This window comes from Sciurus vulgaris (genome assembly GCF_902686455.1).
Source record: "Sciurus vulgaris genome assembly, chromosome: 13".
NCBI lineage: Eukaryota > Metazoa > Chordata > Mammalia > Rodentia > Sciuridae > Sciurus > Sciurus vulgaris.
This window is the reverse complement of record NC_136474.1, coordinates 34,713,797-34,785,885: the sequence shown is the minus strand read 5'-3', so window position 1 is coordinate 34,785,885 and position 72,089 is coordinate 34,713,797.

The window sequence follows — 72,089 nt, the reverse complement described above, 5'->3', positions numbered from 1 at the left end:
ATGAATTCAACCAACTATAGATTGAAAATACTTGGGAAAAATTTTTATCTGTATTGAATATATATGGACTATTTTTCTTGTCATCATTACCTAAACAATATAGCATTATGAGTATTTTCATAGCATTCACATTGTCTTAGGCATTATAAGAAATTTAGATATGATTTAAGGTATGAAGGATGTATGCATAGGTTATATGCCAGTAGTTCACCATTTATGTAAGTAACTGGAGCATCCTGAGATTTTAGTTACAGGGCAGGGATGAGGTCCTGGAATCAATCCTACATGGGTAGATACCAAGAGACTACTCTCAAAGCATCCTTTCTCTCAAACTATAATAAATTTTGTTTTTTCAGGAAGAGAAATTTCTTTGCTACTTTGACAGTACAGTGAAATTGCATACAAAAATTTTTATCACCAGTTTGCTCTCAGAAATTTTCTTGTAGAGTGTGCCTAACATTATACCTATATGGTTTACTGGAAATAAATTTTAAGTATTTGATACAGAAAGCCCTAAAAAAAAATTTGGATAACAATGTCTAATAAAACAAAATGATATTTTTACATTTCAGTATTCTGGAGAAGATTTAGCTATTCTGATTTATAAATTAGATGGTACTCAGGCCTCCACAAAAGAAGTTGGAAGAATTGAAAACAAAAGAACATGCGTATTTTGCAGAATTTTTAACTAGTGAAAAGGTATAAATCTTTTTTTCACCAAGAATAATTATAAATGTTCTTTTTTATTTTTTTTCTCCTCTAGCTGATAATATTTTTAAGTTCCATAGGACTTCTTACTTTACTTTTAGTTAAAGTTGACAAATGTTAGTTTAAAAGTCTCATTTCTAATTTGATTTCAGTGATGAAAGAGGTTCTACATTGTCTGTTTTACTTAAACATATTTTAGAATAAATGAAGCTTACATTGAAGTATATGCAGTTTGAACCTTAAATTAGTATTTAATATGGAATTATAAAAATAATATTTTGTAATTAGTTTGTCTTTGAAGTACAAATAAGAGATTTTAAATTTCCCTATTAATTTATTATACTTCTTGAATAATTTTGTTCAAATACAATGTTAAGGGGTTGTATAATTTTCTAGTCAAAATGGTGTATTGAGTTTGTTTCAACTCACTCACTTTGCTCCAAACACATAGCATTGACAGGTAAAATATAAAAAGAAAATGCCAAAAGACAAAGTGGAGCTTCTAGAAACAGATTAAATGTCTTCATGGACCAGAAATGCCAAGTAATGAATGAAACCAAAGACTTAGCCTATTGGACTCTATCCAGGCAGATGGTGGCATCAGAAATTTGATTGCAAACAGAGACCAGGAACCAGTGCAAGATTCACTGCTGGAAACTGGGGGCTGGGGTAGAATTTTATCTACTTTGGAAAGAAATTAAGAAAAAATATTAGCAATCTTATGCCAAGACCTATGGTCTCATAGGAAGTTTTCGGCTGTTCATCTACTTTCTTGGTGACTGGATATATGAAACTTCTGAAATTCTATGACATAACTGCTCCAAAAAGTCATTATTAAAACTGTTTTCAGACTTGGTTCTTGGAGCCTTGATAGAAGCAAAAGCCACGAGACAGGAAAGGGTTCACACAGAGGGGAAAGAAGCGAAAGTAAGTGAACAGAAGAAAAATTGCTCATTCAAAACACTTTACTTGTTTAGAATTTTAAAATCTATAAAGAATCCAGTGAAAGATCACCAGCAAAATCACCTGTTGGTACATGCATATTTATTCCAAATGAAATATACAATCTGACCAAGACTTTTGACCAAGTTGTTTGCAGAATTAGAGTTAGTGCCTGGACCCATGCACTCACTCATCCCTACAAAAGCAATTTCAAGAAAATGTTCACACTTTCTCAGTGTTGCTTTTAATGACATTTTGAGTAAATTCCTTCCATAACTATCATCTGTGGTTGTTGCTGAGCAGGTGGCATTTGTCTTTTTTCTTTGACCTTGACACTTACTCCTGCTATTATATGATCTACTATGCAGATTAGTACTATTGTCCCTCCCATCTGCAGTAAATAAAATCCAAGAATCTTATGGATTCCTGAAGTCACAGTTAGTACCAAACACTTATATACACACATATTTATATAAAGATAAATTTGTAAATTGGGCACACTAAGAGATTAAGAAAAATAATAAGAATACAGAACAATTATAAAAATAAACCATAGTAGTTATGTGAATGTGGTCTGTCTTTCTTGAAAGTATTAAAACAAGTATTAATATTTTTGGATTGTGATTGAGTGAAAGAACAGAAAGAAAAAAATTATTTTTGGGTTGAGGGTAACTAAAACCACAGGAAGCAAAACCACAGATAAGGGGGAACTATTTACTGTATTTGCTGCTGTATCCACCTACTCCATAGTTTAGCAGATTAAAACAAACCTTTTATTTTACCATAAGTTTATTTTCTGTTGTTGTAAATCAGCAGAGGGTGGGTTGGACAGCTTCTGCTCTGGGTCTCTCAGCGCTTTGGTCATCTGATGGATTGGCTGGTGAACTTCTGAGGCTATTCATATACATTCCTGCCAGCAATGCTGCCTGCGGGCTGGGAGTCCTAGGGACTGCCAATCGGCATGCCAACACATGCCCCGTCCAGCATGGAAGCTTCGTGCTATGGGACCATTTACTTGCTTGACTTCTCCAAGAGCGGACTTCCCAAGGGAGCCACGTAGAAGATGCATGTACAGTGACCCTTCTACCACATTCTGTTGGTTACACATGAGTCATTAAATATAGCCAAGCCCATCTCTTAACTGAGAAATGTCAAGGTCTTTGCAAGTAAATCTTTAAATCACTATATCCAAATATTTGTAGGCGTAAGAAGTCAAGGAGAAGGATGAGAGAAATCAAAGTCTACTTTACCTCTTTATGTATCCTGTGTCCTTAATCTGGGAGAAAGCTCCCTAAATACTTTAATGTTGTGTCTATTGTGCAGGAAGAAAACTACCACATTTGGTTGAACCTCTTACATTACTACACCCAGTAGCAAGTCCCTTTCTTCCTTTCTTTCTGGTCAAAATGTCAAAATTCATTTTATTGTCACACCATAAACCTATTGGACTATCTGTGCACTGATAAATCACTGTGATGTTGAACTGTAGTTACAAAGAATTATAAATTGAATGGCAACACTCACTTTGTGGTTTATTTTATACCAAGTGGTAGTATTCAGAATAAAAGTTTGCCTGGATGCAGATTCAGAGTCCACACCAAGAAGAGCCACAAAGAGGTGTTCCCCAGGGAGGTGGGAATGGTCTCCCACTCCTAAGCTTCTCTCTTGGCATTAATGGTCGGCTATACTCAGCAACTCTTGAATCCCATCATTATTGTACGGAATCAGGGTCCTTTTCTGTACTGTAAGAAAAAGGCACCAGGGTTCTGCTTTTTAGGGGAACATCATCCTTGCAGATATTGTCAAAGGGTGTTTTCTCATCCCTTCTGTATATGTGATTCAAGTGACCTGTTCATGGTTTCCTATTCCAAGAGACATGGAACTTTAAAGGTTGACTTTTGAAATTCCAGTCCCTCATCTTCATTTTTCTCACAGCATCTTTTTCCAAAACTGAATATGGCCAAGGACAAAGGAATATAAGAAAAGATGGGAGCCATAAACCTTAGTAAAGATGAATCACTGTGAATTTATTTTGTGACTTGTTAAAACTTCACTTGTGGTCTTACAGATGCCACTGACGGGAATAATGCATTACCTTTCTTACAAACCTACTGTTAATATAATTTCATTATTAATAAGCTTAGAAATCACCATGAGGTCTGTGTGAGAAATGGATTACAATAGTGTCCTGCTTACAAACAGCAGTTTCTAAATGTTTTAAATTATGGTGAGTTTTGTTTCTCTCAGTAAATTATTTTGAGTTATTTGGGGTAAGAGAGTTCTAAGGGAGAGTATAAGCACTCTCCCTCTCTCTTTTAATGAATGAGCATCAAGTGAGTGACCCTTAAGTACTGAGCACTTATTATTGACTGTGTTTAGTGTGTTCCTTATTTTAGATGTGCTGTGTGGTTCCCTACAGTTGAAGGCAGAGCAGATTAGATTAGTTTAAAGATATTATTTATGATTCTCCCTTTTTTTTTCTAGTGTCTATCAAATAGTTGAAGAAAAATGTCCTCAAAGAACTAAAAAGACAACAAAGATCTTGAAATGCTACCCAGTGCCAATTCACTTCCAGAACGCTTCCCTGCTGAACTCACACTGCTACTTTGGTGTAGAATTTCTAGCAGACAGCCTCCAAGCTGCTGGGTCTTTTCTATTGGTGAAAAGACATGCAATTGATACTGGAATGCTCTCCTCCTCCCCCATAAAAGCTACAGAATTTATTTTTGAGCTGCTAGTTGAGCCTTTGGGATAAATTTTATAGATCATTTTTTTACCAGTGCTATTTTAGGTTATTAATGTGATTATAACTTAAGTAAGATGGTAGTAAATAAATGAAGTCATGCATTGTGTGCTTTTACTTGTAAACAATTTTTTTTCCTTCTTTAAAATTTTCATCTAGAGATTTATGGCAAGAAATGAATATATTCATATATTCATCCTTTTGTTGTTTTTGGTTTGGAAAGTGTAGTGTCAATAATGATGGATTTTATTTTATTTTATTTTCAGATTTTCTTATTACCAGAAATTGGCTAGACATTCTGCTTAGCTTGCTATTGTACAGGAGAACAGTGTAACTACAACACATGGGTCCAACTCATTTGAAGTTTTGTGAGCTCCACAACATCTGTCTTTTCAGCATATTCTGTCCTATTTAATTCCACAAGACTTTATGCTTCCTACCCTTATGACTAAATTAAATGTCTTTTTTTCTTTAAGATAAAACTGCTTTAGGAATATGAGATGAAACAAAGTAAAAACTATCATTGAGTCCCACATCTGAAATTTGTCCCCTTTCATGTTCCAACCAACTAGAGCTCTAATAAAATTTTATGTCTCATTAGACAGAAGAAAACATTTTCCAGATTCTTCTATTGATGTCCTCCCTCGTGGCACACCAGGTCTAGGTACCACTAGCCACCTAACTTTTGCCAGTGAAAGGAAAGATCTTGGGTGAAAAATTCCCCCTGCAGTTTGCATGGTGCATAAGGATGGGTCTGGGGAAGCATTCAGCATCCACCAGGTAGAGATCATTTGTATTTAACTCCACATCCTCATAGGGTGCAGTGTTCCCCAACACCATCTGCATCGGAGCCAGAAAATGTATATGAGCATGGTTCACTGAGTAAGTGTGATAAAAGCCATACCTGAAACAGTGAAGTCTTTCCTTATTGGTGTCATTCAACTCAAACTACAGATAATTCTGTTGTTTTAAATAAAACATGAATAATAATTTTCACCCTCTTTATTTAATACAGGAAACTAAAATTGTTTCCGAGTGGTCACAAAAGGTAGGTCGAAATTGTGGGAATATCTTCTGACTAATGTCTCTTAAAATTTACCTTAGACTATGTTTTGAAACTTTTTGCAATGTAACTTCATTGAAATAAAGATGTGCATATATCTGTATCATATGTATATGCATGCATATATATATATGTATAGAAGTTTTAGGATTTATGTCAGTTATCATTATTTCATGTAGATACTTTTTATAATTACAATCCATATTGCTGTGTTCCAAGCAATTTCAATGCTTCTCTTTTTCAAAATTGTTCTAAAATATTAATTTTTACATGAAGTCTATATATATCATACCAGTTTAGACCAAAGTGCACCATACCTAGTAAAATTCTGTTTAGAGAGTCTTCATATACAAGGGAGTAAAATATTTATGCTCCCCCCTTCTTTAGTGAGATGAAGTCTTGCTATGTTGTACAGCCTGTCTCCAAACTCCTGGTTCCTCACCTCCTAAACAGCTGGGATGACAGGTGCTTGCCATCAGGGCACACCTGCTATTTTTCAGCAGTGATCTGATTATAAATTCAAGTCTGCATGGACTTTTTTTCATTCATGATGCTTAAGTACCAGTAGCCAGGTGATGTTACCCTAGAACTTCTGTTTCCAAGGCCCGGTTAAAATTCTGAGAAATGTGATCAAGGATAGATTGGGGGAGTTACAATGTGCTGCCCACACAGCACCTCCTAAAGAAGAAGGTGCAGACGCATGTACTTGGACATGAGCAGTAATCTCTCATCAAACTTAAGGTGATAAACATTACATTTGGAAGTGCATGAGAAAATGTTTTGAGAAATATAAATTGTCATATTAAAGTGAGGCACTAGAAATTAACCCTTATAGTTAAATATATTCTTTCAGATCATCAGAGTAACCATGAGTATGAAGATGTTCTGTGTGATTTAACTTAGAAATAGTGAGAAGACGGCATCATTGAGTCTGTGGCACAAGATCCACATCAGCTCATGCTGGATAAGTGCTGTTGGATAAATGATCATTTTGTTATAGTTTAACTGTCAGGAAACAGTTTGAATGTGCCACGGACATCCGATCTTCATTGCATTCTTGATTCATGAATATACATGACTTTTGCATTTAGTGTTAACAAATGTTTATTGTTGGCATGTTATGTGCAGGCATTATGGAAGCTACTCACCTCATTAGTAATTTGTTCTCATGGGCTTATTGGTCTATTTTTGAGAATCTATTTTTGTTGCTTTTAAAATCTTCAATTCTGTATATCATATTGTACCTGATGAATACCTTTATTTATAGGAATAAGTCAGTAGTAAATGAGAGAACTACATTTAGTATGCTTCATGAGCTGCTTTTAAGTGTCATAGTATTACAATACATAGTATTCAATACATAGTATTGAACCAGATATCCATCTAGGATCTTAGAACTGCAGCTCATGGCCTGTGCTTGAGATCAGGACTTTTGAAATATTTCATTATTTTATTCCACTTAAAGTTACAGTCTGAAATATAAATCTAGTCCCAAGGTGCCTAATTCATAATGCTTTGTGTTTAACATTACAGTGGAAAGTTTTGAACTCACCTTCATACATGCATTCTCATTATTTATTCACCACTAAGGCAAAAAAGGAGACAGGTAGTTCTACTCTTATCATTAAGATAAAGAAAACGTGTGAATTTGGAGATGAGTGGATTTACCGGGGTCGCTCAGCTAATAGTCTGTGGGTCAAAGCTTGATCCCAAGCATTCCAACTCCTACCCCAGGGTTTCTTTCACTGTTTCATGGTTTTTCACCCAGTAGGAACTCTGACCAGTTATACTATCGTGTAGTTTGAGCTTCTGACCTCCCCTTTATTAGAATTGAGTCATTGCCCCAATGTACTGTGAAAACAATGAACTATTTCTTATCATGCTGATTCACATAGTTAAGTAATTATATAAATAACACACTAGTAAATATGGAACCTGACAAGTTTGCTGTTTCAACAATAGATTGAATTAGATGATGATTTGGATCATTTTTTTCCACCAGCTAGATTTAATCAATATTGTAATTTGTTTTTCAATTCACCAAAGAATGATTAGGCAGTCAGATGACCTAATTGACTAAATATTTCCCACTCATATTTTCTGAGTCATTTGCAAACATTTACACAGGAACAGACTCTATCCACATAACCTCTTTGAGGGAAATAGGGAAACAGATTTTAAGATTTGCTGCCTAATGCTGTCATTTCTATTTCATAAAATCATAATGCAGTAGGAAACCTTGGGAGATAATCTCCCTCCAGGTAAAACAACCCCATTTTGTGCTATTTTGTGAAGTTCTACATGAACAGATCCAGCATTTCCCCCTTTGCAGCACAGCATAATAGCGTAATGTTTCACAACCTTTTTTTTTTTTTTTTTTTTTGCGGTACTGGGGATCGAACTCAGGACCTTGTGCTTGCAAGGCAAGCACTCTACCAACTGAGCTATCTCCCCATCCCTTTCACAACCTTTATAATGAGAAAATTTTCCCTTCTTTATACTAAAAATTGTTTTTGCAGCAAGGAGGCTGTCCATCTTGAGTCTTTAGTCTAAACATAGAAATAGGTAGTTTTAATAACTTTATTAGTACCATGCAATAAAAATTCTTGAAATTTAAGAGTTAAAACATCCTGTGTGTTTTGCCATATATTGCTGACAGCATGGTGGCTTAACTGAGTTTTCAGATATTGAATTGCTTTCCTAAACCACTTTTCCTAAAGTGCACAAAGATTTCAGTGTTCTCATGAAACAAATAACTTTATAGAGAAAGTATGGAGGTGGATTTGTTTTCCTAAAGAAATAGTTCGTAATTTCAAGTAAAGGTCTGTCAAAAATATGTCTCACACTATTTATCATTTTAAAGTTATGACTATTTTAATCATATTCCAAAGATACATTTTAAAACATCATCTCAAACATAATCTCATGGAAAACCTGTGTTCATTTTTGGAGGATTGGCTATGATTTTATGTATCCTCCTTTAATTTGTATATCTAGATGAGATACATCTGACTACAGTGTGTTGACTATAGACAAAGTAATCACAGAATGTTCTCATTTGAGTTAAAAGAAGAAGATGCTATGCAGTAGGGTATGAGTGTTTGGATGTCATCCTCTCAATTTAATTCATACCATGGAGTGGCTACAAAAGCTTTTAACTATTCTGATTCTCCAAAAATTTTTAAAAATTAAGTTCACATTTTTATAGCTGAATACTTTTAATGATCCTTTGGGGCAACTCTTTCTTAGTAATCACTGTATGTGCTTTCTTTATCTTTTATATAAATTATGGCTACCTTACAGCAAGTGGTTGGGTGAAAACTCTTTTTATTTGAATTTTGGAAGGTTTTATGGATGACCAACTCTAAACTGACAGAGTATGTGTAAAAATCAAAGTCTGTCTTATTAGTTAATTAGATCCTTTGTATTGTGAGGCATATTCATTCTAATTGTAATGACAATGTAAACTATAGACATTAATCTTTTATAAGGTAATATTTTCCATAATGTGCCACCGATGTCTCTCCTTGACAGTGTAACCATTGATGCTTTCCTCTTATCTGCTTATTTTTAAATCTATTTAAATGCTTACTGTTAGCTAGGCATAGACTAATCTGTAAGAATTCCAAGTATGTATATATAAAATATCAACTTTTGAAGATTTTGAGTTGACAAAAGCTTGGCATTTTTTTGTTTGCTTGTTTGTTTGTTGTTTTTGATATGCAGGGGGAAGGGATCTGTCTTCAATTTTTTTCTTTCCTTGCTACAATTTGGCTAACAGCAGTGTAGCTAGAAGTCAGAAGAAAATCTACATGTAAACACATGCTACGTTTTTTTTTTAAATAAGAGATATCAGATTACAAACCTTACCATGAAAACAGGCTACTCTTTCTATGTTATATTTACTTTAGGGTAAATTTTATGGAAAAAAAAATGCTTTACTCTAAGCTTAGTATTTTATTTCACTCAAATTTGCACTGAGGAGGAAAATGCTATGCTGGAAAACCTTGAGTAAATTTTCAAGGATTTCTATTGTTCTGATAAAATTTCTACTCATATTCAGAAATCTGAATGTTTCTTTTTTTAAATCACTGGTCTCTTGGAGACATTTCTCCAGATTGTTTTCCTTTTCATACTTTTGTTCTAAGAACATCATTTCTAGATCATAGTGCTACAGAATGAAAGTGTACTGATAAAAGAACGGAAAAGCATGTTGAAATGAAAGCTAATTAAGATTTCTTTTAATTACTCAATTCAATGCCCAAGGAAACAAATTATATAGTAAGGCCACTCATAAATGCTGATCTGCTTAGGCTATAAATTTAGAAATGGGAACAGGTACATGCAGCATTCAGAATTTCTTGGAGAAAATTTTTTTCTTTTCTTAAAATAGTTGGCATAATGTATATCAGAAGTATATTAAGACTCCCGAGATGTGTAGACTTTATGTCAGAACTACTGAGTTCTGCCTCACTAAACAAAACAGTCATAAGCAAACAACTAAATAATTAACTCTGGACTTATTTTGATATATATTTTTTTTCCCTCCAGACTGGTGATGGAGTCCAGGGGCACTCTACCATAGAGCTACATCCCCAACCCTTTCTATTTTTATTTTGAGATAGGATCTTGCTAACTGGCTCAAACTTTAGATTCTATGCCCTGAGTCTTCCAAGTTAGTGGAATTTACAGGCATTTATCACTGAACCTGGCCCAATAATACTTTATTTGTAAAAGCAAGAGGTGTGCCTACTGACTCATTTTAAGGTAATTTGTAATGCAATCAAGCATTTTGGTTGAATTAAAAACAATATTTGCAAATAAACACTTTACAAAGAGGAATGTAGAGATTACATAAAGATTCTTCCTAACACACATTATAATGTTTAGCCTTGGATTGTGGTTTGAGTTCTTTATAATTTGTGGATGCCTGACTGACCACCATAGTGATTTTCAAATAACTTTTTGTTCATATCATTTACCTTTTTGGATGATAGAAAAGAGCCCTGTTTTTCAATAAAACATAATTTTCTCAAAAGTAGAATAGATCAGATCTTCCTGTAAGTAATACATACAGGAGGAGTATGAGTTGAACAAGAATAATCTGTGACCAAGCAAAAATATTATGGATATAGACCTTGGAATTGCTCCCAACTTTGTAACAAGTCTTAGAAAACACATTTTTCCATGTGCAATGTATATCTATCTGCAAAATTGCAGAGTTTGTCATCTCTAGAAAATCGTCTTGGTAATGCATTTGGAATTCTCTGATCTATGATGAAACAGTTGTTCATCTCACTTAGCAAAACTAGAATGGATTCATTAATAACATGCAAAAGACTTATCTCATGGTCTCGCCATTTTTAAACTCAATTGCTGCACTTGTGTAGTTATAAGAAACACTGTTCGAATGATGCAGAGGGATATTTCAAAAAATTATACAGCAGTAGTTTTGGGTTCAATTGTCTACAGATGGTAGATGATCTATTTTCCTTACTTTTTGCCACATTTTTAATAGTGCCCAGGTATTCCCATGTTAATGAGTAATCTTTCATGTAAGCTTGTGCATAATTTCCCAATATGTTTTCTGTGCATCATTTTCCAGCTGTATCATGTTAAAACTAACATTTTAATTTCCTATTTTTCAGTATCTGTGTGTTATAAATGTTAACCACTTATACACAACTATAGAGACGTGCAGGCAAATCAAGAAGCCAGCACAGTCCACTTGGAAAATCTTAATCGTTTCTTCAGTCGCATGTTAACCACGACAGTTATAGCAAAGGCAATTAGTAATTTCCATTCTGTCTTTAACTAATACTTTGAGATACATTCTTTACTCTCTTATTGGGAAAAGACAAAGTTTCCTAAGTTGAAATCTGCATAAAATGTAGTTAGAAGAAAACTTTCTCTGCATAAAAACATTTTTAGTGAAATTGGAAAATATTCTTCATGAAGGTGATTTTAGCAAGAAGAGAAAATATTGTGACTTAAGTCACACATTTTAAATAACCTCATAAATTAAAAGCCTGATGTTTGGATTATCAGAATTAGCAACAAATCTCTCTATATCACAGTGCATTGCAGTTGGAAACAGCTTAGTCTTCAGCTTAATATGACTATTTGTTTTACTTTTTTCTTTGGTTTATCTATCAAAGATCTCAGCCAAAATTTGGAACTGTATCAGTTAGAAATCCTGCTGCCTGACTAGTGCTTGTTTAAAAGAATTCAGAAAATGCAACACCTTGCTATGGTTTTTTCCTTGCTTTTTTTTTTCTTTTCATTTTATTGTTGTTAGAACAAAGTTGAGATGATTTGTTGTATTGATGGGGATTATTCTTGGCTTTCTTTTTCTCTTTATGCATGCTGACCTGGAAATCCTCCTTTGCCTTAACTGTGATGATCATGACTCAGCTTATACCTTACATTCACATCATTCCTGCTACAGTCTGTCAACCAACTAACAGGTCAGATGAAGTATAGATGCGTCATCATGCCCACTTCCTGTTTATTCTTCACAGCTCTGTTTCCCCTCTACATTTCCACCTTTGCTTAAGGCCTGTTTATAATGTTTCAGACCTTTGAAATAGACCTGTGCATATATTAAATTAAGTGATATGTTTGGCCTTTCCCATATGCACATTTATATTCATGCATTAAGTACAACTCCACTGCATATTTTCATTGTGCGTTTGGTCTGTTGGTATGTTCCTTTGTAGCCTAATGTGATATGGAAGTGAAATTTGCTGGACTTGCAATAGCAATGACATTAATTGACAGGATTTCAATGTTCATAAAGATGTATTTCCAGTTTTCCTAATTAATCTAAAAAGGTACAGTTAAAATGAAACTTGAGTGGGCTTTGGTTTCATAGTGAGACCTGTGGGATGGAGAAGGTACCCATATTACTTCCTAGCAATTTAGGATGAGCTTTTGACCCTGACATCTTCTGACTTTAGGTTTCTCATTTATAAACCAGTATTAACATACTTCATGTTATATTAAATGAAAGTTCCATAAGATTCTTACCATATGATAGGTGTTCAAAAAGACCAACTTTCTTCCTTCCTAAGTAAGCATTTATAAAATTGGTCAGCATACTTTAAATGCCTGTATAATTGATAGTATCATTTAATCAGTGTATACTGAGTCTAATTATAAGCTAGAATTTGATTCCACCAGGTTGTCTTCTTAACTGTGAAGAAGGGTCTTTTCAAATAGTGTGATGGTAGAAATTACCTAACTGACAAAGCATGATATTATGATATCAAGAGGTCTTTTAAAAATAATAGCTGAGAAAATTTATCCCCTTTGTTTTTGCCATTGTCTAAAAAACGTCAACAGAGATATTTAGGAGCAATGCCTCTATGTTTGCGTTTCTCTTCATGTTGTGTAGGGAATCATCTAAGATGTTAGATATGAATTCCTCAGACCTAACCCAGATGTTTGATCTGGAATTGGTAGAGAACCTACCCATATGTGTGTTTAAGTACTTCCCCAAATGATTCTTATAATCAGCAACTCTATATCCCAGAATAGATTAAACAGAATGCCACAATTCATATAAGCTTTTTTATTAAAGCACTTCATTGAGGAAATATTGCATGTTTACTAAATGAGAACCTGAAGATACCAGGATCCCTACTCTCTCTTAAGCCCCCTCCCCCAATCTTCATTACATATCAGGGGCCACATGTGTATAGCTCTTAGTCCACATGAACATCATTTCCCATATCCAAATGCAGTTTGCTGGACTCCTTGAACATTGTTGGAGCCTTAGAAATATTGACACTTCTAGCAAGCATGTGGAATTTATTATGTATTCTTACTTTTTGATAGGAGAATGAATGGCAAATTTGAGGGCATAGAAAAGATTCTAAGGAAGTTTTCAAGAAGTTAGCACTTTCTTCAGCTGTCATATCCTTTCTCCCACAAAATTAGTTTTTAGAAGCTAAGCATGCACTAGACTGCTCTAAAGCACAAATTCTGGAAGAAAATTTGAGGGACAATAGATAGTGATTTTAATGCTTCAAAGTTCAGTTTCAGACAAATTGTTGGAAATGTCCACTCTTAACTAAGTCATTCTCAAAAATCAGCAATTTTAATAGAAGCAACTGCCCAGATCCCCTTTACTGATTATCCTCTTTATAGGAAAGCTGCACACTGTTGATAACTTAGTATTGACAAATTCTTTCCTCATTTTATTACTTGACCATGATTGAGAAACTCAAATGGAAAAGAAAGTCTTTCATCAGTATAGTAATAGCAATAATAATTCTCTTGGAATTTTAATGTCTAAATAGCAAGTGATAAGTCTTTGATAGATCATCTTATTCGTGGGTATCAGTCAAATCAATAAATAAGAACAATGAATGGCATGAAATCAGAACAAAAACAAAAAAGTAGATTCATTTTTAGAGGTGATATGTTTATATATCTCAAACAATTCAGTCTTTCAGTGTTAATATCAGAAGCTATATTTCTGATAAATACTTGTAAGCAAAACATGGCTCTGTATGTCCTATAGTGGAAAAGGGAGACAAAGGAAGAGTTATAAATTAAAATATATAATCAAGTTACAAATAATACATAAAGTGTGAATGTAGATTATTCCAGGAGTAGTGATTAACTTTACATTCCCAGGAAGAAAAACAGTGATGTGTAATTTAAAATCTTGGAGATCATCTGTGATTATGTGTAATGTTAAGGTACAGTTGAATAAAACTAAATAAGACTGTAAGGAATTCCATATCTCTAAGTAACAAGATGTGAGTGAATTGTCTCATAATCTCTAAAACCATAAGACTGCTATTGATAAGATAAATAAGAGAAAGACCTCTGCAAAAGTAAAGGATAAAAGTAAAATTATGAAAATTAATTAAAATAGATGACCAACCCCATAATTTCATAAAAATGTTGTTACAAGTGACTGAGGTCTGCTCAGTTGAAATTTTAGATTATCTGTAGGGGCCGGTGCTATTTGAAACACACCTGGAGAATCTGAATTCTTCCATATGTCCACAGTTTCCATTTTATTCTCTGCTTTTATCTGTTCTTTCATCCTCTCACCATGTTTCTCAGTCTCAGTTGTTTTTTCCCAGTGGTTCCCTTTATCTTACCCCAACTCTTTCTGTCTTTCTCCCTCAAGCACCAGGAGTGGTAGTATGACACCTGGTTTGTCATTCCTTAGGCATATAGTGAGAACCGTGCAATTTGTTGCTTGGGTTCAATTCAAACACTGAACCCAAACATGATTATTCCCAGGATGAGGCCAGGCACATGGTCCCACAGATAGTGCTACCTTTCCCTGAGTCCCTGAACTGTAAGACCCAAGTAGCATGTGCAGGTGTCACTACCTATATATACCTGTTTGTGCCCCAGGAAGTCTGTGTCCTTTTAGTCCCAGGCACTCTCTCACCTTAGAAGTTAGAGGCTCTGGCCTGACAGGGCAGTTCCCTTCCCATTACTTCCTGAATTCCCTTCTTATGCTTCCTCAGTGAGCCTGTGAATTCTCCTCAAGACATGACCCCATTATTTTTTGTGGTTCCTCATATGTTAAATTTAATATGGGATGTTCTATCAAGTGGGTAAAAGCCATCACACCACTAAGTCCAAGTTACAAGTCTGCTTCTCTACTCCCAGACCTGTGCCCAGGCTCCAGAAAGCAAAGCTAGTATATGATTACAAACACTTCTTTTTCTGGTCTTATGGGGCATCTTTTCCACCATTCTGTGGAAATCCTTCAAGTCAGCTCATTGCAACCTCTGACAAGAAGCCTTTCCAAATTTTCTCTCATGTTTCCCCAGTCTGGCTCTGTAGCTCACCTTTGGCACTTACATAGCTTCTTATATTGTGTTTGGTAGCCAGCTCCCTGCAGGATGAAGGTGCAGTCTTCTTTCTCCCTAATTGCCCTGCAGAGCCTAGTTGTAATACCTTGAGCATGCAAGGAACTTAATACAGGGTGTTCCTTTGAAGGCTGAGTCATATGAACAGGATTTTTCTGTGTAAGTCCAGTACTGTGACCAATATGTGTAGGTGGTAATGGGTAACATGTGGATGTTTCAGGAAATGACCACTGGTCAAATCCCTCTCACCACTGGAATGCAACTTCAAGTAGGTCTTGCACTCTGCCTTTTTAAAAAATCTCTTCATTTCTCCTTCACCCAGGTTATGAGTCATGAATATGGGTCAAAAAGCTTCTTGGACAAGCCAGGGCCCCTGTCCCCAACCCTCATATCTCCCTGTCATTGTCAACTTTGAGGATATCAAGACGGACCTCACCTTAAGAGCCAATAACCCAATAGCCCTGCTCTTAATTTCTGCCATCTGTCTGTTCCCTTACCACCTGTAAACTCCTACTCTTTTCTGTGTCCTTCTATGTCCTTTGTATTCAAGTTCAGTCACTTGAAATTCCACAGATCCCAGCGTCCAGGCTTGTGCCTTCACCCCTGGCTGTTCAGACAACACTTCTAACACTTTTCCTCCCACCTTGAATTTCCTCCACTTCTTCACCTCCCATTTCCCCTCATACTTTTGCTACTTTTTCCAGTAGGACAATAAAGCCATCACAAGGGATCATTGGAATGTTCTGTTCCCAGACAACTGTGTCAAGTTGCCTGCAAATTCTGGTGCCTGTGAGCTGTCATTGCTATTGCTCATCTGCATGAAGCAACTGCCCCTGGTCCAGGCCATTTTTTCTGCCTGCTGAAATGCTGTGGCCCCCACTTGTTGCCCCTTCTAGGACCTTGTTCCCATAGTTGTATCCTTTTTTCTCCTGTATGACCAATCTTTGATCTGCTGGATCATTAGAATTTACAGTCAAAGATGCTGTTACTTCTTCCATCTTAATTTTTAAAAATCTCCATCAATTCCTTGCATGCCTCCTGGCTGCTCTTCAGGGAGGGCCCCTCTTTGTCTATGTTCACCTCCTCCTCCTGGACAGTTTCCCTCCTCCCTCAGCTGGCTGGTCCCTCCTCATGAGTCACCCTTTCTTTCTGTGTTCACTTCCTAATTGTCCTCATGCAGGCTCATGGCTTTAAACACTATCTTCTTTTTTTATGGCAACTTCAAAATTTGTCCCAAAATCATATCTCTCCCCTGTATATTCAACTGCCTATTTAATATCTCCTTTGGATGTCAATATCTCAAACCTGAGTGGTCTAAAAACTATATTCCTGGTTTCCCCACCCACCATCCTAACCTGTTCCTCCAGCACTCCCTACTTGCTTCAGTAAATGGCACCTTTGTCTCTCATGCAGCTCCTACCAAGTACAAGTGGATATTACTATGAAGCTCTCTACATCTAGGTCACTGATCTATGGCCCCATCATCAAAAGATATCTCAAGTTTGACCTCATCTCCCCAACACAACTGCCACCATTAAGTTCCAGCCATCCTAGATTTGTGCTTGAGTTATTGTGATATACTTAAAATTAATGTCCATGTTATCACCACGGACCCCCTACAGTCTGCTGTGCCACCTGGTGCCAGGGTGAATCTCTTAAATATAATCCAGATCACTTTCCTCCTCTACTGAGAGTCTTCATGTAGCTCCCATCTCAAGCAGAGAAAGAGCAGAATCCTTGCTGCAATCTGTAGAGGTTACCCCCAACATCACGTTCCACCACTTTCCCAGATCTCTCCACTCCAGTCCCTCTCAGTGTTTCAGCCTCATCTTGCACCTCAGAAGTATTTCTTACCATTCCCTCTGAGGCTTCATCCTGAGTCACCCTTTTCCTCTTTCAGGTCTCAGTCCAGTGCTATTTTCTCAGTGATTCCTTCTCTGATTCTCATCTTACCAACCACCGTATCCCAGTCCACCTAGTGCCTCTCTTCAGTCAAGGAGAGTGCAGAACATCAGTTCACATACTGTCTACACTATTTGTTTACATTTATGTCTGTCTTTCTCCATAAGAACATAAGTTCCAGGAGGACACAGGGCTTTGTTTTGTCCATTTGCTCGCTGGTATATTCCCCAAATCATGCATGACACATTGTTAGGTCCTCAGAAAACACTTGCCAAATAAATGAACATCATTGCTGAAGTTTTCTTCCACATTCAGGGTCAGATTGGCATTAATCAGTGTTATGCAAGGGTTTCCACTGGTACCCTGATGCCAGGCTGTCCACTTGACTCTTCTGACATGGCCTCTGAGAATATGTCTGCTGTCTCCAGGTAAGACCACACAGAATAATATGGACCACATTTTCAGCAGTTCCAGGCACCAGTCATGCCCCTTATGGCCTTCTGGACTTGTCCTGTTCAGACTTCTGGGAGAATTTGTGCAGATAGTTTAGTAGTCAACATCAGGTCTAAACTTCAAGTCAGTGCCTGAGTACATCTTGTTCTAGGCCCAGCTTGCTGCCATTGTTTAACATTGAGCACTGGGCCAAAACTGACTTGTTCCCAGTCATTTTGAAAACCAACCAAATTCTACATTAGATAATCATTCCCTTCTTCTGAACTTTTTAAATTCATACTAGATATCACAACTGAAACTTTAAATGACAGAGTTGAATGAACTCCATTGCTTGGTCATTAAAACAAGTACTCAGAGCTGGTACTATGGGTCAAGACTGGGCATCTGCAAGGAGTGTGTACCATATCTCAACAGCCTCATCTCTAGTCTCTGTAATATTTTAACATGTTCATCATCTTTGTTAATATGGTCAAACTTGTTAGTCAAAGCTTACTCTTAAATGCACATATTGAAGTTTATTCACTATAAATGAAAGTATGCACAGTATTCTCTAAACAAAACACATGCAAAAGGAAAAATTGCCTTTGAATAAAAAAATTTTTATACAGACAAAAGTATAAAAGTTTACATCATTAGAAAACTAGCAAGAAAATAACAAGGTAGAGGGAAAATATTACAAAACAACTCTTTTGCCAAGGAGTTTGTAAATTGTGCTGTTAAATTCATAGATGTGGGTGAGAAAAGAAAAAAAAAAGAATGACTATCAGTTACAATTGTACTTTGTCACAGATTGTTCAAAGCTTACTGATATCTCCTAACCACAGGCACATGTTTCCAAAGAAATGAAGGACATGACCATTTTAGGAAGGGCAAGAGGTGCAAAGCACATATGCGAAAGGCAAACACTGTTTATATCCAGAGGGAGCCCAGAGCCAAGAACATGCTCACCCAACTGTCTGAGACGTGTGTCTTATTTTATCTCCACTTTGAGGTTATGTTGCTGTTTTTCCAGAGAAAGCCTAACCCCAAACACCCAAACCCACCAGAAGGTTGTTCATGAGTGAGCTTCTTATTTTTTTGAATCACTGTGCCATTTTGCAAATGATTGCTATCAACCATGTTGAAATTGAGCAATGTAGAGAGAGAACATCATGTTTTTCTGACTTGCAAAGGAAAATGAGTTAAAAGTAAGTCCTAAAGAATAATAATATGGAGCTTACAATGGCTGCATAACAATATACTTTCTTGTGTCCCAACAGGGAACAAAAAGGCAAGGGTGACCACCTTTCTTTTTCCCAAAGTAGAAGAGTCATGAGCATAGGTAAAATGGTGAATAGAGATAATCAGTTATTCACTCAACGGAAGCAAATGTGAATACTAACAGGACATACTCACTGTAACTAAGTATTTATGATGTACAGATTGTATCTTACTATTTTTTAATGTTTAAAAATTTTTAACTAAAGATTTTCTAAACACTTTCTTTCCCAACCTTTCCTTTGCAATATATATATATATATATATATATATATATTTGGAGAACTGGTAAATGCTAACTTACTGAGATAAATGAAATGACTTCCAATATGTGAAAAATTGGAAAAATAAAACCCATGTTATTTTTACAAAAATGTATGATCTTAAATTTAAATTGGATGCAAAATCAAATTTGAAAATCTTTTGACTTTTTCCATTTCTGAATTCAAAATATTTCTTTTACCTAATTTCTTTAAATTTTTAATTCTTTTTTGATCACATTCCCATTTCAGTTTTAGGTTTTTCTTAGCAATTTATTTAATATAATTATTTCATCTAAGATGGCTATCTGGTTGTATATTCCCATGGTTTGTTGGATATTTCAGGTGTATAATGGCCATAAAAATAATTAACATTAATACTTTCAACATCTTACTAGACAACTAGCTAAGGGATATTTATTCAACCAAAATAGCAGGACATCTCTTCACCTCATCAGAAGTAAAAATGACCTATAAAGGTTTACCCAGAAGGGTTTTCACTTAAGGTGTGCTGTCATTATAACTATCCCTTCTTTTAAGTGTGCCTCTGTGGTAGAATTTCAGATAAACATGGCCTTGGATCTTTCTCTTGGCAGGTCTCTCACCTGATCTTGACCAGCTTTCTCAGATCAGGCTATAGCCATGTTTAGCATGCAAGCTTTCTTGCAAAAAATCTTAATATGAGTGTGTTCAGGAAGAAGTGTGATCTGCATGTTCCCAAAGGAATGAAGGCCCAAATGGACAGTTGTAGCTAGACACCCCCTATTTCTCAGCCATGACTCACATTAGAATTTGTCCAGTATGCTGTGCACAAAGGCATAGATGTGGTGAGAGTTCAGTTGTCAGGAATGAAGAATTCCTAAGTGAAAACCCCAACAGAAGGAGAGGAAAAACTGATTCAATCTTTTTTTTTAATTTTATATATATTTTTACTTTCTGATGGACCTTTATCTGTATGTGGTGCTGAGAATCAAACCCAGTGCTTCACACATACTAGGCAATTGTCCTACCACTGAGCCACAATCCCAGCTCCTGATTCAATCTTAATAATTTTTTTTTTATCAACAAAAGCCCAAAGAAAAGTCTAAAGTGAGAAGTTTGTACATGAAATACTTTTGTCTACCTAGCATGAGGTAGCATTGTAGCTCAGACACCAAGCATTGTCCCATCCTGGTTCAACAAGGAGAAGTCCTGAAAAAATGATTTCTGTTTAGTAAATTGAACATTGCATTCCTAATATTTTCTTGGTGAACTCATTTAGCAGAGGAAATGGATGTTTTCTCAAACATGGATTTAACTTTCTATCACATTATACCTTAAACAGGACAAATGATGTGTTAGAAATGGGAAGCCAGGAGAGCTGAGATGTAGCTGCCACTCTTAAGTACTTGGTTATCTCATTTAAACAGATATGAAATGTGGGTCCCAATGGCGTGATCACTAACTGCTTCCCACTTTGTGAATAAATTGCTTAGAAGGAGTCTTTTGCTACCAGATGTTATCTAGATTTTTATTTCCAAAGGCAAGGGGAAAAATTATTGCTGGTAAAATGCATGGTAAAAGAGCTCATCTTTCTTTTCCACGTGTTAGGGCTAATATGTTATGGAATCATTGCTTCATTTATGAAAAATAATTGAGGAAAATATTCCAGCAAATCAAATTTGGATAAAGACTTAGGAATAGCTATTGTGTTGTTAGCAAGTTTTTAAATGGAAAAGCGGGATACAAGACAAATAATAAAAATTTTTTAAAACTATGTTTGAGAAAAGTCTCTTATAAAAGGATCAGACATGGGTGTGCTGTGATTTAGTGAAATAATGAAGAACAATGTGAACAGTTATAGTCCTTTCAGTGCATATGAAAGCTGTATTTTTTAAAAATCAAACTTGTTCCTCTGCTGGCTTTTATAAGTCTTATTACTCTGTTAAATGTAGAAAAAAAAATTAAATGCAACATCTTTATTCCCTTACTCACTTTCTCTCCTGTTTCATTTCTTTTCACCTTTAGGAGCTACCACTCCAAAACCAGTCCCAGAACCTGAGAAACAAATAGACCTCATGGCTGAAATTGCCAGCACCTTGCTGTTATATTTCTTGGAGTTGTGTTGCTAATGAAGAAAAGATGAGTACGCAGCTGTTGCCAAAAATGTAGTTTTCTTCCATTGTTTGCCAGGTTGCTTTATGGGGGAAAATATTCAGTTACTGAGTGGGTGTTGATGACCAGGACACATCTGTGACTCTGCATTGCTAACATTTTTCATCATATAGTATTCAAGGTTATGGGACAGAAATTTAGGAGTAAATGGATCTGGCTTTGTATGAATATACAAAACATATTATACCCAAATAGTGTAAGAATTATATGCCTTATAATACATAAAGCTCTAAAAATCTTAGAAGTAATTTCACTGCTGGGGAACTGGTAGTAATTAATACAACATGCTAGTATATTTGGTGTTCTCAAGGGTATAAGAAAGCACTTTCCTCATTATTTTATAAGGAAGATGAGTCCATGTTTTGTGCAGGCCTCATGACAGAGTTTGCTAATCAGCACAGTACCCCTTGAGAAAAGAGAATCTCAAAGAACAGCCCCAAAGAAAAACAGCAGAGCATCAACACTTACACAGATAAGTTAGAGTGCAAGTTAAATGTTATAATATCACCCTGTCTACACAAGGGGTGATTTGGGGGAATTGATAAATAGATCTGACTATACTAAGCAATTCTTACTTTCCATACTTGGAAACTTTTGTTCTATAAAAACAAGTAAAACCATACTTAGCAACAAAATCTTCAATCCATATAAAAATGACCAACTAAAAATACATATGGTACAAAAATGATAGGATAATCTCCAAAGCAGAGGAAATACATGGGTCTTGTTACATTTCCCTGTGGTTTAAATATAATTCCTGTCATGGAGTGGGAGTGAGGTCATGGATGGTAGGTGGTGAAGAAGGAGAGATTGCTCAGGAAGGTCTTGAAAGTCATACCTTGTCATGAGGGGAGGCTGGACTGGGTCCTGAAATCTGCTGGTGTCCTTTAAGCAGATAGGAACATGATCCAGATTTTATGGTAGGAAGTTGAGCTGAGTGAGGAGAGGAAGTCTTCTAGTCAGGAAGACCAGTTGAGTGAAGAGAGGGGGAAATCTGAGAAATAGTTGAAAAGTAAATTTTATTAGACATTTGGAGGAAGAACAAAGAATAGAGAGAGAGCCTGGCTCCTGGGTGGGCAAGTTAGTGGAGACAGCACCTTTCACCAAAATGTGGAGTGGAGGAGGAACTGGAGCCCATGTGAAGAGTAAAGACGGTGAGTTCAACTGTGCACATGCCAAGTTCAGGGCTCCATTAAGGGAGGTGTGTCATGGTAGGTGGGCATGCCCCTGTGGAGAAATCTTAATTCCATAGTCCACATGCCTTCAACTTCTGGAACCAAAGCTGTGGGTTCAAATGAGGCCACTAGGAGTTATAGAGTGAGAAGCAGCATAATCAAGAATGAAGATAAACCCTGGGGTGATAGCAATATAGAAGAGGTGAATTGATATCCAAATATGTGCACATGTGCTGATTTCTTCTTCCTCCGTGTATTTTTTCTTCCAGTTCAGCTCCAGAATGAAGTGTGTCCCTTTCATAACTGTATGCACCACTGGTTTGGGGTCCTCATCATTTCATGTTCTTTATACCTTGTCATATATTCTTTATCCTTTTTTTCATTTTTCACCCATTATTTAATTGCTTTCATCACTCTGAATGCTCTTTTCCCTTTCATTCTAGTTCTCTGTACCTCTCTTTATGTTTTGTAAGATCCCTTTTTCTCTTTTCTTCCTCCATATTTCTTATATTTTAATTTTTTTTCTCTCCGCTTTCTCTCACCTCATAAATTTTCCCTAGATGTTCTTTATATTGATGTTTATATAGATACCTGATATTTGGTACCAATGATCTGTCTTTTTATTGTAGTAGTTGTATAACTCAATTAAAACCTAAACCTAAGCAACAATAAGGTCTCCCATGACTGAATATTCAAACTGAAGATTTTAGAGTGATTTATTGTAAATTCTGGGAATGTATTGGATCTTTGTGTCATGTAGCAAGCTCTCTGTGAGGAATTGCTTGAAGTGACTTTAGTTAAATGTTAATTTATCCTCTAAGTGTCTATTTCTGATGGATTAATTCATCTTTTTCTACTTTGGTCTCTCAGGTAGTCACAGAGGTTAATAAATTATGCAGTTGAAGGGATTACCTACAGCAACATATGACCTTGATATAACTTTAGGTTAAATATCCATAAGTGCTGTCAGATTTTACATGATTATTTACTACACAATATTCAAAGGACTATCTTCGCAGCATGCACCACTTCTGTCTTTGCTTCTTTTGAAATATAGACTATATTTGCCATAAGGCAAATTAACCAATATTTCATTCTTAGAATATATAACACCTGTAAAATTTAGGCCTGAGTAATCATGTGTTAAAAACTGTCATATTTACCAGAAATTCTTAAAATTTTTAATAGTTCAGGGCTTCACACCCAAATTCAAGTCTATATTTTAAAAGTAGTGCTTTTAAACAGAATAGCTAAAACATGATATTATTCACAGATAAATTGCTGAAGTGTTACTGATGTGTGTAGCAAGCATGTTTCATTATGTAATCCTGCCCAGTAGATCTGTCAGATGCTCTCTTTGTTCAGTCATTTCAGGCCCAGAAATGCTCATTGGTGAGTAGTTGATCTTTTAGCTGTGCCTCCCCTGTCCCACAGGAGGCCCTCAATTTTAAAGGAGAAGCAGTGGAGAAGTTAAAAAAGGGAATGAAAGGGAAGCACAGCCTCAGGTGTGGATTTCTAGATATAATTAGTCATTTTTAATGGTAGAACCTAATTCAACCAAACTGTGAACTCATTCCTGTGTAGGCTTGTTAGCCTGCTTTTCCTCTACCCACAGCATTCTGAGTCAGCCAACTCAAATATATACATTGGTCATAAAGACTATCAAGGCCTGAGAGAGAGAGAGAGAGGCCTTCTTCAAAAATAGTTGGAGAAGGTGGAAAAGTAAAATCTGTTCAGTTCATAATAATTCCTGGAACTCTTTTGCATATAGGAAATAATGACTAAACCTGACATGACCTTCAGTTTTAATGTCCTGTAAACCTCTCACAAGTCAGTGACTAATAGTTTTTTATTTCTGAGTATTAAATCATTTGGCCCTTATCTGGACTAATAAAATATAAAAGCCTCTTTTCTTCAAAAAGTTTTATAAGGCTTGTACATTTATTTTATTCTATAAGCAAAGCAACTTATTATTTTCCCTATCCTAAAATATGCACTCTTTTGAGAGTGAAACATTTTGATGCAGCAACTATTAAGAAAGGATGGGAGCTGAAGATCTGTGATATTAGATTTCATCCAGAGCCCCGTGGCAGTATACTTTCAAATTAATGTATATTAACTCGAGTTGTAGACATTTCTCACCATATTTTACCCATGGATAAATATATTTATATAAATGAAAATACCTGCATTTTTCATCACTTCTCAAAGGAATAATTTCTCTCAGTTACATGTTAGGCAGAAATTAGTATATAAGCACCATCAGTTTTACCATGATTAATTATATTTACTATTGTTCCTAAAATTGCTATAAATCTTCCATAAGTTTGAGAACATCTGTATTAATTATAATAATATTCCTGTCTCAGCCATTGTAATACATTGAAATTACAGAAGTTGTGATTATTGGAAAATAATTAAAGAGATATGAGTAACTGGGCAAAATAGCAATGGTAGGTGTTCTATTATGTAAATACTAGTTACAGGGAAATATAATTGTTTTAATCCTGAAACACTGTGACCCCGTCTCCATAACTCATTTTAACTAAAATACATTTTACAAATGAAGCATAAAGTATCATTTTGTAGCCATTCTGTTATATTTAAACAATTTTAGTATTATCAAGAAGAAAATTGTAATAAACATGGGAAATATTTCTGAAGTCATCATGAAACAAAAAGAGAGAAAGATTGTTGAAAGCCCTATTTTCTAAGAGGTGCCTATGGGATGGGGTTGGAGGCAAGTTGACATTAACTCTAGGTCCCCACCTTTGCCAGTTTATGTAGGAGATAGAATTTCCCCCACTATGGCAAAGTGTGACTTGTTTGAAGAAAACATTTTAAGTTCTGAATGCGTAATTCAAAGTCCTGTTTCAAAATCACAATTCTTGAAACTACAAGGAGGAAGTCATACTGATATTTCTTCCTGAAAATTATTTTAAATATGTGAATTTTACATTTGTCTTATATAAGAACTACATCCTGACATCTTCTAACCTGGCACATGCTCTGTCATGGTTGAAACAGGACATATATGCACACAGATGTATAATGGGCATGTCATTTTCACTTACCAATTAACTTCTGTCCTTCAGGTTTCTACATGATAACTGAATAGGCTGGTAGTTAAGGGTAGGTTGAACAAATAGATCTGTATAAAGCCCTCTCCTAACCTGGACTTTATGTGATTACTCTAGCTCCTGCATTAACCCTCATTTCTAGTAGTTTATTTAACTGAGTCTAATGGTTTATTTGGGGATTCTTTTGGAATTCTTTATAAAAATGTTTTTATTTTAGAAGAGGGTGGGGAATAAAAATCATTTGATGGAGGAAGTTGTCAGAGAATACTAAGGGACATACCTTTAGAATCTCACCTTCCAGCTTTCTTCATTGAAGAAGTACAAATTTAAATAAGGTTTTTTACATTTATGCACTAATTTGCATCTGTGAAATGGGATGATGTGGATGAAGTACATTTCATGGGAAAGCAGTAAGGATTAAAGTAGTTAAAGTATGTACATAGTTGGTGCTTGATAAATCATAGCTTAAGGATTCAGAAGCTCAGGAACTGGCCCCAGGGCACATATGCAGTAGTTGGCAGAGGCTGGATCAAGTACAAATGTGTCTGAGTTCTTACCACCCTGTTTCAGGGACTCCTGGGAGTAAAATTCACAGGTGCCCTTTGCTCTGTAAGACTCAGGATCTTTACGTGCTCATTGACTGAAAGCACAGTACCATCATCAGCTTGTCACAGTTTACCATTGCTTTAAGACTGCAGTATTTGAAATGCTGCCAGCATGCCATAGTATTAGAGTCACAACCCTCAATATTTTTCTTTTTTGATTTGTTAAGGGAGGGTTCTGGTCCTGAATGTCTCAGAAATAACTGCCCACATGGGGCCCCTAAGGATGACCCAGGTGAGTACACGTGAGTGCCTGGCTCAGGGCATGTGTCCAGAAGGCATTTCCATGCCAGCTTCAGTCACATATAACACAGTCACGTATCTTCCTTTCCCCACTAAAAAGAAAAAAATCTTGATTTCTTTGATTAAATCTTTGAATTTTATTTGTTGTAAATTAATTTTAATACAGTGTTGGCCAACTAGTATTCAGTCACCAGTTTGTGATTATAATTCTATTTTAAGAGAAACTGAGCCAAGACATATAAGTGACAACATTTAAAAAAATTTTTAACCTATATTTCCAGCCATAGCTGGTGTCTTAAACCAGGAGAAGGTGGTAGACCCTTTCCTCATTCATGTTTCCTCCTTACCACACACTTGCTACTGCTCTGTAATGCCTACAGGTATCTCAACTGGCTGCAACCTTCTTTGTGAATAAGTGATTCCTACTTGGAAACACAAGGATATTTATGCTCCAGTTATCTTGTGGGTAATGTGGCCAGGTGGTTGTGAATGAGCATACCTCCCATTTACCATCAGAGTACAATCTCCTATTCTGCAGTTCAAATTGCTCTTGACTCCTGAATCTCTCTCTGGTCCAAGATGGAATCCTTAGAACTTTTGAACCTCAGATAGTCCTTCTACACAACTTTCTCTCAGAGGGTTGGATTTCTTAAATCCTGTTCCCTTGAATAATCTTCATGGTCTTTGAAAATAATCCCTAGTGAAGGATAGAGGGGCAGGCTGCCCCTTATTGCACTAGTTTCCATGGATGGTTCCAGGAGGGAAAGCACCCATTAAGATTCTCCTTCCTAAGGGATTATTCAGAGACCCAAGTGCCCAGGGACACCTGCTGCCTCATCCACCCCATGTGAGAAGGCAGGAATCCTGGGACTCATGTAATAGCAGGACTGTTGCTAACACTTGGGTATGAATTTCTTCATATACTCTTTTTTCCTTTCCTTTGATAATGAGTAAGAGTTATCAAGCTGCTATCACCTGAGACTAAGGAAATAGTCTGTTTCCCTATGCAGTCACCTCTTCATTTTCACAGGTTCCAAATTTATGAATTCAACCAACTGAAGATGAAAAACATTAGGAAAATATTGCATCTGTCCCAAATAAGTACAGACTTTTTTCTTGTCAATGATTTCTAGGCGGTCTAGAGGGAGGCTGCGTTCCTTGTCGCTCCACAATGCCAGATTCAAGCAGAGGATATCTGTTTCTCGGTGAGACAGTTTTTGCTGCTTATCGATCCCCTGCTCTTTACCCCATTTGTCTGCTGTGATCACCAGCAATCTGCCAGCATATCGACGCCTTTTTTGAGAGCAGATTGCTCACTGTCAGGCGTCTATCATCCACTATTTGCATGCCTCTCGCCTGTCCATCGCCTGCCTTACCCCTATCCATCACACAACACCCGAGGTTCACCTCCCGATTGTCCGATAGCTGCCAGCAGATTGACCGCAGATTGCCAGTGGAGAACCAGCTGCCTGCTGCTGCCTGGAAGTTCACTGTTACAGTAACTGCAGGTTTGATTACACATGGCTGTCGCCATTTTGAGACAACAGCCAGGCCCTGTAGGACCCCTGGCCGGACTGACCGAGTCCCGTCTCCAGGATCCCTCAGCCCAACTGATCACTCCCTGCCTCTGGTGCCCTCACATCAACTGACTGCTCCCTGCTGCCAGGACCCCAAGACCAACTGATTGTGCCCTATCACCGGGAACCCAGACCAACTGATTGCACCCGGCCTCCTGGATGCCGCAACCACACCAAACACACCCAACCTCCAGGACCACTGCCGAACCAACTGCATCCTGCCTCCAGAACCTCCAGCTGACCATGTCCACCCCTGAGCTGCAGCTCCCCATTTGCCAACACATTTGGAAGCCAGAGCAGCCATCTTGGATAATCCTGGAAGCCTTAGCTCTGATCATCGGGTGGGGCAAATCCCATATTGAGACGCCTGCTGGAGGCTTGAAGTTCATTGTCAAGTACCTCTCATACATCAGGCTACTGAACACTGGGAGGTTTCATTAGCATATGACTATTATACAGTAGATTTTCTTTTTTCTCCTTTTTTGAAAAAAATATTTAAGTTTTTATTTCTTTACATTTCTTGCTTTCTTTTCCTTCTGTTTACCTGTTCCCTCAAAGTTGCTTTCTCCCTTATTTACATGATGTTATTGTCCCCATAGGGGTTATGTGGTCTAGGATTGCATAGTGTCTGGTTTGGGCACTGCTAATATTGATCTCCCCTTAAAGAAAGGGTTTTGGAAACCTATAGGGCCACTATAAGCCTATAGGAGGAAATCTGCAATACCCCAGATCTGCAGCACTAGAGGGGAAGATACATGAACAACATGAAAAAACAAGGGAAGAAAATGATTGAAACAAATCTATATTCTATAGTAATAGAATCCAATGACAGTATGTTAGAAGAAATGTCAGAAAAGGACTTCAGATTATACATGATTAAGATGATTCATGAAGCAAAGGATGAGATAAGACAGCAAATGCAGGCAATGAATGATAATACCAATAAGCTGAAAGAGCACCTGAAGGAAGCAAAAGATCACTTCAACAAAGAGATAGAGATTCTCAAAAAAAAAACCAAATGGAAATCCTTGAAATGAAGGAGACAATAAACCAAATGAAGAACTCAATGGAAAGCATCACTAACAGACTAGACCACTTGGAAGACAGAACCTCATACAATGAAGAAAAAATATTTAATCTTGAATATAAAGTCACCCAAACAGAGAAGATGGTAAGAAATCATGAACAGAATGTCCAAGAACTATGGGACATCATGAAAAGACCAAATTTAAGAGTTATTGGGATTGAGGAAGGCACAGAGATACAAACCAAAGGAATGAACAACCTATTCAATGAAATAATATCAGAAAATTTCCCAAACCTGAAGAATGAAATGGAAAATCAAATACAAGAGGCTCACAGAACACCAAATGCACAGAATTACAACAGATCCACACCAAGGCACATTATAATGAAAATGCCTAACATTCAAAATAAAATTAGGATTTTGAAGGCCGCAAGAGAAAAGCATCAGATTACATATAGGGGGAGACCAATACAGATAGCAGCAGACTTCTCAACCCAGACTCTAAAAGCTAGAAGGGCCTGGACCAACATATTTCAAGCTCTGAAAGAACATGGTTGCCAACCAAGAATCCTATACCCAGCAAAACTAACCTTCAGATTTGAAGATGAAATAAAATCCTTCCATGATAAACAAAAGTTAAAAGAATTTACAAATAGGAAGCCTGCACTACAGAATGTTCTCAACAAAATATTTCATAAAGAGGAGATGAAAAACAACAATTTAGGTCAGCAAAGGGAGGAACTACCTTAGAGAAAAACCACTCGAAGGAGAAACCAAGCCAACATAAAAACCAAAATTGAGCCAAATGACTGGGAATACAAATCATTTCTCAATAATAACCCTGAACGTTAATGGCCTAAACTCATCAATCAAAAGACATAGACTGGCAGAATGGATTAAAAAGAAAGACCCAACAATATGCTGCCTGCAAGAGACGCATCTCACAGAAAAAGACATCCACAGACTAAAGGTGTAAGGATGGGAAAAAACCTACCATGCACATGGACCCAGTAAAAAAGCGGGGGTTTCCATCCTTATATCAGATAAAGCCGACTTCAAGCCAAAGTTAGTCAGAAGGGATAAAGAAGAACGTTTCATACTGCTTAGGGGAACCATAAATCAGGAAGACATAACGATAGTAAATATTTATGCTCCAAACAATGGTGCATCCCTACATCAAACAAATCCTTCTCAATTTCAAGAATCACATAGACCACAACACAATAATTCTGGGCAACTTTAATGCACCGCTGTCACCACTAGATAGATCTTCCAAACAAAATCCAACCAAAGAATCATAGAGCTCAATAACACAACCAATAACCTAGACTTAATAGACATATATAGAATATTCCATCCATCAAAGAGCGGATTCACTTTCTTCTCAGCACATGGAACCTTCTCGAAAATAGACCATATGTTATGCCACAATTCAGCCCTTAGGAAATGCAAAAACATAGAGATACTGCCTTGTGTTCTATCACATCATAATGGACTGAGAGTAGAAATCAATGACAAAGTAAAAAAAGGAAATTACTCCAACACTTAGAGACTAAATAATATGCTATTGAATGAAACATGGATAACAAAAAACATCAGGGAGGAGATTAAAAAATTCTTAGACGTCAATGAGAATGATGATACAACATATCAAATTCTCTGGGACACTATGAAAGTGGTAATAAGAGGAAAATTCATTGCATGGAGCGCATTCCAGAAAAGAATGAAAAGTCAACAATTAAATGTCCTAACATTACAGCTCAAAGCCCTAGAAAAAGAAGAACAGAATAACAGCAAAAGTAGTAGAAGACAGAAAATAATTAAAATCAGAGCTGAAATCAATATCATTGAAACAAAAGAAACAATTCAAAAAATCGACATAACAAAAAGTTGGTTCTTTGAGAAAGTAAACAAAATAGATAAACCCTTAGCCACACTAACAAAGAGAGAAGACTCCAATTACTAAAATACATGATGCAAAAGTAAATATCACGACAGACACCACTGAGATACAGAACATAATGAGAAGCTACTTTGAAAATCTGTTTTCCAACAAAATAGAAACTACTAAAGACATTGACAAATTTCTAGAGACATATGCTCCTCCCAAACTGAACCAGGAGGACATACACGATTTAACCAGATCAATGTCAAGGAATGAAATAGAAGAAGCCATTAAAAAATCTACCATCCAAGAAAAGCCCAGGACCAGACGGATTCTCAGGCGAGTTCTACAAGACCTTCAAAGAAGAACTCATTCCACTACTTCTCAAAGTATTCCAGGAAATAGAAAAGGAGGGTACCCTACCGAACTCATTCTATGAAGCTAATATCACCCTCATACCCAAACCAGGAAAAGACACATCAAGGAGAGAAAATTTTAGACCAATATTCTTGATGAATATAGATGCTAAGATCCTTAATAAAATATTGGCAAACCGTATCCAAAAACATATTAAGAAAATTGTGCACCACGATCAAGTGGGGTTCATTCCTGGAATGCAAGAATGGTTTAATCCGTAAATCAATAAACGTAATCCATCATATCAATAGACTTAAGGATAAGAATCATATGGTTATTTCAATTGACACAGAAAAAACATTTGACAATATACAACACCCCTTCATGCTGAAAACACTAGAAAAAATAGGGATAGTAGGAACATACCTGAACATTGTAAAGGCTATTTATGCTAAGCCCATGGCCAACATCATTCTTAATGGAGAAAATCTAAAACCATTCCCTTTAAAAACAGGAACAAGACAGGGATGTCCTCTTTCACCACTTCTATTCAACATTGTCCTTGAAACTCTAGCCAGAGCAATTATGCAGACTAAAGAAATTAAAGGGATACGAATAGGAAAAGAGGAACTTAAGCTGTCAGTATTTGCGGATGACATGATTCTATATTTAGAGGATCCAAAAACGTCCTCCAGAAAACGTCTAGACCTCATCAATGAATTCAGCAAAATAGCAGGCTATAAAATCAACACGCATAAATCTACAGCATTTTTATACACAAGCAAAGAAACAGCTGAAAGAGAAATGAGGAAAACAACTCCATTTGCAATCACCTCAAAAAAAAAATAATTGGGTATTAATCTAACCAAAGAGGTAAAAGATCTCTACGATGAAAACTACAAAACACCGAAGAAAGAAATTAGGGAAGACCTTAGAAGATGGAAAGATCTCCCATATTCTTGGATAGGCAGAATTAATATTGTCAACATGGCCATACTACCAAAAGTGCTATACAGATTCAATGCAGTTCCAATTAAAATGCCAATGATGTACCTCACAGAAATAGAGCAAGCAATCATGAAATTCATCTGGAAGAATAAGAAACCCAGAATAGCTAAAGCAATCCTTAGCAGGAAAAATGAAACAGGGGGTATCGCAATATCAGAACTTCAACTATACTACAAAGCAATAGTAACAAAAACAGAATGGTATTGGCACCAAAATAGACAGGTAGATCAATGGTACAGAATAGAGGACATGGACACAAACCCAAATGAGTACAATTTTCTCATACTAGACAAAGGTGCCAAAAATACGCAATGGAGAAAAGATAGCCTCTTCAACAAATGGTGCTGGGAAAACTGGAAATCCATATGCAACAGAATGAAACTGAACCCCTATCTCTCACCCTACACAAAACTCAACTCACAATTGATCAAGGACCTTGAAATCAGACCAGAGACGCTGCATCTTATAGAAGAAAAAGTAGGTAAAAATCTTCAACTTGTTGGCTTAGGATCAGACTTCCTTAACACAAGCACAAGAAATAAAAGCAAGAATCAGTAACTGGGATAGATTCAAACTAAGTAGTTTTCTCTCAGCAAAGGAAACTATCAGCAATGTGAAGAGAGAGCCTACAGAGTGGGAGAAAATCTTTGCCTCTCATACTTCAGATAGAGCACTAATTTCCAGAATATATAAAGAACTCAAAAAACTCTACACCAAGAATACAAATAAACCAATCAACAAATGGGCTAAGGAAATGAACAGACACTTCACAGAAGAAGATGTACAAGCAATCAACAGATATATGAAAATATGTTCAACATCTTTAGTAATAAGAGAAATGCAAAGGAAAACTACACTAAGATTCCATCTCACCCCAATTAGAATGTCGATTATCAAGAACACAATCAACAATACGTGTTGGTGAGCATGTGGGGAAAAAGGTACACTCATACATTGCTGGTGGGACTGCAAATTAGTGCAGTCACTCTGGAAAGCAGTGTGGAGATTCCATAGAAGACTTGGAAAGGACCTACCATTTGACCCAGCTATCCCACTCCTCTGCCTATACCCAAAGGACTTAAAATCAGCACACTACAGAGATACAGCCACATCAATGTTCACAGCGGCTCAATTCACAATAGCCAGACTATGGAACCAACCTAGATGCCCTCCAATTGATGAATGGATAAAGAAATTGTGGTATATATATACAATGGAATGTTACTCAGCTATGAAGAATAATAAAATTATGGCATTTGCAGGCGAATGGATGAAATTGGAGAATATCATGTTAAGTGAGATAAGCCAATCTCAGAAATCCAAAAGAGAAATGATCTCACTGATAAGCGGATGATGACATTTTATGGGTGTGGTTGTGGGACAAGAATGGAGGAAGGAGGGACTGTATAGAGGGAAAAGAGAGGTGAGAGGGGTGGGGGGGGAAGAAAAAAAATAATGGAATGAATCAAACATCATTACTCTATGTAAATTTATGAATATGCAAATGGTATGCTGTCACTCCATGTACAAACAGAAACAACATGTATCCCATTTGTTTACAATAAAAATCAATTTAAAAAAATAATTTCTAAATAAACTAGTAACAACTAGTCACACAGCATTTGCAATTTATAGGTGTTATAAATCATCTGAGATAATTTAAAATATACAGGAAGATGTATATTATATGCAAGTTCTATACTATTTCACACAAATGACTTGAACCTCCACAGAGATTTCTGGAACCAAGCCCCATAAATACCAAGGGGAAACTGTACCCAACCCCTTCTTTAGGACCTGTATTTAAAGAAGATAATAGAAACAATCTCCAGGGCTGTGAAATTTCTGAGTTGTCCAGTGTCCATCCCATCCACAGCCTTGTGACCCTACTTGGTCCTAGGCTGCTTTTGACTGAAGCACGCCAGGGGCCATCACAGTACATCTAACAAACACAGTACATAGGCCTGCCACCCTCCCTCAGAGAGTTGCTGCACCTGAGTGCTGCCCCAGCCGACACCTGAGGCCAGGCTAACACACACCTGCTTGGGATCCTGAGGGGGACAGGCTTAGCTTCTGTATGTCCTAATTGTTTGAAGGTGCTTAGACTTCAGTGATCTTATTCATTTGAATTTCCAAACAATATCTAACTCTTATCCCACAATTTTTCCCTAAAACTCAAAATTGTTATTTTTTTCTAACTGGAACATTGTCAGGGACGCTTGCCTCTGAGGGCCCACGGATGCAGGCATGCCCTGGCATGATCTTCAAGATGGCACCTGGCGTGGTGCCAGAATAGGCTTGAAGCTGTCAATAAGTTTCAGGAAGTACTCCTGATTAGCTGGCATACCTTGTGCTTGGCTTGTGTACAGTATATGTTTTATGCATTTACTTGATATGTCCATGCATTCGCCGCAGGGACAACTTTCTGATTGGTCCCTGTATTCTATATAACCTGGAGTAGTTCCGCATTGGGGGACCTTTTGAACACATTAAAGAGAAGAAGCTTTGCTGCACCAGAAAAGGCGTACGTGTTATCATTTCCTCCGCGGGAGGTGGGAAGTGGTAAGTGGTGCCAAAACCCAGGAATGGAGAAACAAAGCGGGAGATAAATCAGGTAAAATTATAAAAGAAAAATTCTGGCCAGATAAAGTTTGCAGGAATTTGCGACTGAGATAAAGTTTGCAAGGTTGCAATGGAGATAAAGTTCATAGGATTGCGATGGAGACTCATGTCTATTGTAAAGTTAGTGTGTGTGCTTTCGCTTTTGCTATTGCTATTAGGGTGATTTATTTTTGTGTGCTGATAGATTTACGTAGCTGTATTTAAGAACAGGTACTGAAATGTCACTGGCACAAATGGAGGGACCTTTGTGGGATCTTCTTAAAGCTAATGGGACACTCCTAAAAACAAAAACAGCGAGGCTCTTTCTAAGAACGGTAGAGGAAATAGCACCGTGGTTTTTGGATGAAGGGCTGTTAAACTTTCCTCAATGGGATCATTTGGGAGAAGATTTAAAGGCGGCTGATAAAACAAGTCCATTACCATCGGGAACATTAGCCATCTGGACCTTAATTAGGGGGTGCTTAATAACTCTGTGGCCCCGCGGTAGGGAGGCCCTTAGAGAGGGGGAAGAGGCTGTAGACAAACTGAAAGAGAAACAATCCAGGGCATCAGAGAGAAAAACCGTGGGAAAAAATGTCAGAAAAAGAGGAAGATTCAGATGAGGATGAGGGTCTTAGAGAATTAACTGAAAACCTTACTATTAAAGAACTAACAGGAGAGGACTTAGCAAAAAGGTTATCTTGCTTTTACTGCAAGCAACCAGGGCATTTCAAAAAGGATTGCCCTCAACTAAGAGATCCCAATCGACCTCCTGAGACCAAAACCCCAACTATGCCCCAGATGTAAAAAAGGCAACCACTGGGCGTCTGAGTGTAGATCCATGATAGATATAGATGGAAACCCCCTTCCCCCTCAAGGCCAGACCAAAAATAGGAATCGGGGCTCGTCCCCCCAAGGCCCAACACAAATGTATGGGGTGATTCAACAATTGGCCAGAACACATTATCCTCTAACAAGCCAAGAAGGGCCACAAAAGGAAGCACAAGATTGGACCTCTGTGCCACCACCAGAGCAGTATTAACTCCTGAGATGGGTATACAACCTATTCCTACAGATTTAAAGGGCCCTCTACCCCCTGAGACGATGGAAATTCTATTGGGAAGACGCTCTAGTGCACTTAAAGGACTTATAGTTGTCCCTGGAGTTATTGATCCAGATTTTACAGGAGAAATTAAAGTCCTGGGCAATCCCTTCCCCCACCCTGCCTGGCCTTGCTGAAGCCTACATTGGAATGTAAACTGTAGCAGTCTCAGCAGGAGAGGGGGGAGTAACCTGAGAGAAAAAAAAAAAAAAGAGAGAGAAAGGTGTCTGTTTTAAACTCCTGGGCTGCTACCCAGAACTAACTCATTTTCTAGATTCTTGTTTTGTTTTGTTTTTCTTTAATGCTATATTTCTGAGCTCATAATTTTGATCCTACATACCTAGGTTAATGATTTTCTTTGATCAATTCTATTTTTACCCAACTCTAGAGTTATTTTTAAACATCTGTTACATTGCAATGGAGATAAAGTTACAAGGCCTTTGATTTTTGTGTTATTTGTATGTCGTGCTGTCTGATGTCACGTTTTGTCTGTATCAAAACTGAGCGCTCCTAAAATTAAAATTTTAAAAATGGATTCAAATACTTTTATTCATGTGATTTAAAAGGGTTCAATTTAAATTGGGTAAACTAATAAAAGTGAAATGTCTTTAGAAATAATTCGCAAATCTCTAGGTGGTCAAACTAATAAAATGTTGATGTTAAACAATGTCTAATATCAATTGTTTCTAGGACTTTTCTTTAACAGGGAAGAGATAGCAAATACTGCCAAGGACACTAAATCCCCATGTATCAGTCTCCATTCCCAGACCTTAGGCCTATTTTACAATGCTTTTGAGCCCCCAAAATTTTGTGCTTATGCAATGTTGACTCTACAATGAACAGACAATAACGCCATAACACAGGAGACCTCTAAAAGGTTGCAAGGCAATGCTGTTCTTTTATCAGGATGGACACCACGCAAACATAATGCCAAAAGAATCAGCTTTGTGACTCCTAAAATCAATCCTCCTTGTAATCCTAAGTATGCTACTCCCCCCATATGGACTAATTGACAACACACTGGACCAGCTGTTCCTGTTCAGTATGGTTTCTTCTTTTCACCTCATATCACTTCTTTAGGAAAAAATTTTACTAATAATGATGTTTCTTTAGGCATGAAATGTGTCAACCCCTATGAAGATTGGCTTCTGTTCTCCAGTACAAAGGGATATACTAACATACTGCCCCTTTTCAGTCTCTTAGGAGCCACACATTGGCTATGTACATGGAATTCCTCCGAATGGACAAACAGTAGTGCTTTCCATGCCTATGCTCAAGAGACCTCCTGTAATAGATCTGTATCTTTCCTCCCACTCCAGTTTGTGTATCGCCCCCCCTCTCTTATGTTCCTGTTAACAAATGAAAACACAACTGTCCTTAATTGCTCTGATGCCAATGTGTCTTGTTACCTCTCACAATGTTGAAATGCTTCCAGGTTTTCAATTGCAGTGATTATGTGCATTCCTACTTTCCTGCCCATCCCAGTCAACATAACAGGTGAAGAATTACCTGTGCTTTTGTTCAGAAACAAACGAGATTTTGGTATTATAGCGGCAGTGATTGTGGCGATAGTGGCCTCTGCAGCAGCGGCAGCGAAGGCGGCAGCAACACCGGCTACTGCCATACCTACAGCACAAACCGTCAACATGTTGGCTGAGAACACCACCATGGCCTTGTAAACTCAAGATGTTCTTAACGCCCGTCTAAAAGCTGACATAATCATTGTAAATCAGAGAGTAAATCTGCTACAAGAACAGATAGATGTGTTACAAAAACTAATAGGACTGGGATGCATCTATCCCATGAAAGAACTGTGTTACCTCTGTTAAATATCATAATTCTAGTTCCACGGCTTCCCTGTCAAAACGACTCTCTGAGTTCCTTGTTACTAATTGGTCTTCTACCTTTGATAACTTAACTCACCAACTAAGCTCAGAAATCCTCATGCTTAACAGTACTAGGGTTCATGTGGCTCCTATGTCTGAAATGTTTTCTGTATTATCCAAAGTGTTTGAAATTACTAAGCAATGGGTGGGATTAATAGCCTTTGTAATCCTTATCTGCTTTTGTCTAGTTTACATTATGTGCAGCCAAATCAGAGCTCACCAAGATGCTCGTCACCAACAAAGAGCTATTGTTCAAGCCTTCATGGCCATTGAGACAGGCACATCTCCCCAAGTATGGCTAAACATGCTGGACCAATAGTCAAGGACGGGTAAGATTCGTGGGAACACATACCAACCTAAGACAGGGTCTTTACGTCCAGAGGTCAAGATTCCGATGACAGGTAAGGATGCTGTTCGCCATGGACAACCTAAGACAGGCATGGTCCCAAGCCAAATTCATATAAAGTAAAGGGGGAGATGTCAGGGATGCTTGCCTCTGAGGGCCCACAGAGGCGGGCACACCCTGGCCTGATCTTCAAGATGGTGCCTGGCACGGTGCCAGAATAGGCTTGAAGCTGTCAACAAGTTTCAGGAAGTACTCCTGATTGGCTGGTGTACCTTGTGCTTGGCTTGTGTACAGTACATGTTTTATGCGTTTACTTGATATGTCCATGCATTCACCGCAGGGACAACTTTCTGATTGGTCCCTGTATTCTATATAACCTGGAGTAGTTCCACATTGGGGGGCCTTTTGTACACATTAAAGAGAAGAAGCTTTGCTGCACCAGAAAAGGCGTACGTGTTATCATTTCCTCTGCAGGCAGTGGGAAGTGATAGAACTTCAGGGTACAGTCCTGGTTCTCTAAACTATATTAAATCAAGTTTGTTGATGTTCCCTCAAGGAAGGACACTCACCACGTCTGAGCTTGCCAGTGGTGAGGCTGAGTTTCTGTAACCTTGTAGTTAGTCTGAAATGTCCTCTGCCCTTCAGAGCCATGGTTCTGTACCCTCAAGGAAATTCTGCCAGTACAGACAAGATTTTACCAAAGGAATGCAACATAAATAAACAGTACTTTTCCTGTGCACATTCCCATTTTATAGTTGACATAAAGAAGAGCAGCACCTAAATTTAAATGAACTTAAACATATCTAAGTAAAAGTATAATATATTATGTGGAGGAAGAAATTCACTCTTGGAAAAGTGTGAATGGTTAATGAGCACCATTTACAAGTTCACAGTATGAAAGGTCAAAATTCTAGATCCGATTATGTACACTATAGCACTCTTCATTGATTTTCAGGTCCTTTTCCTAACACAAGACATAAAATACATTGCTCATGATTTTTAAAATGCCTATGTGTTCTATGATTTATAAAATTGTAAATTCTCAAAAACACCTTTAATTACTGACCACTGGATTGGCTTTGACATTATTTAGTTTAATCAAGGGTGCTCAGCAATCATTTCTCTTTCAGATGTTGCACCACTAATTTTAGGGATAGTATGTGAAGAACTTAGAACAATTTAACTGGAACTCTGAGCAAATAACAAATCAAGTTAAACTAAAGTAAATGAATTAGCCCTAATGAAAGATCCATAAATTAAGAGAGAAACTAAGCAGAATATAGAGAAACAAATCCAAATAGATTTTTGGATTCTAAAATGTTGTTTTCTCTCATGATTGAGGACTCCACTGGGCGAGGACATTAGCCAAGAAGTCTCTTAGTTAATTTTGTGATTTGGCAAACATAGTCTGTTGAACTTATTACTCTGGCAGAATGAAATCTCATTTTCAGGTGTGCACATAATGAAAACAATTCTACACTAGGGCCTACCAATACAGACCTGCTTTTTTTAATTACAGAAATGTATTTACAGGTATATGTCCTAAATAACTAAAAGCAGGGACTTGAAGAGCTATTTGTAAACCCATGTTCATAGCTGCATTAATCACAGCAGTCAAAGGGTAAAGTGAACTGTGTGTCCTTTGATAGATGAACACATAACCAAAATATGGTTTTCACTCAATGGAAAGGATGGATATTCTGACTTCCTACAGCATAGACAAACCTTTAGAACATTATGATAACTGAAGTAAACCAGAGACAGAAAGTTAAATACTGTGTGTTTCTGCTTATGTAAGGTACCTGGAGTGTTCAGATTCATAGACAGAAAGTAGAAATGTGTTTGTAAGACATGGGCTGGAGGAAATGAGGAGTTAGTGTTTAATGGGTACAGAATTAGAATGGGTGAAGTTTAGCATGATGAAATATCTGGAGATGGAAGGTGGTAATGGTTCTATGATTATTTGAATATACTTAGTGCCACTGAATTTTATACTTAAAATGGTTGAAATACTAAATTTTACATTGTGTGTAATTTTGTACCAGGGATGGATCCTAGGGTTCCTTAACCAGTGAGCCACATCCCTAGCCCTTTCTGAAAATTTTAAACTGGGTTTAACTAATTTGCTTAGGTCCTCACTAACTGAACCCTAGGTTAGTTTGTGGCTCTGTTGTATGAAAAACTGGATGAGCTGAGAGTGGTTCAGCAGCTCTTACTTTTTTGCCCCTGATGACATAGTATGGCATCTGATAACAGTGATACTATTATCTTCTAGTAATGTACAGAAATGGCATGTTATAAGCCTTTGCAGTGAATTACACTTCTTCATTTTGGTGGCTGTTGGTCTCTGCACCAATTTCCATGCCAGCTTCCTGCTCTTGCTTGGTTATTCCCAGCTGTAAATATTTTCCATTAGCATTATCTTCTGCCAAGCAGAAAATGTTCTCTTCTTCTCAAGTCTGGATAACACAGAATGTATTTCTAGCACTCAGTTAAAATATTCACTGGAATTAATATGGTTTTTGCCAAGTATTTCAACAGTATATTACAGTAGTAGTATTAGTTGGGCCGGTATATCCTGAGAGTTATTAAATATTTTAAAATAATTTAATAAGGACATATTTTTATATTTGAGCACAGTTAATCACACATTTGTGGTAAACAATTTGGTTTTCAAATTAAACCTTGCAGCCTCTGGCTTTTAACCAAGACTAAGTAATAGGAAAACTACCATAAGGTCTTTATAATATCTTTTGTAATTCTGACAAAACATACTTTGAAGTATCATCATAAATATGTCAAATTAAGCTAGCAGAAATGTATGTATAGACTACATTTAGACCCTGTAGTACTCTGCTTTTAATTTTTTTCTTTCCTCCCCCTCTAACAAATTTACTAATTCCCTAACTAGTGATTTTTGTTTTTCTATATTGGGTCCATATTTTTTCTCTAAGTACTTATTTCTTAAACAAAAGTGTCAGTAATTTAGAAACATGATTTAGTATGCAAGTATTCACTTTCTGTTCCTATCTCTTTGAATGGATTTGATGCACAAGATTGTTCAAACTGAATAATGCACAGAATTTCAAGAACTGGGAAGAATCTTAGAGTTCATCCTTTCTTAACCTCTCATTTTAAAGATTAAAAAAAATCCCAGATAAGTTAAAATGCTTCTATGGGGGAGGGGAGTTACACACCTGTGAATCCTAATTTACAGTTTCTGCATAAATTACTTTCATGTGACTTTTCTGTTGGCTGCTTAATTGAGTGATGTCCACTCTGCTAATTTCATGCCATGTCAGTGGCAATTCATAGGCCCCACAATTAATTGGAGAATGTTATACTTTTTTAGTAGAGCTAGGTGATTTCCTCTAAGCAAAAAGTCTTCATCCATGACAGACCCCAGGTACCTGGGGTAAGTGCTAGACCCAGAAGTGGCCTGTGTGATGGATTGCCTTGCTTGTTCCACAATTACAGTCAGTTACATTCTGCTCCCTCAAACTACCAAGCAGTGAATTTGCAAATGAGCTGAGCATTTGCTGTTATTAAAGCTTCATTTTACTATTTTCTGTGCAAAAAACACTTAACATTGTATTCACTCAAGAAGAAAAAAATGACAGCCTTCAAGTTACTTTTAGGCAGTCTTATACATACAATTAATCTCTTTGGAGCCCTTATAAATAACATATGAATATTTGCCTACCTTTCTGATTATAATTACAAATATAAATTTATATTTACATCCTGGAGGAGGAGCAAATTACTCATTAAGCAGCAAATTACAGGGAAATTCTTAAAGATTCAGTCTCTGTCTATCCAGGTGCTTTAATTGTGTCTGGCATTATGATTGTAACTCAGTAGAAGGCCATGGAACCTTACTTTTCCCTCCCCTCTTGATTGCCATCAAAGGTGTCTGACTTTAAGAACTTGTAAAGTGACAACTATAATTTTTTTATTTTTTATTTTGTTCTAATTAATCATACATGATATTTTCACCCACTGTACACAAATGGAACACAACTTCTCCTCCTCTGGCTGTACATGGTGCTGATTCATACCAATAGTGTAATCATACATGTACATAGGGTAATGCCCACCTCATTCCCCCAACCTTCCCATCCACCAACCCCCTCCCCTCATCTCCCCTCACTTCCTTCTGCACAATCCAAAGTTCCTTCATTCTTCCATACACCCTCTCCCCATTATAGATTAGCTCTACTTATCAGACAAAACATTTGACCTTTTTTTTTGGACTTGGTTTATTTCACCTAGCATGATATTTTTGACTCTATCCATTTACCTGGAAATGCTACAATTTCATTCTTTAAAGCTGAGTAATATTCCATTGTGTATATGTACCACATATTTTTTACCCATTCATTTGTTGAAGGGCATCTAGTTTGGGTCCATAGTTTAGTTATTATGAATTGAGCTGCTATGAACATTGACATGACTGCCTCACTGTAGTATGCTGATTTTAAGTCTGTTGTGTATAAACAGAGAAATAGGATAGTTGGGTCAAAAGGTGATTCTATTTCAAGTTTTCTGAAGAATCTCTTTTCCAGAATGGCTGCACCAATTTGCAGTCCCACCAGCAATGTATGAATGTACCTTTCCCCCCACATCCTCACCAACACTTATTGCTTGTATTCTTGATATTTGCCATTTTGACTGGAATAAGATAAAAATCTTAGAATAGTTTTGATTCTCATTTTTCTAATTGATAGAGATAATGAATGTTTTTTTAATATGTTTTTTGATCAATTGTATTTCTTCTTCTGTGAAATGTCTGTTAAGTTCCATAGCCAATTCATTCATTGGGTTATTTATTTATTTATTTTTTTGGTGTTAAGTTTTTTGAGTTCTTTATATATTCCAGAGATTAGTGCTCCATTTGAAGTGGATGAGTAAAGATTTTCTCCCATTCTATAGGTCCTCTTTTCACATTATTGATTGTTTCCTTTGCTGAGAAGAAGCTTTTTAGTTTGAATCCATCCCATTTATTGATTCTTGATTTTACTTCTTGCATTTAGGAGTCTTATTAAAGAAGTCAGGTCCTAAGCTTATATGATAAAGATTTGGCCTACTTTTTTTTTAATTATGCTCAGGATCACTGTTCTAGTGCTCAGTTTTTGATCCCCTGTTTGTTTAGCTTAAGATTTTTAAATGTTGATTTTTTTAAATGTACCTCTGGTTGTCTTTTTTTATATAAAAAAAAACCCTCATTTTTGTCAATTCTGACCAGTATCCAAGAGCACTCAGACAAGGGTCACATGCCAGAAATAATGAAAAGTTTGCAGCATGGATCTTTTTTTCATGTGCTTTATTTTTTACACATAAAGCAAAACTTGTGGGTATAAAGTTTGGTATAGAAGGATTCATGTCCATGAGAAGATTCCGTATAGATAACTGAATCTCTGGTGTCCCCTGGATTAGCTCTTAACTATGTGAAACTGAAAGTTGTCAGTTTTCTCAAAGTACTTTTGGACAGAAGTGGACAACCTTTCATTCAATAGCAGCAGTGGAAAGCCTTACTTATATAGCCCCATTTGGTCCTGGGCCAACCTTTTGCAGCTCTTCAGAGAAAAGAAAGGGTTTAAAAACTAAAGCAAAGTAGATAGATCCTCTTGTGAAGTTCCTAGTGAAAACCCTGGTGACCGCTCTGTGCATTTTATTTGTGCCCACTTTATACAACAATAGTTAACAGCAAGAGAATGCTGGAGGAAAAAAAATGTTAAGATTGTTTTGAAAGAAATATTAAGCTTATCCTAGTTTGGGAGAACAGGCCTTGGGCTATGTCTAGGGACCTGGTGTTTACTTCAGCAGGACCACTAAGTCAGTCCTTTGTCAAGTCCCTGGATGCTCATGATTAATCAACTCAAAGACCACTTTACACTCCATAGCACTGCTAATTTGTGTTTCCATCATTACCAGCTCTGATCTTTACAACAAATGAATAAGTAAAATAAACTAATACTTCGATTCCTTCTGTGAAAATTCTTGTTCAGTTATTTTATTTGTTCATTTCTATGACATACATTCCAGCCTGTCAGATGGATAGCCCTAAATTAATAAAATTTATTTTTTCTTACATTGTATTGCACATGATGGCTACAAATGCAGTTCGAAATCTATTCATTGTATTCTCCAAGGCATCTGACCTGGCCCTCAGCTACTCCCTTTACAGTAATAAGGGCTTAATGTTGCCCTTAGATAATGCCCATCATTTCATCACCTTAAAGGAAAAGCATGAATTAATAAATGAAGGATTGATCAATATATTTTAAGACCCATGCTCTCTTGTCACTAAGATTTATATGATGGATGAAAGATAAAAAGTACTATAAGTTAGTGTGGCTTTTCCTCTGTAACACTTTAAGTTTTGACCTCTTTGCCCTATAGACTGACCCACTCCCTGCAATACTTTGGAGGTGTGATCTTCCCAGCTTTGTTTTTTGGTCTGCTGCTATTCATAGTCCATTAACAGCTGTGTACCCAAAGCACTAGGAAATTCAATGTGCAGAAGAGAGCTGTTCCAAGACACAGCAGTGTGTTCCTCATAGTGTTCTGGAACACTCTGCTTTAAAACCATGAGGTGCTTACAATATTGACTGTTTCTTGGTCATACCTTCAGGCACAGTGGATCAGAATGCGGGGCAGAGAAAGTTGGCACCACAAGTTCCCTATGTGATAGTGTTCCTTACAGATAGTGGTCCTTACAAATACTTAAGAACCACTACCCAGAGGGTCAGACCAGCCACAGACATTCCCATGTATTTCAGGATCCAAGCTGTGAGGAAGCTTCTGAACCATAGAATGTTGACTTGAACACAAAATAAAATATTTTTACTTCATCTCAGGAGAGAACATCTGAAGAAAAAGACAGATTTCGAGGGAATCTAATTCTGTGGTGCTGATTCATTTCCACTAGTGCTCGGAGACCATCCTACAAATACAGCAAACACTTTTTGGTGTAGTCGAGGAATATTGATTCATTCAATGAATATTTATACCCTGTGCTGCATTATGAAAAATATTAGACTGAATTTCAAATGTATTATAGTGTAGTAGGACACAAGCATGTCCATAAAGATGATTTGAGGGTGAAAATGATAAAACACTGAAGGATGTACATGTAAAGGCTCTGCCAACTCAGAAGGAAAACTTGATTTTATCTGAAAGAATCAGGAAAACCGCAAGGAGGAAGTGGCAATTGTGCTGAAATTCTCAGCTATGAAAAATGCAAAATGGAAGATAATGATATATGTGCTGTTCAAGTAAATGTCATCATTATTAATAGTTGATATTTTACATTTGAAATAAACAGAGCTGCCCCCAGCTTTGTTCATTTCCTATTAGTGCCTGTGCTGAGTGACACAAACAGGTCAGGTCAGGAAATTACTGTTTTCCAACAAAGGATATTAGTCCATTTATAAAGCAAATAAGAAGAATTAATTATGATTTTGAAAGTAAACCTAAAGACCAAAGCAAAGATAGATGGACTTGGGATTTTACAACATAAGAATAGGTAGGATTTGGGCATTTAATTCTAATTCTAGGGACTCAGAAGAGCAGCAGTAGGATCACAAGCTTAAGGTCAGCCTCAACAATTTAGCGAGATCCTGTCTAAAAGAATAAAAGAGATGGGGATGAACTTAGTGGTAGAGCATCCCGGCATTTAAATCCTGTGTCACACACACACACACACACACACACACACACACACACACACACAAACACAATTGATCTGATATTAATTTGATGAAAGAAATTATAAACTAAGTAGTATAAGTACAATATAACAGAGTGTAGAGGAGTATTTGGCTCAGAAATCATAATGCAATAAGTAGAGAGATGAAATATGTCCAGGGAAAGGGCAATTTGTTGTCTCTTATTAAAATAAAAAATGACTTGCTACCTGAGAATGAACACACTTTCTTGTTAAAAATATTTGTCTTATGATTGCCTGATACTGTTTGCATCATACCTTCTACTACTGCTTTCATTCAAAAGAAGCTATTAACATATTAACATCACATCCTTCCTGAATGTGTCCAGTGTATGAAAGTTTTAATTAAATTTACAAGTACAGACTTATAATTAATTTTAACACAGGCCATCATGCATTTGTTTCTCTTCTAGTCCCTGTGCTTTATAGAAAAAAGTCCCCTTATCTGAATTAGTGAACTCAATATCACTTTCCATTAGCATGGCCAATTGGCTCCATGCATCTTCTCTCAGACACTGTTTACATGCTAATGCCCTCACAAATAGATTCTGTTCCAACTAGTTTGCTATAGGACTCCAGAGGAGTAAATCCAGGCAGTGGAAGGTGCTGTCTTCTGCTTTCTGCCTCACTGCCTTTGTGAATTCTCTAGATTAAGCTCTATAATTAGACTGCAGAGTAAGTAAGGAAAATTTAACACTTGCAAATAGAGCAAAAGGATTTACTGCTAATTGTGGTTCCTGTACCATAGTCAAGAAAAAATTAATTTTTAATATTATTTGACTTTTCGCTGACCCATAGGAGTCTAAAGAAGGGGTGTTTGTGCTTTAAAAAAGACTCCTACAACAGAAGTTAATCAATATTCTACAACCGGAAGGAATTAAAGATAAAAACTGTATATTTGAAGCTTTGGAGAAAAATTGGGGAGGGGACTGTTAAATTTCTATAGAAACTTTAGTGTGTAATAACTTTGTTTTTATCTTTGTTTTGTTTCCAGAAGATGCAGATGTTTAATACAACATTGCTATAGTATAATCACACTGGCAATTTATAAATAACCACTTCCCAGCTTCCAGGATTTACAACCAGGAATTTAAATAGACAGTATATAATTTTCATGTTTTAAATTTTCACCTATGAATGTCTTAGGCCAAGTTTTAGTGCCATGAACTCCAACTGTTAATTAATGGTGGCCTAGCTTTGCATTCTGAGTCAAGTGAGGATCTCAAAGGTAACTTTGTTGGTTACACATAGTAAAGAATTAGAATTGCAAGGATTTCTACTTTGAAACTAGTATAGGTTTTAGCAGGGAGATTGTGTCTCAGGCAAAGAATTGGATTTTATTACTGAAGATGGAAAACAGACTTATTTGTGAGTGGTCCATGCCTTTCTCTTCTGTTTTCTTACTTTTTTCTCATTCCTCAGAGGCTGAAGACTAGAGGACAAGCAAGTGTTCCTATGACTATAAAAGGGGGAGGCAGCATTTTAAACATTATGGGCTTTGCAAGTTAATTAAGAGAAGCACTATTCACAAAGTATTAAAAAATAAAGATTTAGTTTGTCCAGGGGCAAACTGGGAAATTTAAAAATTTATTAGTTTTCATTGTTAAGAGTTTCCTGAGGGGAAATCCATTCAGTATTTTGAGCAACTAAGAATTGCTTATTATATGGAAGTATAATGAAGAGAGAAAGAAAGATTTAATCTAGAAGTTCTTTTTGTAAGCAACCTAACAAGGGAGCCTGTGTATTCCGTGTCTGTTTCATTCTCTAAAAATAGGTCAAATAAGCATCTATCCTCAGTGATTTCAGTGATGTGCCTGGAGGCAGGGAGTTGAATCTTTTTGGATCTGGTACTTCTGAAGTTCTTTCCACTTCTTTAATTCCAATAATTAAACAGTAAACAAAAACTGTGACTTTTCTTTATTCAGAAGTTCACTGTTTAAAAAGAAGTATGTGTCTAGGATTTAGTACTCCCATTATGTAGAACATTGCTATTGATCATTAGTTTTACCCCATAGAGCTCTCTGTTAATAAAGGGAACTGACAGGATGATAATTTGTGATTTATTTTGAATGTCCACATGACTGATGAAAGAAAGGTCATGTGAACATTTGCTGCAGCATACCCAGTGGTTACATTAAGGATTTTGCTCTGATTTGCAGAGCACCAACAACCAGACAGGGAAAACAGATTTCAAGGTCAGTCACTTTTTGAAAGGGAAGTCAGCCTTAGTAAAGAACAATTACTGCAGTAGGATGCAATTCTCTATCAGTCCTGTAAGTCCATGTAGACTTGACTGATAATATAGTTCACTTGAAAGCCTTGTTGATAGTTGTAGTCATAATTACTTACGGATCAGATTAAAAAGTACATTTTTTTCAATTTTGTTTTATTTATTTTGATTCATTGTACACAAATGGGATACAACTTTTTTCTCTGGTTGTGCATGAAGTAGAGTTGCACCATTTGTGTAATCACACATGTACATAGGGTAATGATGCTGTCTCATTCTGTTATTTTTCCTTCCCCCATCCCCACCCCTCTTTTTCCTGTATTCAATCCATCCTTCCTCCATTCTTACATCCCTCCCACCCCCCATTATGTATCATCAGCCACTTATCAGAGAGATCATTTGGCCTTTGTTTTTTTGGGATTGGCTTATCTCAGTTAGCATGATATTCTCCAACTCCATCCATTCACCTGAAAATGCCACATATTTATTCTTCTTTATGACTGAGTAATATTCCATCATGAATATATACCACAATTTCTTTATCCATTCATCAGTTGAAGGGCATCTAGGTTGGTTCTGCAATCTAGCTACTCTGAACTGAGCAGCTATGAACATAGATGTGGCTGCATCACTGTAGGTATGCTGATTTTAAGTCCTTAGGGCATAAACCAAGGAGTGGTGTAGCTGGGACAAATGGTGGTTCCGTTCCAAGTTTTCTACGGAATCTCCACACTGCTTTCCAGTGTGGCTGCACTGATTTGCAACCCCACCAGCAATGTATGAGTGTACCTTTTTCCCCACATCCTTGCCAACACCTATGGTTGCTTGTATTCTTGATAATTGCCACTCTAATTTGGGTGAAATGAAATCTTAGGGTAGTTTTGATTTGCATTTCTCATACTACAGAGTAATAGTAACAAAAACAGCATGGTATTGGCAACAAAATAGACAGGTAGATCAATTGTACAGAATAGAAGATACGGACACAAGCCCAAATAATTACAGTTTTCTCATACGAGACAAATGTGCCAAAAACATACAATGGAGAAACGATAGCCTGTTCAACAAATAAGACTGGGAAAACTGGAAATCCATATGCAGCAGAATGAAACTAAACCCCTATCTTTAACCCTGCACAAAACTCAACTCAAAATGAATCAAGGACATAGGACTCATACCAGAGACCCTGTACCTTATAGAAGAAAAAGTAGGTCCTTCATCATGTCAGCTTAGGTTAAGACTTCTTTAAATGACTCCCAAAGCACAAAGAAATAAAAGCAGGAATCAACAATTGGGATAGATTCAAACTAAAAACTTTTTCTCAGCAAAGGAAACTATCAGCAATGTGAAGAGAGAGCCTAAAGAGTGGGAGAAAATCTTTGCCACACATACTTCAGAGAGAGCACTAATCTCCAGAATCTACAAAGAACTCAAAAAACTTTACACCAAGAATACAAATAACCCAATCAAAAAATGGGCTAAGGCAATGAACAGACACTTAACAGAAGAAGATCTACAAGCAATCAACAGATATACGAAAGAATGTTCAACATCTCTAGCAATAAGAGAAATACAAATCAAAACTACCCTAAGATTTTATCTCACCCAATTAGAATGGTGATTATCAAGAACACAAGCAACCATAGGTATTGGTGAGGATGTGGAGGAAAAGATACACTCATACATTGCTGATGCGGATGCAAACTAGTGCAGCCACACTGGAAAGCAGTGTGGAGATTCCATAGAAAACTTGGAATGGAACCAACATTTGTCCCAGCTATACCACTCCTTGGTTTAAGCCCTAAGGACTTAAAATCAGCATACCTACAGTGATGCAGCCACATCTATGTTCATAGCTGCTCAGTTCAGAGTAGCTAGATTGCAGAACCAACCTAGATGCCCTTCAATTGATGAGTGGATAAAGAAACTGTGGTATATATACCCAATGGAATATTATTCAACCATAAAGAAAAATAAAATTATGGCATTTTCAGGTGAATGGATGGAGTTGGAGAATATCATGCTAACTGAGATAAGCCAATCCCCAAAAAACAAAGGCCGAATGATCTCTCTGATAAGTAGATGATGATACATAATGGGGGGTGGGAGGGAGGTAAGAATGGAGGAAGGATGGATTGTATAAAGGAAAGAGGGGTGGGAGGGGTGAGTAGAAGTGAAAAATAATAGATTGAGATAATCACCATTATCCTATGTACATGTATGATTACAAAAAAGCTATGACTCTACTTCACGTACAACCATAAAAATAGGTTTTACCTCATCTGTTTACAATTAATCAAAATAAATAAATTTTAAAAAAAAGAAAAAGATTTTTTGACTTACAGATGCAGATACTTCAGTCCATGGCTGCTTGACCTCATGACTTGAGCATATGTTAGAGAAAGTCTGGTCACATCATGGCAACCAGGAAGCAGTGAGATAAATTTTAAAGTTCCAATATCCCTTACAAAGGTATACCTCAAATGACCATGAGGCCCACATCTTGAAGGTGCTACCACCTACCAATAGCAACAAACTTAGGCCAATACCTTTAACCTGTGGGCCTTTGGAGGACATTCAAGATCTGAACTCTACCACCATTTCTTTTTTCCCTGCCCTGCACTGATTTCTGGTTGTATGTTTGATATTTAAATTTAAGAGGCAATTTCTGTGTAAAGCAACATGTGATATACGTTCTTGTATTTTCTTGGCTCTAAACTGGCACTTTTTAATAGACCTGTGTCTCAGACATGGGTCACATCAGCACACATTTTGGGGTGGGTTAAAGTACACTTACTCACATGATGTGACCATTCTGCTATGAGTGGGTATTAGAACCTTGGGACAGAACACTGTGCTCAATCCACAGCACATAAGTTGGAAAAGCATCCACACTGTTCTCTTGCTAGTTTCAGTGTGTGGCATTTTTTCCTTAGCACAACAGAAAATGGGTAAGTTCAATAAGATGGTTAAAATCATACCTACATTTTGAACAATAGAAAGTCTATGACAGGGTGTTTTGAATACCTTCCAACATATAAGATTTTCTAAATAGAATCATCCCTCAATGCGAGAACCACCCCCATACAAATAACCCAGAAGTTTCAGTCTCCTCTATAACATAGTGTAGCATTTGCATATAATCTATGCACATTTTCCTGTGTACTATCAGTACATCACATCTAGATTACTTACCATTGGGCATGGTGGTACACACCTGAATCCCAGTGGCTTGGGAGGCTGAGGCAGGAGTATCATGAGTTCAAAGCAGCCTCAGCCACTTAGAAAGGCTCTGAGCAACTTAGAAAGACTGTGTCTCTAAATAAAATATAAAAAGGGCTGGGGATATGGCTCAGTGATTGAGTGTACCTGTGTTCAATCCCCAGTACTGAACTAACCCCCCAAAGAAAAGATTACTTACACTCCCAAATATAGAACAAATAGTTTAGGGAATAACAATGAGCAAAAAAAGGTCTGTTCATGTTCACTACAGATCCAATATTTTTCCCAAATGTTTTTGCTCTAGGTTGATTGAATCTGCTGATATGGAATCTGTGCTATGGAACCTGCCGACATGGTGGCCCAACTGTATTTCTCTCCTTTCATTCTTAATACTCCAAGAGTTTGGTTAGGCTGTTATTAGGAAGCTGCATGGGATAGTAAAAACAAACAAACAAAAATAAGTATGTATATAAAAAGTGCAAAGGTAGAGGACTGGGCATCCAAAAAGGTATTTTTTTGAATGTTAGGCCTGCCATTGTCTCAGCTTATGAGGACAAGGTGGCGTTTGAGCCTACCTTGTAATAGGGATTCTGGAGGTAGAGTGACCAACCCGTCCCAGTGTGGGTAAGTGGGGCAGCGTTCCTGGATTGAGCACTGAAGTTCCCTTGAACAGGCGTCACCCTCAGGCCAGAGGAGGCAGTGATGGTTTGCCTACAAGTGCTGAGCAAGGATGGGATTCCAGGAAGAGCAGTGGATGAACCTGCATATTGCATCATCCCCAGCCTTTGAGGGTGGGGAGACCCTGGAGGAAGGATGAAGGCAAGTAAGTGATGCTGGAGAGGAAGGGGCTGATTGTGAGGAGTTCAGAAGGACAGGCCAGCCTACACTCCCATGGGGTGGGTGGGTGAGAGAATGGTGGAATGGGAGTTGAAGGGCACAGATGTTTCAGCCCTTCCCTTGGACGGGTTTGGAGGCTACACAGGGCTAGCTGGCTGCTGCTGTGGGGCACGTAGGTTGTCTCCATGGTGCCACCTTTAATGAAGCTACAGCAGGCTTGGCATAGGTTGGGATGTGGGGGGAGTGATATTCCTTAGGATACTTTGGGGGCAGGAAACCAGATGAAAATAAAATTAGTTGAAATAACCACTGGGTCTAGGGTCTGTTGGCCTGCACCAGGAAAACCTGTGGCCAGTTGTATCCAATTGGCTTTCCTGACAGGAACAGGCCTTGGTAAAGTGTTCTGCTTGTGACAAATGACTCGATCCCAGCTATGTTTTCCTTCCTGCCTGATTTGGTGTGTCTCTTCATCCAGTCTGGATCTTTCCTGAGGAAGTATCAGAGACACCTCTTGCTCCATTCTATTTGCTAAATCCCTGGAAGACTCAATATGAAGAACACTTCTAATACCTGTCTTTCTCACATTTCTGTCTGCTAAATTATAAGGCAAATGAAATGATGGGGGATTGGGGCAGTTAGCATGGCTGGAGCTATGGCCAGTTTCCATCTGGAAGTACTATCACTCTTACCAGACAATAGAGTCCACATGGTATGTGGGCTTCATTGACTTTTCCCAAATCATATCCTTTGGTTTCTGTAAGCTCAGCTCTGCACCCTTGGACTCTACTGTAGATACTGTCAACAGAACACAGAGGACTCAGCTGTGTCATTTGAGCAAGAGAAGGAATGTGATATCTCTGTAGGATGAGATGTGAAATAGATTGGCCCCCAATATCCAACAAGGCAGGCTCTGCTGTAGAAACAGGCACACTAAAGCTCGAGACAACATGGGGCATTGTGGTTCCATCCACCCAGCCCTTCGCCCAGGCTCTCTTCTGAACATCAGCACAGCTCCCGCATGAGCTCTGCAGACAACAGTGCAGGCTCTTACAGTGCACAGCAGTCTCCCCTCTATAGCAAGCTCACAAAAACTAGTGACTGGCACAGGATCTAGAATTCTGCTTTTCTCCCTCCCAACTTTTCTGTCCTATTGTACCGGCCTTCTTTCAAGTTCCAGAACCACTTCCTGTTTTTGCAATGAGGAATATTTTAACTTTGATCAGAGGATTAATAATGACTGTGAGGTAGTTCTCAGGAAAGAATATCTGGGCCCCAGGATCAGCCTTGGCAAGGAAATTGAAGACACTGGAAAAAATCACCTCTACCCAAACTCTCTTATGGCCAGGATTGTCTCCATTGGCTTTGATCAGCCTCTAATTACAATAAAGTGACATTTTTCTGTGTATGGTACTTCTTTGCTAGAAAAGCTAGACCATCTGGGATCCTGTCAAAATTGGAAATGTGTTTGTTGAAATGAGTATATAAAAGGGGACGTTGATGAGTGTATGAACTTTGTTTTGTGAGGCTGTAGTTTGTGCAAGGTGCTGAGCTGGGGCTCAGAGGGTTGATTTTGTGTCCTCTCAAAGAACTAGTGATCATCTAGAGACACTGGGAGATGACACTAAGAGGGTGCAGTGGAAAAGACTACCTTGAAGGTAGGTTGGTAGGTGGAATAGGCACATGTGAGGACAAAGGTCTTCTTAGGGATATGCTCTGCTCCTGTACTTGGCAGATACCTACATCTTTACACCTGGCAATGGGATGCTGTCCATGAGGCAGGGGAATCCATCACTCTTTCATTAGACAAAATCCTTTCTTATGAAATAAAATCCTATTGGTCTTGGTTCTCAGGTAAGCAGAATATGTATTTGTTATATGAACTAATGAATCTAAGCCTTCACCAAAAGAAAACTGCTCTAAATACTGACTTTGCCCTCAATGAACTTAACTTTTGGAAATAGGTGTGGACCAGTGATTATTCAGAAGTACCATCATATCCTAGTGAGGGTCATCCTGGAGCTGACTCTCAGCCTGAGAGAGCAAAAGGTTAAATATGTATGAATTTTGTGAGCCAGTGGTGAGCCCTTGCTACCTCCAGACCAGCCAGGAAGGAAGTAGTACACCAAGAAAATTCTCATACTCTGCTCTTCAGGGTTATCTTATTTCTTATGCCAGTTTACCAACACATCACTGGTTTGGCCACTTCATTTCTCAGGGCCTCAGTTTTCCTATCTGCTCATCTAGATAATGACACTAGTTTCCCAGGCAGATTGGGAGGATTTTTTTTTTTTTTTTTTTTTGCGGTACTGGGGCCTTGTGCTTGTAAGGCAAGCACTCTACCAGCTGAGCTATCTCCCCAACCCTAGATTGGGAGGATTAAGTGAGAAAATTCATGGCAAGTGTGTGATAAGTGAGCAGCATATGGGAAGTTCTCAATAAAAGGGACAACTCTTGGTTTGTGATTATAAAGGGAAATGCCCTTTCCCATGTTCTAAAGAAGTTTAATTTAGAGGCCAATGATTTTCAAAAGGTCCATTCTTTCCAGAAGGAAAAGTACCATTGTTGTAGTGAATTCCTGTCATCTCCTAGAAGTTATCAAGCTCAAAATGTATTCCCATATCTCAGAAAACCACAGGGATAATTCCCATGACTGAGACTGGCATCCTGATGATTCCCACCAGAAGGACTGAAAGATCCGATGAGTCACAGCCACTTTGAAGACCCAGGGATCTCAGTCACTGGTCAACATGAAGAACCTGTAATGTGCACTTTTATACAACGTTGGCCTGGTCTCCACTCAGTTGATGCCCTTCTCAGACAAGGTGTATGTGTGTGTGCCCACCACTCTCTACTCTTTGACTTCTGTGCAACTTTTACTGGTACAAAACTGCCACAATTCTCTGTGGTACTGCTAGTTGACCAATATTATGAACAAATTTTAAGATTCTTGGGGGGACAGTCATTTTTGTTATTGAAGTCATGTGTCCTAGACTGTTCTTATATATCAGGAAGACTTCTATTAATTTTAATGCTAAAATTTACATTTTATTCCTCATCACTGTTGACAACAATCAATATGTGGAAGCAACCTAAGTGTTCATCAATCTATAAGTGCATGTAGAAAATGTAGTACATGTATGCAATGGAATACTATATAGCCTTAGAAAGGAATTCTGTCATTTGCAACTGAAGAACATTATATTAAGTGAAGTAAACCAGGAATAGAAAGACAAATATTGTATGATCTCATTCATATGTGGATTCTAAAACAATTGAACTCAGAAGTCAAAAACAGGAAGGTGGTTACCAGATGCTGGAGGGGAGATAGAAAGAATAGCAAAGAAGAGATGTTGATGAAAGGGTGAAAAGTTTCTGTTGAATTGGAGAAATAACTTTAGTGATGTGTTTTACTACATGTTGACCACAGGTAATAATAATGTCTTGTGTATTTCAGAATTGCTAAAATAGATGGAAAAACTTTTTAACCTCTTAGTCCAAAAAGACAAATTAGGGTGACAGAAATGTTCATTAGCTTGATTTAATCTTCTATAACATACGTGTAGATAAAAATGTTGTACTGTACTCCATAATTACACATAATTATTACTTATCAATTAAAACTAAAATAAAAATTGAACTTTATTCTAATTATAAAAGCCATAGTTTTCTATAGAAATTTAGGAAATAGGTCTCCATTTTAAATGATATTTGTGCTTCAAGTTTGTTTAAATATGGCCATCGAGGTCTATTTTGGTGATGAGATAAATAGGAAAGAGATATAGACCAGATACCTCCTGTTCAGGAGACTTTCTGGGAGGGGGCAGGAATGAGCTAGAAATTTTCAACTCCCTGCCCCCTCCCATTATGTATCATCATCCATGTATCAGAGAAAACATTTGGCCTTTGGTTTTTGGGGATTGACTTATTTCACCTAGCATGATAATCTCCAACTCATCCATTTACCTGCAAATGCCATAATGATATTCTTCTTTTTGACTGAATAATATTCCATTGTGTATATATACCACAGTTTCCCTATCCAGTCATCAACTGAAAGGCATCTACATTGGTTTCACATTGTAGTCATTGTGAATTGAGCTGCTATAAACATTGATGTGACTGTGTTTCTGTTCTATGTTGATTTAAAGTCCTTTGGGTATAAATTAGGAGTGGGATAACTGGCTCAAATGGTGGGTCCATTCTAAGTTTTCTGAGGAATCTCCATACTGCTTTCCAGAGTGGCTGCACCAATTTGCAACTCCAGCAGCAATGTATGAGTGTGCCTTTTTCCCCATGTCCATGCCAACACCTGCTGTTGCTTGTATTCTTGATAATAGTCATTCTAATTGGAGTGAGATGAAATATTAGGTTAGTTTTGATTTGCATTTCTTTGATTATTAGAGATGTTATAAACTTTTTCATATATTGGTTGATCACTTACATATCTTCTGTGAGGTGTCTTCCCAGTTCCTTAGCCCATTTATGGATTGGGTTATTTGTACTTTTTGGTGTAGTTTTTTGGGTTCTTTATAGATTCTGGAGATTAGTGCTCTCTCTGAACTATGTGTGGCAAAGATTTTCTCCCACTCTTTAGGCTCTGTCTTCATATTGCTGATAGTTTCCTTTGCTGAGAAAAAACTTTTTAGTTTGACTGTATCCCAATTATTGATTCTTGCTTTTATTTCTTGTGCTTTGGGTGTCATGTTAAGGAAGTCTGATCCTAAGCCAACATGATAAAGATTTGGTCCTAATTTTTCTTCTATAAGGTGCAGGGTCTCTGGTATGATTCCAATGTCCTTGATCCATTTTGAGTTGAGTTTTGTGCAGGGTGAGAGATAGGGTTTTAGTTTCATTGTGCTGCATATGGATTTCCAGTTTTCCCAGTCCCATTGGTTGAACAGGCTATCTTTTCTCCATTGTATTTTTTGGCACCTCTGTCTAGTATGAGAAAACTGTATTTATGTGGGTTTGTCTCTGTGTCTTCTGTCCCATCAGTCTTCCTGTCTGTTTTGGCACCAATACCACGCAGATTTTGCTACTATTTTTCTGTAGTATAGTTGAAGGTCTGGTATTGTGATACCTCTTGCATCACTGTACCTGCTAAAGATTGCTGTGGCTATTCTGGGTTTCTTATTCTTCCAAATGAATATCATGATTACTTTCTCTATTTCTATGAGAAACATCATTGGTATTTTAATTAGAATTGCATTGAATCTGTATAGCACCTTTGGTAGTATGATCATTTTGACAATATTAATTCTGCTTACCCAAGAACATGGGAGATCTTTCCATCTTCTAAGGTTTTCTTTAATTTCTTTCTTTAGTGTTCTGTAGTTCTCATTGTAGAGGTCTTTCACCTCTTTTGTTAAATTGATTCTGAAGAATTTATTTTTTTTGAGGCTGTTTTTAATGGAGTAGTTTTCCTAATTACTCTTTCAGAGGATTCATCACTTATGAATAGTAATGCATTAGATTTATTCATGTTGATTTTAAATCCTGCTACTTTATTATTAATTAATTAATTAATTAATGTTTATTTATTAATTAATTAATTTATTTATTAATTCTAGAAGTTTTCTGGTGGAGGTTTTGGAAACTTTAAATATAGAATCATGTTGTTGGTAAGTAGTGACACCTTGAGTTCCTGTTTTCCTATTTGTACTCCTTTAATTTCTTTAGTCTATCTAATTGCTCTGGCTAGTGTTTTAAGGATGATCTTGAATCGAGGTGGTGAAAGAGGGCATTCCTGCCATGTTCCAGTTTTTAGGGGAATGCTTTCAGTTTTTCTCCATTTAGAATGATGTTAGCTATGGGCTTTGCATAGCCTTTAAAATGTTGAAGTATGTATCCTACTATCTGGTTTTTCTCATGTTTTGAGCATGAAGGGGTGCTACATTTTATCAAATGCTTTTTTTGCATCTATTGAAATAATCATATTATTCTTAATGTTAACTATATTGAGGTGGTGAATTGCATTTATTGACTTCCAGATGTTAATCCAGTCTTTCATCCCTCAGATGAACCCCACTGGATCATTTTTAATATGTTTTTGTAGGCAATTTGTCAGAATTTTGTCAAGGATTTTTGAGTCTATTTTCATTGGAGATATAGGTCTGAAGTTTCTTTCCTGATCCATCTTTGTCTGGCTTTGGTAGCAGGGTGATACTAGCCTCATAAAAAAAATTTGGAAGGTTTCTGTCCTTTTCTATTTTATGAAATACTTTGAGGAGTATTGGTATTAGTTCTTCCTTGAAAGTCTTATAGAACTCAACTGAGAATCCATCTGATTCTGGGCTTTTCTTTGTTGGTAGGCTTTTGATGGCTACTTCTATTTCACTGCTTGAAATTGATCTTTTTAAAATGTATATGTCCTCCTGATTCAGTTTTGGAGGATCATATGTACCTAGAAATTTCTTGACATCTTCGAGATATTCTATTTTGTTGGATTATAGATTTTCAAAATAGCTTCTAATTATGTTATATATTTCAATGGTGTTTGTCATGATGTTTCCTTTTTCATCATGAATTTTAGTAATGTGAATTTTTTCTCTCCTCTTCATTAGTGTGGCTAAGGGTTTATCAATTTTGTTTACTTTTTCAAAGAACCAACTTTTTATTTTGTCAATTTTTAAAATTATTTTGTTTCAATTTCACTGATTTCAGCTCTGATTTTAATTATTTCCTGTCTTCTGCTACTTTTGGTTTTATCTGTTATTATTTTACTAGGACTTTGAAATGCAATGTTAGGTCATTTATTTGTTGACTTCTTATTATTTTACTGAATGCACTCCATACAATGATTTTTTTTTGTCTTAGTACTGCTTTCATAGTGTCCCAGAGATTTTGATATGTTGTATCATTGTTCTTGTTTACCTCTAAGAATTTTTTAGTCTCCTCCCTGGTGTCCTCTGTTATCCATGCATCATTCAATAGTGTATTGTTTAGTCCCCACGTGTTAGAGTAGTTTCTATTTTTTATTTTATCATTGATTTCTGACTTCATTCCATTATGATCTGATATAATACAAGGTAGTATTATATACAAGGTAGTAATTTACTAAAGACTGCTTTGTGGCATAACATATGGTCTGTTTTAGAGAAGGATGCATGTGCTGCTGAGAAGAAAGTATATTTACTTGTTGATGGACGGAATATTCTATATATATCTGTTAAGTCTAAATTATTCATTGTGTTATTGAGTTCTATGGTTTATATTTTCAGGTTTCATTTGGAAGATCTATCCAGTTGGTGAGAGAGGTGTGCTAAAGTCACCCAGTATTATTGAGTTGTGGTCCATGTGGTTCCTGAAATTGAGAATGATTTGTTTGATATACACGAATGTGCTGTTCTTTGGGGCATAAATATTTATGATTGTTATGCCTTGCTGATTTATGCTTCCCTTAAGCAATATGAAATGTCCTTCTTTATCCCTTCTGACTAACATTGGCTTTAAGTCCACTTTATTTGATATAAGGATGGAAATCCTCACTTTTCCTGAATCCCTGTGTGTGGTATGTTTTTTCCCATACTTTCACTTTTTAGTCTGTGGGTCTTTTTCTATGACATCAGTCTCTTGAAGTCATTTTTAGGTCTTGTTTTTTAATCCAATCTGTCAGTCTATGCCTTTTGATTGATGAGTTTAGACCATTAACATTCAGGATTATTATTGAGATATGATTTGTATTTCTGGTCATTTTGGCTTATTTTTGGTTTTTTACTTATTGTTGAGATATGATTTATATTCCTTGTCATTTTGGCTTATTTTTGATTTTTAACTTGACTTTGTTTCTCCTTTGATTGGCTTTTCCTTAAGGGTAGTTCCTTTGCTAACTTGCATTGTTGTTTTTCACTTGCTCCTCATAGAATATTTTGCGGAGAATGTTCTGTGGTGCAGGCTTTCTATTTGTAAATTCTTTTAAATTTTGTTTATAATGGAAGGATTTTATTTCATCATCAAATTTGAAGGTAAGTTTTGCTGTTAAGATTCTATTAAGATTTTTGTTTGGCATTCATGTTCTTTCAGAGTTTGAAATACGTTGTTTCAGGCCCTTCTAACTTTTATGGTCTGGTCTGAGAAATCTGTTCATATCTGTATTGGTTTCCCCCATATATAATATGATGCTTTTCTCTTGCTCCCTTTAAAATTCTATCTTTACTTTGTGTTAGGCATTTTCATTATAACGTGCCTTGGTGTGGCTCTGTTATAAGTTTATACATTTGGTGTTCTATAAGCTTCTTGTATTTGATTTTGCATTTAATTCTTCAGGTTTGGGAAATTTTCATATTATTTCATTGAATAGATTGTTTATCCCTTTGGTCTGTATTCTGTGTCTTCCTCAATCCCAATAATTCTTAAATTTGTTTTTTTTTTTTTTTTTTCATGATATTCCCTAATTCTTAGCAGTTCCATTCATGATTTCTTACCATCTTCTCTGTTTGGTCAACTTTATTTTCAAGATTAAATATTTTGTCTTCATTGTCTGAGGTTCTATCTTCCAAATGATCTAGTCTATTGGTGATGCTTTCTATTGAGTTTTTAATTTGCTTTATTGTTTTCTTCATTTCTAGGATTTCTGGGGATTTTTTTCAGAATCTCTGTTTCTTTATTGAAATGATCTTTTGCTTTTTGCATTTGCTCTTTTCACTGTAAAGAATTGGAGTAATAATTCATTGCCAGCATTTGCTCTCTTATCTCATATTTTGCTTGACAGATCATTTTAATTATGTACATTCTAAACTCCTTTTCTAACATTTCTTCTACCATGCTGTCACTGGATTCTATTAATATAGCTTCTTGGTTTCTTTGAGACACTATCTTTCCTTGTTTTTCCATGTTGTTCATGTAACTTCCCCTCTAGCAGTATGGATCTGAGTATTGAATTTCCCCCTCTTTAGGCTTATAGTGACCCTGCAGGTTTTCAATACCTCACCTGACAATGAGCTTTTAGTCTCCCAGTGTCTCAGGATGGGAGCTGCCCCACCTAAAGATGGTGGCTTCCACTTCAGGGATAATACAAGATGGTTGCACTGGCTTCCTAGTGCGTTGGTAGATGGGGAGCTGCAGTGCAGGCATCAAGCGGGATGGGGGCGCTGAGGTCCTAAAGAAGCTCCCAGGCAGTCTACATGGAAGTATGGGATCCTGAAGCAGCTCCCCCAAATACCTTCTTGTGCCCGGTCATGTTGGCAGGAAAAGAAATGTAGGTCTAGGTCTCGCAGGACTTCTGCTGTCCCACTTACATGGAGAGGTGACCACATGTTCCTTTCCCCATCTGGAAGTTCCCTTGAGGCCTGCTTCATCCTCTGCTAACTGCTGGGTTTCTCCAGGACCAAGTGAACATGTGCTAGACTTCAGTGTTGTGTCAAGGGCAAAAGGTATCTTTGCCAAGAACAATTCAGCCAATGCCCACCTGAACATTGCTACATATGTTACCACACCACTGTACTAAGTTTGTTCAGGAAAATTCTGTTTTCCAACAGTGAAAACAAGAGTGCTGCCTGAGCACCTCTAAATTACCTTCACCCTTGAGATCTTGAATTAAGTGCTTTTCAATTGAATCAGTCTATAAGGAACCATGTGTTTCTTGCCCAATAATGAGACAAACCAAACCATTTAAAAAAGTGCAGTGAGAAATATCTTCTTTGGGATTTATAGAATAAAACTTGTTCCATGATTTAAAACATGACTTAGTCCCCTCCATTTAAACAATGTTCATAAGGAAAAAATAATGTTGACCAAAACAGCCATGTAAAAAATACCTGTTTGTAGATTTACTTTTATATAATTTTGGTGTCCTATTTGTTATCATATTAAAGTCACCTATAATAAATTAAGAACCTTTTTTTTTAATAGCATGAAATCAGGATGGGGGCTATTATTTCTATCAATAATGCCCAACATGGGCCTGGCTGAGTCTTTCCCACCAATCCACATTTCCCCATTATCCATGGTATTTAACCATCTTTGCTGTAGCTAAAGCACTATATTGTGGTTCTGGACAGTATTAGTTACCAGAAATTGAACTGCTTTGAGCATTTCTCAAAATGTCAGCATTCAAAATCCTTCCTGATAATCAGTGAAATCCCTGTGTTTGCAAGGTATGGTAAAAGTGGTTTTTGAACTCATCTGCATAAGTGGGAGTGAAAAATACATAAATAACATACTCTGTGAACTTTGGGTTTGATGCATTTTGGTTTGAATGACAACTGGGTTTGTTGTTTATGACTGCTGTGTACCTTGGAAGAAATCCAATAAAAATCCTTATCAAATCACTTAAAAGAAATGATATCTTGAAACCCTTGGAATAAAATTGAGACCTCTAGCAGAGAATGCATACTTTAACTTGAGACCTACAATCACTGTGTAGGTAGATACAATCATTGAATTTTTTAACTATATTTTTAAAAAATTCAATATTTGATGTAGGTGCTAGGAAACCAAAGTAGCTAAAAATGTTAAAAGGCCCTTAGAATTCTGGGATATCTTTAAAGAGGGTGTATATTCCTGACTTGATTTTTAAAGATACAAATCTATTAATGTTTTAGAAATTTTTTTGCAAGCATTTATTTTATCTACCACAAAAGGCAATAAATGTTCATTACATAAAATTGGAACCATATAAATATAAAAAGTGATACATTATTTATATTCCTACTACTGTTAATATTTCATGTATTGTTTTCAGTTTTCTTTTTTATCGTCTTATGTATCATAGTCTTCCCTTCACCTAGATTGGTTTTCTTACAATTACATACAGTCAACCATGGGCCAAAACTATTAAATGGAAAATTCTAGAAATAAACAATTTTTTAAGTTTTAAATTGCATGCCATTCTGAATAGCGTGATGAATTCTTGCTCCAGCTGCTCCATCCCTGCTCAGGGCAAGAACCACCCTTTATCCAGAACATCCACGCTACCTGTCCATTAATCATTTAGATGCTATATAGATGACTAGGTTAGATGTCATAGTATCAGTGTACATGTTCATATAAACTTTTTTGACTTAATAGCCCCAAAGGGCAAGATTAGTGATGCTAAAAATTTGAATATGCTAAAAAGAAGCCATTAAGTGTGTCCTTTAAGTGAAATGGTGAAATTTTTTGAAAAAGATATTTTAAAGGTGAGATAACATTCATGTAACATTTATTATAGTATATTGTTTTAATTGTTTTATTTTTCTTATTAGTTATTACTCTAATTTGGATTTTGAATGTGTTCCAAAGTCTACCTGTTGCAGACTTAATCACCATAGTAACACTATTTAGGTGGTAGAGCCTAGGGGAAAGGATTTTAATTATAGGGGTGTGCCCTTGAAGGGAATATTGGGACACTGGATCCTTCTTTTCTCTCTCCCCCACTTCCCTTTCTTTCCCAACAACCGTGAAGTGAGCAGCCTTCTCTGCCATGCACTCCCACCTTGTTGTGCTGCCTCACAACAGGCCTAAAACCAACAGACCCTTTGACCATGGACTAAAACCCCCCAAACTGCATATCAGTAAATGCTCCACCACTGAGCTGCACCTCAAATTTAAGAATAAATTTTTAAATCCCCAGAAAAATAACAGGTAACAAAAAGGATTTTAAAAAATTAGAATAGTAACAAAAGATGTTAGAAAAACAATGGCACAGTACTTAAAATTGAGATGGAAAATAATTTCCAAAGTAAATGCTATCATTTGTTCTAAGCTTTGTGTCCCCTCAACTTCTAATGTTTCCTTCATCCCCAATGTGATAATGTTAGGAGGTGAGGACTTAGGAAGGTGGTTAGATCATGAGGGTGGAATCTTCTTCTCTTAACCCTGGTTCTTTGCACAAGATACATGATTTACTAATGTTTGTCATAAGCCTTATATAACATCCAGCTTTTGAAAATATTTACATACATAAAATAGAATGGAGGAGAAAAGAAGAGAGAAAAGGAGGGAGAGAGTGTATGATAGATAATCTTGGTTGTCAATTTAACTGGATTGAGATACACCTAGAACATTAGGAAAGCACACTTCTGGGAGTGCCAGTGAGGGTGTCTTCAGAGATGATTTGCATGTGGGTAAATCAAATGGGAGGGAGACCTATCCTGAATTTGGGCAGCCCCTACCAATAGGCTGGGAACCAGATGTCATAAAAAGCAAAAGGGGAAGCCTGCCATTGTGCACAAGCCTGATTCTTCTTGTGCAGGTGCATCAGGCCTCAGCTTCTTCAAATGCTTAATGTGAACTCACAACAGCAATTCTCCAGGAACCTTCTAGGAAGGCCTTCAGGCTCAAACAGGGGCTGTGCCATTGTCCCTTTTGTTCTGAGGCTTGGACTGAGCAGCTTCTGTCTTCTCTGGCTCTCTGCCTACAGATGGCTGTTGTGCAACAACCCAGTCTCAGATCACACGAGTCAATAATAAACCTTTTTATAATTATACAAACATCCTATGGTCCTGTTGCTCTAGTGAATCCTGATTAATACACAGAGAAAAGGGGAATAAAAGGAGGAGAGTGAGGGACCTGATAAATTAGTTCGTATTAGGCTTCACTTTGCTATGAGTTAGGCTGGTCACGTCACTTCTTCAGCTGACTCTTTCATGGGCCTCCCAGATATGCAGGTGAAGAGTTCCAGACCTTGAAGCTGGTGGGCCAGGGGCCAGTCTAATTAGGTCCACTTTGGAAGTGATCAACTCCCAAAGCAGCTGACCATTTCTGTACTCGCCTAACCTGCCTTCCCCTAGTTCGCTGGTTAAAATCATAGTTAATCAAGTGCCCCTGGGTTGAATCCCTGGCACCAAAACAAAACAAAACCTGTCAACAGACAAGACAAAGAACAGGGAACATATTTGCAAATCACATATGTGATCAAGGGGTTAATATCCAGAAAATATATAGAACTCCTAAATATCAAATAGTTTTCCTTCCCTGGAAAAACAAGTGGCAGTGAAATAGTTGAGCTGGGTTGAGGAGGCAGCAACACTAGAGGTTTGAACCATGGCTACACAGTGGACCCTGAAGAGGGGGCCTGGTGAGGGCTGTGGCAGGTGACATGTAGACCTTGCTTGCTTCCAAGTCCTGAGCATGCCTGGGGATCCTTTTATTATTTATTATTTGAAATTATTTTTCTTATATTTTTTTTATTTTAATTAAAAATCATAAATTTACATAGGGTAATGTTGTTTGATTCATTCTGTTATTTTTTTCCCTTCCCCCCCACCCCTCCCACCCCTCTTTTCCCTCTATACAGTTCTTCCTTCCTCCATTCTTACTTCCCAGAAAGGCCCTTTCCACCTCCCACCATGGGAGGTCTGGTCAGAAGGGGTGTCTTTCTTTGGTGCAGACAAAGGCCCCAAGAGGCTACTGCCATGATGTGAGAAGTGGAAGATGGCTTAGTGGCCAGAGGCACTAGCAGAGCCCAAGTCCCAGGTAAACAGACCTTTACTTTATAAACATTTGCAATTGCCATTAAAGATAACAAATCATTTACTGGGGCTTTGCGATAGTACTGTCCTTGGGAGCCAGAGCTGGAAGATTATGTGGGAAGTGACACCCTGATACAAGAAAGGCTTCTGTTAGGATTTGGATATGAGGTGTCCCCAAAAAACTCATGTGATACAATGCAGGAGTGTTCAGAGGAGAAATGATTAGATTATAAGAGGTATAACCTCACCCATGGATTAATCCTTTAGATAGATCAATAGTGCAAAAGGATTGCTCTACTGGGTGGTAACTGTAGACAGGGTAGGGTGTGGCTGGAGAAATTAGGTCACTGGTGGATGCCTTTAGAGTTAGTATTTTGTGCCATCCTGCTTTCTGGCTGCCATGAGCTAAGGTACTTTTCTCTGCTACACCCTTCTCCCATAATGTGCCACCTCACCTTGGGTCCAGAGCTATGAAGTCAACTGACCAGGGACTAAAACCTCTGAAACCATGAGCCAAGAAAAAGTTTTCCTCCTCTAAGATGTTCTTATCAGGTATTTTGGTCACCATGATGAACAGCTAATGAACATATTTTCCCTACCATTTACATGAATTCTCCACCTTCCATGGGGTGAAGGAGGGGCCCATAATATCTGAATCACTTTCTCCTGTGACTATGTACTTTGTGGTGATAAGATGATGCTGAAGGGAAGGAAACACCACTTTACAACCTTCACTCTGACTCTGTCCTCAGCGTCACTGCCTCTCATCTCTGATGAGCTCTCTTACTGTAGATAGTATCTGAAGAGAAATAACTCATCTTCCCTGTTTACTTAGAGGTCTAATATTTCCGCCTCCACAATTTACAATTATCTGATCATTTGATGTGATGCAAAGCCATCACAAAGGAGAAGGACCCTGTGTAATAGTGGATTCTCCCTTACCAAGTGAAGGAAGATTCATTTACAGATGAAACCCAAGGAAACACCAAGTGGCCAGCATGAGTCTAATCACTTAATGGAAAGAAACACCCCATAGATTATTGTTCCCCACCACAATCAAAGCCACTTGAAAGAAAATTGTTAAATTCAGTTATTAATTTATATTAGCCAAGTCTGTCACCCAATAGGATACAACACATGAGTAACTCAAATGCTGCATAACCTTCACAATTTAAACATCAGTTATTAGGAAATATCTCAGCTTCCCTCACCCACTGCATGAAGGGCAATTTGTTCATTTTATATACAGAAACCCAACAGCATACATGTGAGTTCTTTAGCCTTCGCCTTTTCCATCTTGGCAATGTGAACCATGGATTTTGGACCCAGGATGCTGCCCTCCCAGTGGTGAAGGCTCTCACCACATGTCATAGGAGTTGGTTCTGATAGCTTCCACCAGCTGAGCCATAGCTCCTTTGTCTTCTGAGTTACCCTGTGTGAAGGCAACCGTGATGTATGTCTTCCAGTGAACCATACATCCCAGCCTGGCCTTCTCCTTGATGACATTTTTCCCACCCACAAGAATACTCATTCTGTACAAACCACCCACTCTTGCAGACAGAGGCAGAAGGTACCTCTTTCATCAACTCTGATGTCCAGAAACTGCAGGAGATACTGGTCAGCAAGAGAGCAGAACTGATCATTTGTAACTTGAGAGCATAAAAGGAATCAGATGACCCTCTTCATTATCTGGGAGCACAGTAAAGTCACTGGGCAATTAGCATGACACTATTGCCCCACAACTATTCTGGAACACAAAATGTAAGCCACGGCAGTCTTTTGTTTCTCAGAAGGTTTTTTAGCCCAAGGTCTTGGGATTCCAGTTATAACAATACTCCAGTATGTACTATGGGAACCCCCACTAGGAATTCCTCCATTTTATTCAATGAACTTCATAGTTCAATCCCACTACAAGTTTAGACTACAATACTTGCCTAACACATTTCCCTCAGCACTTGCTCCACCATGTTGTCAAACCTCAATCTTTGACTCCAACCTTATCCTGGTCTCAGTCTTCACCACTGGCTCAGATGCAGAACCAGGGCTATCTAACACTGTCTCTTCAAATCCTGTCAGCCATTCATCTTTGAATAGTGCCTGTCGCAGTTCATGCCTTACAATCCAAGAAGGAGATGCAGTGTCCTGTTCTGCTATTTAATTCTTAGAATATCACCTTTTGAAGAAGCAGCTAGAATGTATGAGGGATTTACCCTATGTGTTCAAAACACGTCAAGAAATCTTTAGCTAACTCACAGATAGCACATGGCCTCCTGGAAACACAAGTCCATTGCCAAACTGACAAGGTATTTTATCCAGCAAAGAGCACCAGAAGAAATTGAAGTAACACCTTTGAAAAGAAGTTCACTCGGCACTGATGTGGAGTATTCCACAAGAGCCAGCTATCTTCAGACCCAATGGAGCCCAGGTGAAATTGCCAAGCACAGATATGGCAAATGACAATTATGGATCTTTCTGGAGCTCTGTGATTCCAGATGATATCAGCCAGAAGGGCAGGAAACTGAGAAATAGTCCAGGTGTTGAAATACTAAGACAATGTTCTGGGGCACATTCTGAATATGATCCTAAAATAGGTTCCCAATGACGGTTTTAGAAGTCATAACTGAGACCAAGTCAGGAAGGGACCCTCAAGAAGTACCTCAGGAAATGTTTCATCAAGAGACCCAGACAAGGTGCATACAGATACTTTGCAAGTACATTCAAGAAGGGAGTTGGAGAAGATCAAAGAGCTCATGACCCCTCTGGGTGATTATCATTCCAGGCTTGCCATGAAAACTGAATCACAAACATGGAACCTGAGGATAGACCATCCCTTCAGGTTGGGAAACTGTAGGAACACCACCCAGGAGCTCTCCTTCCTTGATGCTGGCACTCAACAGGTGTTGGAAGCACACATTAAAAGTCTCCATGTGAGGAAGGGCCTACCCCTCAAGGTCCTCAAGCACATAAATCTCTTCAAATCGAGAAAGTGTCAAGCATCAGTCCTTCCATAGTCTGCCTTTCCCTCATCAGCCTCCTGTGATTCCAGGGCTGACTCCTTTGTCCACAATGCCAAAGTCCTGTGAGAACATACTCCGAAAGGTCCCATCCTGCAGAATCTTCTACCTGGTCTCTAACTTGAGTCCCTGAGCAGGTCTCTATCTGGTGACAACTGTGGGCCTTCAGAAACCCTCCAAATGGATAGGAAGGCAGCCTGCCCTTCCAGTGCTCCCACTTAGGTTATTGTGGGAAGAATCTGGCACAGTAATACTGTCCTGGAATCTGAGAAGGATAGCCAGAACAAAGTCCAAGCCCAGAATAGGGCAGGCATTAGCCACTGGAGTGTGGGGTGTAGGCTCACAAGACCCATGCCACAGCATATCAACACTAGACCAATATAGAGTTCCAAACTTCAAAAGCTGAAGACATCAAGGAGATAGGGAAGGTTGAGGAGGAGCCCTTGATAATGTAGTCACCATGATAACCAGCAAGATGTCCAATTCCTAAATTGTTCATATGAATCTGAGTTCTGGGACCAGGAAAATCCCCTCCCCCTCTAGAAGTTCTATTTCCCAAGACCCAGAAGACTCCTGCCTGAGAATAGAGGCTACACCAGAGAACCAGCCTCAAGATGTGGTCACTGATGTCATCCTTCAAGACTGTGCCACTGATGTGTTCCTTCAGGACCATACCCCTGACATCCTGGCTTGCCAGAAATCTCTGTCCACCTTCCTGAACATATCCAGCAGGAGCATGTAAACATCCCAGGGGATGTGTGATCTCTTAACCAGCAAAAAGAGGAGGCAGGACCTACAGGAGCCCAAAATCCCAAACTTGCAGGACCCATGGAAGAACAAGAGGAACATGTTTGGTCCAACTGACAAGACAGAGGGCTATGTGGGCTCAGATCAGGCATAGAGGAAGGAAAGCTTTCAGGAGAGAAGCCCTCTGGTGCATGTGCCCCTTTCAGGGTCAGGGAAATAGGAAACACTCTGGGGACAAGCCCTCTGAGGCACCTTCTAGAGAAACAATAGGCTCCTTAAGAAAGAACTTCACAAAGAGTATAAGGAACTTTCTGAAGTGCATATTCCCCAGTAAAGGTAAAGGGAAGGCACATGTCTTGAAAATAGTAAATCCCATCAGACAGTTCCCAATCCTTATGTCAGTAGCAAGCATAAAGTTTATAGACGGGTTGGGCAGCTGATGCCCAGAAACTCCTAACAATTGTTGCATGGATCCTAGAGAAAAAAGGAGGGCTTCAACGTGAACTTTCTACCTCAAAGGATAATTTGCAAAAAGAGAAATTCCAGACCCTGGTTGGTAGATATTCCTGTTACCACAAGGGATCCTCCTCCCAGAACAAAAAGGAGTGATGTGTAATTTAGATTGTGGTAACCAAGCTGGCCTTAGGGACCACAGCCTTCTTATCAAGAATAGATGGATCAGAGACAAGGACAGCAACCAGGTCTTGCTACCCAGAGTGTCTACACCACCCACTATTCTCTTCTAGCAGGTGTCTTAGGCCACAATGTCCTAAGGTGTTGCAGGCACCTTTGTCATCAGAGAAGTTTGTTGTCTAGTGAATATCATCATGCTTCTTACTTCTTTCCTGTTAAGAAAAAGTTTTCCCCAAGAAACCACTCATTCCATGTGGAGGAAAATCTGTTTTGTTATCACCACATCGCAGTGTGCTAAGGGCATCTTCCTACTGAGATGTCTATTGCTTCCTAATATATGTTGTTTCTCATCTGAGGTAATGTCTTTTGTCTGTGCTGTGGTGAGGCACATGGAAGGTATCAGCATCTGCTCTTCCTCCTATGCTTTCTAGAAGGGAGAGGACATGCAGGGAGAGGACATGCAGAGAGGTGAAATGACATTAAGGACCACCTCAACCTAGATCCCTTCATTGTATTATGTATTCATCATTTGTTTATTGCATAACCAAATAATAGAAAACTCTCAAGACTTGCCAGTATAAGGAAACCCTACAAAGACCACCCCAAAATCTGGTTCAACTTGCCTCTCCCCTGTGTTCCTCCTCCCTTGAAGTTTGGGCAGCTGTGGGGACAGGTATACAGAGGTACATGGGACCTGGTGGCCTCACATGCCACAGAATGGGCCAGGAAAGTTGGGGAGGGGCTTAGTGTGCTGGCTCTGAGTTCAGAGGTACTATCATCTACCCGCCCCCATATCTTTGTGTGTGTGTGTGTGTGTGTGTGTGTGTGTGTGTGTGTGTGCTCCTGGGGATTGAACCCATGGCTCTCTACCACAGAGTTATGCCCTCAGCCCTTTTAGTTTTCTTTTTTTTTTTGGAGAGTGTCTCATTAAGCTGCTGAGACTCCCCTCAAACTTGGGATTATCCTGCCTCAGCCACCTAAGTAGCTGAGATCACAGATTTGCCTGAATCTCCAGGGGGAATAATGGAACCCTACCTTAGGGCTCCTGCTTTGACTGATAGATGCTGGCATGCAGATGAGCCCCACAAGCCCCTCTCAGTTCAGTCCTTATGACATAACCATGTCACCTGCCTCTGCCCCTGCCTTCTTCACACTCAAGAGCTGTGGCTAGCTTGGAACTTGGAGCACCACAAGTGTGGGTTTGGGGACCATGACTGCTAAGGGCCATGTGGGTGTATCACCCCTGTCCATGATCCACTGTATCCCCCTATGAGCAAAAATATGCACGCAATAATCATCTACATACCCATGTGATGGTTCACTTCTCTAATCCCAGTTGAGACAGGAGGACCACAAATTCAAAGCCATACTTAGAAACTTAGCAAGGCCTTAAGTAGCTTGGATAGAACTTGCTTCTAAATAAACATTTTAAAAGGGATGAGACTGTGGTTCAGTGGTTAAGCGCTCCTGGGTTCAATCCCTGGTAGCAAAAATAAATAAGTACATATATTCATACATATATATATATACACATACATACATAACCATTTATATTTGGGAACAGTGGGCAGAGAGTGGGATGGGAAAAGTTAAAAAGAATGGAGCCAAGAAAGCAGGCATATTAGCATTGGCTTGGCATACAGGGTGTGGTGAATGGGAAGCACGCCAGCCTGGTAAAAGAAACATAAGGGGATGTGCCACTCCCCCTGGCACCACATAAGGCCCTCTGCCCTGTTTTTTCCCTGATGGCAAGTCCTAAGCAGAAGGTGCAACCAAGGCATATGACATCGGCATGGCCCTGCTTTCATGCCTGAGAGTACTGCATATGTGGGGTCAATCCCTCCTGGGGTTGGTATAGGCCCTATAGGCTACCCTGAGCCAGGTCCTGTCCCTTCATTGATCACAGCGGACTCCAGGGTGGGCCTAGCATAAAGAAAAGACCCAGGGACACAATGGACTAGAATAGAGTCAGGTCCTTCAATCTGGCCCTGCTGGATCCTCTTAGAGCTGAGAGGCAGGGTCTCAGTGCAGAGGAACTGGACAGGATCCCAGGAATCCTGAGGGAATAAT